The sequence below is a fragment of the Aegilops tauschii genome, chromosome 5 (genome assembly GCF_002575655.3).
Source record: "Aegilops tauschii subsp. strangulata cultivar AL8/78 chromosome 5, Aet v6.0, whole genome shotgun sequence".
In the NCBI taxonomy this organism is placed as follows: Eukaryota; Viridiplantae; Streptophyta; class Magnoliopsida; order Poales; family Poaceae; genus Aegilops; species Aegilops tauschii.
The window spans coordinates 204,961,147-205,033,235 of record NC_053039.3 but is presented as its reverse complement, the minus strand read 5'-3'; the positions used below and the strand labels follow the sequence as shown (position 1 = coordinate 205,033,235).

The window sequence follows — 72,089 nt, the reverse complement described above, 5'->3', positions numbered from 1 at the left end:
AGCTCCAGCTGCCGCAGAGTCCAGAACCAACAGATCCAATCTAGACACCATCTCAGATGGGGTTCACCACCTCCATTGGTGCCCCTCCGATGATGCGTGAGTAGTTCTTTGTAGACCTTCGGATCCGTAGTTAGTAGCTAGATGGCTTCCTCTCTCTCGCTAAATTCTCAATACAATGGTCTCTTGGAGATCCATATGATGTAACTCTTTTTGCGGTGTGTTTGTTGGGATCGATGAACTTTGACTTTATGATCAGATCTATCTTTTTATATCCATGAAAGTATTTGAGTTTCTTTGATCTATTTTATGCATGATTGCATATAGCCTCGTATTTATTCCCCGATATCTGGGTTTTGTTTGGCCAACTTGATCTATTTATCTTGCAATGGGAAGAGGTGCTTTGTAGTGGGTTCGATCTTATGGTGCTTGATCCCAGTGACAGAAGGGGAACCGACACGTATGTATCGTTGCTACTAAGGATAAAACGATGGGGTCTATATCTACATAGATAGATCTTGTCTACATCATGTCATCGTTCTTATTGCATTACTCCGTTTCTCCATGAACTTAATACACTAGATGCATGCTGGATAGAGGTCGATGTGTGGAGTAATAGTAGTAGATGCAGGCAGGAGTCGGTCTACTAATCTTAGACATGATGCATATATAATGATCATTGCCTGGATATCATCATGATTATTTGAAGTTCTATCAATTTCCCGACAGTAATTTTTTCGCCCACCGTTTGCTACTACTGAAACCTACGGCCCCCGTGTTTCTTTCTCATATTATTTGCCTTTGCAATCTATTTTCCTTTGCTTTTATTTTCAGATCTATTAAATAAAAATACAAAAATACCTTGCTGCAATTTATTCTTATTTATTTTATTTGGCGTTCGATCTATCAATCTACTACAATTTTATCTCACGCCCGTTTGCCCATCTGGGGCGCCGCTACCCGAAAGGGATTGACAACCCCTTTTACACGTTGGGTTGCGAGTAGTTGTTATTTGTGTGCAGGTGATGTTTACGTTGTGTTTCTTGGTTCTTCTACTGGTTCGATAACCTTGGTTTCACATCTGAGGGAAATACCTACCGCCGCTATGCTACATCATCCCTTCCTCTTTGGGGAAATACCGACGTAGCTTCAAGCCGCATCATAAGGAATTTATGGCGCCGTTGCCGGGGAGGATCTTCAACATATACCAGGTTCCTAATCACAAATCTCATCTCCTCGCAACTTACATTATTTGCCATTTGCCTCTCGTTTTCCTCTCCCCCATTTCACAAAAATTTGCCGTTTTATTCGCCCCTCTTTTTCGTTCGCCGTTTTCTCGTGAGATCTATCCTTTGCTTACAATCATGAGTGGTTTCGGTAAGGCACCAACAGATGATGGCCTTACTCCCAAGATTGGACGTACGGGCAATCTGGATGCTAAAACTTTTATCTTGGGGCAAGGGAATGTAATGGGAAAAGAACGTATTCAAGAATTTTTCAATCGTGTTGGAAATTTGAGTCTTGATGATGCTCCTATACTTAAGACTACTAGATCTTATGCGGATCCTATTTCAGCGCTAGTTCTGAAACTTGAAAGCAAATTTATCCGTACTCATCCTACTTTGCAAGGATTGTTTTTTGAGCTCCCTGTTATAAAGAATCCTAAGGCTAAAAAGTTGGCCACTCTCGTTCTTATGAATGAGTTTGACTACCTAATACGGGAAGCTAGGGAAATCTTTGATTTTTATGGTATAAATCGTGAAAAACATGTGATAGATGAAATCCTTTATAATAGTGATTATGCGTTAAGACATTTGCTTGAGGATAATAAAATCTTTGATGAGAATCTTAAAAAGAAAGTCCCTGTTTTAGATATAATCCAACAAGTTTTCAATAATGTTAATCAACATCACTCGGGGATTGTTGCGGGAAATCAAAGGGGTTATGATGAAAACCAACTTAGATATGCTAAGGTTTCTATGGATAATATGTTTTATGTTGTGTTTACAAAACCCCATGATGAAAACACCACTAAGAAAATTGAGAAGGATGACAAAACTTAGATCCTTGCTTTATGCTTAGCTAAGGGCGTAAAACTATAGCGCTTGTTGAAAGGCAACCCAATGAAAAAAAATTATTTTTGCTTTTTGCTTTCTGTTCTTGAGTGTTAGCACAATTATGCTACTGTTATGATTGTGTTTTTTGTGTTTTAATTAGTGTTTGTGCCAAGTAAAGCCTTTAGGATCTACTTGGGTGATAGTTGTTTGATCTTGCTGAAAAACAGAAACTTTTGCTCTCACGAAAACAATTCTCATTTTTTTACCAGAGCGTGATAAAATGCCAATTCATTTTGTAGTAGATTAATATACAAATTTCTCAGGTCGTCCTAATTTTTTTGAATTTTTGGAGTTCCAGAAGTTTTCGAAATAGTCAGATTGCTACAGACTGTTCTGTTTTGACAGATTCTGTTTTCTTTGGGTTGTGTGCTTATTTTGATGGCTCTATGGTTTTCTTTGATGAGGTTTTGCCATAGAAAAGTTGGAATACAGTAGATATAATGCAAAAACAAAATATGAATTAGTTTGGTATAGTACTTATAGTAGTGGTTTGCTTTCTTTTACTAACGGATCTCACGAAGGTTTTGTTGAGTTCTGTGTGATTGAAGTTTTCAAGTTTTGGGTTATCTTATGATGGATGAATGAATAAGGAATAAGAAGAGCCTAAGCTTGGGGATGCCCCGGCATCCCAAGCTATTATCCAAAAGAGAGCAAGCAACTAAGCTTGGGGATGCCCCGAGTGGCATCCCCTCTTTCTTCTAACGACCATCGGTATTTTACTCGAAGCTATATTTTTATTCGTCACATACTATGTGTTTTGCTTGGAGAGTCTTGTATGATATGAGTCTTTGCTTGTTTTATTTTGTGTTTTAAGTCTTGATTCCTTGCTGGACACACCTATTTGAGAGATCCAAAATTATGTCATGACTTGTTAGAATTGCTCTCTGTGCTTCACTTAAATTTTTATGAGTTATGGACTTGCTCTAGTGCTTCACTTATATCTTTTTGAGCATGGTGTGCTTTAGTATTTTTGAAGAAATGCTCTCTTGCTTCACTTAGATTTATTTGAGAGTTAGTAAAATTTTCAAGAAATTCTCTCTTGCTTCACTTAAATTAATTTGAGAGAAAGAAATATTATGCTCATGATCTTCACTTATATTTTTTGAGTTGATCAAGAGCAACACATGAAAAATAGTCCCAAAGTGATAGATATCCAAGAAGGATACAATAAAAACTTTCATGAAGATCATTGGACAAAATAAACTTGATTCTTAGTAATAGTTTTGAGATATGATGATGTGGTATGTGAGTTATGTTGATGAGTAATTATGCTTTAGTAAAAATATTGGTGTTAAGGTTTGTGATTCTCTATGCAAGCACAAAAGTCAGTAGTTATGCAATGAAACTATATCCTACTTGTGGTGCATTATTCGGTGTTAATTATGCTTAATGCTCACTTATGAGATTATTCGTTTCTTGGTTGGTCGCTTCTCAATCTTTTGCTAGCCTTCATTTTGCACTAAGTATGATCACTACTTGTGCATCCAAAAACCTTTAAACTAGTTTTGCCACATGAGTCCACTATATCTACCTATATGCGGTATTCTTTTGCCGTTCTAAGCAAATTTGTATGTGCCATCTCTAATTTTCAAAAGAAACTTCTCTTTTGTGTGTTCGTTTCGCTCGCGGAGCGGTGAGGGGTGGCTAATATTTTCCATGCTAGATGTGTTATTCTCACGATGAGCGTTTATTCACTTGTCATTGCACGAGAGTAAGGCAAAGGTATTAGGGATGCCCAGTCCCAAAATTAAAAATGAATTTACTTTATGTTGTAAAATAATAAATTCCTTAAAAAGTGTTGGTATGGAAGGCAACCGTGAATATGGCTAGCCATGGAAAGTGAAAGTATGGTTGAAAAAGGAATAAACTTTATTTTCTGTTTGGGAACCGCCTATGATATATCTAACATGGAAAGTGTTGGGAACTCCAAGTCGTTTTTGTTGGTGGGAAGGATACACCTCCCAAAATGTTTTTATCTCTAAGTTTTTTTTTGCTTTGAGCTCTAGCACCTCTACAAATCCCTACTTTCCTCTGCGAAGGGCCTTTCTTTTACTTTATGCAATTTTTATTTTTGAATTTGAGTCTCCATCTTCTCTTATAAAAGCACCAGGCAATATGATCGTACTTGAGTATTGGGTGTAGCTAATATACGAGTGTGTTTCATGAATGGATCAATGACTGAGCATAATGAGCTAGGGATAACTTATTTTAGCGTTGATATTTTGAAAGACATGGTTGCTTGTTGATATGCTTGAGTATTTAAGTTATCATGTCAAAACTAGACTATTGCTTTGAACAATATAAAAGTCCAAATGTCCATGTTATAAAGAAAAGAAATATGATATGACATGATAGGCAGCATTCCACATCAAAAATTCTATTTTTATCACTTACCTACTCGAGAACGAGTGGGAGATAAGCTTGGGGATGCTGATACGTCTCCAACGTATCTATAATTTTTTATTGTTTCATGTTGTTATATTATCAATCTTGGATGTTTAAATCATTTTATAGTCATTTTATATCATTTTTTGGTACTAACCTATTGACATAGTGCCAAGTGTCAGTTGTTATTTTCTGCATGTTGTTTACATCGCAGGAAATCAATACTAAACGGAGTCCAAACGCAATGAAACTTTACGGAGATTATTTTGGGACCAGAAGACACCTAATGGGCCCTGGCTGCGCCTGGGGGTGCTCCGAGGAGAGCACAACCCACCAGGGCGCGCCAGGAGGCCCAGGCGCGCCCTGGTGGGTTGTGCCCACCTCGGGTGCCCCCCGGACCGCCTCTTTGCTCTATAAATACCCCAATATTCTAGAAACCCTAGGGGAGTCGACGAAGATCAATTCCAGCCACCGTAGAGTCCAGAACCACCAGATCCAATCTAGAAACCATCTCGGATAGGGTTCACCACCTCCATTGGTGCCCCTCCGATGATGCGTGAGTAGTTCTTTGTAGACCTTCGGGTCCGTAGTTAGTAGCTAGATGGCTTCCTCATCTCTCGCTGAATTCTCAATACAATGGTCTCTTGGAGATCCATATGATGTAAATCTTTTTGTGGTGTGTTTGTTGGGATCGATAAACTTTGAGTTTATGATCAGATCTATCTTTTTATATCCATGATAGTATTTGAGTTTCTTTGATCTCTTTTATGCATGATTTCTTATAGCCTCGTATTTCTTCTCCGGTATTTGGGTTTTGTTTGGCCAACTTAATCTATTTATCTTGCAATGGGAAGAGGTGCTTTGTAGTGGGTTCGATCTTACGGTGCTTGATCCCAGTGACAGAAGGGAAACCGACACGTATGTATCGTTGCTACTAAGGATAAAACGATGGGGGTCTATCTCTACATAGATAGATCTTGTCTACATCATGTCATCGTTCTTATTGCATTACTCCGTTTCTCCATGAACTTAATACACTAGATGCATGCTGGAAAGCGGTCGATGTGTGGAGTAATTGTAGTAGATGCAAGCAGGAGTCGGTCTACTAATTTTGGACGTGATGCCTATATAATGATCATTGCCTGGATATCGTCATGATTATTTGAAGTTCTATCAATTTCCCAACAGTAATTTGTTCACCTACCGTTTGCTATTTTTCTCGAGAGAAGCCACTAGTGAAACCTACGGCCCACGGGTCTCTTTCTCATATTATTTGCCTTTGCGATTTATTTTCCTTTGCTTTTATTTTCAGACCTATTAAACTAAAGATACAAAAATACCTTGCTGCAATTTATTCTTACTTATTTTATTTGGGTTCGATCTATCAATCTACTACAATTCTATCTCACGTCTGTTTGCCCATCCAGGGCACCGCTACCCGAAAGGGATTGACAACCCCTTTTACACGTCGGGTTGCGAGTAGTTGTTATTTGTGTGCAGGTGTTGTTTACGTTGTGTTGCTTCATTCTCCTACTGGTTCGATAACCTTGGTTTCACATCTGAGGGAAATACCTACCGTCGATGTGCTGCATCATCCCTTCCTCTTTGGGGAAATATCGATATAGCTTTAAGCCGCATCAGCTTAGCATATTGATCGTTCAGTTTTATTGCTATTGTTTTCTTCATGTCAAATACATATTCCTTCTACTATGAGATTATGCAACTCCCGGATACCGGACTAATACCTTGTGTGCGATCAAACGTCACAATGTAACTGGGTGATTATAAAGATGCTCTACAGGTATCTCCGAAGGTGTTTGTTGGGTTGGCATAGATCGAGATTAGGATTTGTCACTCCGAGTATCGGAGAGGTATCTCTGGGCCCTCTCGGTAATACACATATAAGAAGCCTTGCAAGCAAAGTGACTAATGAGTTAGTTGCGGGATGATGTATTATGGAACGAGTAAGGAGACTTGCCGATAACGAAATTGAACTAGGTATGAAGATACCGATAATCGAATCTCGGGCAAGTAACATACCGATGACAAAGGGAATAACGTATTTGTCATAATGGTTCGACTGATAAAGATCTTCGTAGAATGTGTAGGAACCAATATGAGCATCCAGGTTCCGCTATTGATTATTGACCGGAGAGGTGTCTCGGTCATGTCTACATAGTTCTCGAACCCGTAGGGTCCGCACGCTTAATGTTCGATGACGATATTGTATTATATGAGTTATGTGATTTGATGACCGAATGTATATCAGAGTCCTGGATCAGATCACGGACATGACGAGGAGTCTCGAAATGGCCAAGAGGTAAAGATTGATATATATATATATAGGACAATAGTATTCAGACACCGGAAGTGTTCTGGAGTGTATCGGGTATTTATCGGAGTACCGAGGAGGCTACCGGAACCTCCGGCGGAATATATGTGCCATATGGTCCATGAGAGGGGAGCACACCAGCCCACAAGGGGTGGCGGCCCCCTATAGCATGTGGCCGAATTGGAGAAGGAAAAAGGGGGGTTCGGCTCCCCTTCCTTTCTCTCTTCCCCCTTCCCTTACTTTTTCGGTGGAAAACGGAAAGGGGGGCGCCACTTGCGGAACCCCAAGTAGGATTCGAATCCTATTTGGGGCGCCCCCTGGCTGCCTCTCCTCCCCTCCCACCTATATATACTAGAGGATACCCCGCGCGTTGCTGAATAAACTCAACAATGATTTGGAGAAAAATGCAGTGTGATATTATGAAAGTAACACATTTCAGCTCAAAAAAGTAACATTGATGCTTTTCCTCAACTCCAATCCTATTATACTGCTAAAATTTAGCTTATTTGGGTGTGTGAAGATGACATTGTGAATTACAGTGAGGGTGGCAGTTGTTTTCAAGTAGGCTACAATTTGACTTACAATAAGAAAGATAACATGGTATTTAACCAAGTAAGGCAAAGGAAAGGTTGCTCATAGTTATCCGAGCCGAACTCTCTGACACAACCAATGACCTACAAATCCAAAATGCATCTTATAAGATTTAGATTAAAAGAACAATTAATTGATAAATAAAGTATAATCTAAATCACTCAAAACAGAATGATTGCAAGTTCTCAGAAAATTAAGGCATACAGAAAGTAGTTTGGATGATAAGCTAAGATCGGCAAATGATTATATCCATGAGGAGAAAACATGTAGAGTTTGACAACCTTCTGTCCTAATACCATATATGCATGAAGTGTGTTAGGCAAGATGTTACAGGAAATAACATAATTATGAGCCTCAAGTAAATTTAAAATATATTTAGAAATAAGAAAATTGGGACACATAATTAGCTTATTTGGAGAAATATCTTAGCCTACCTAGTTGCTTTGTCTGGCCCTGATAGCGAGATCCTGCAATCAGAAAATGAAGAAATAAATATGTGTTAGTGCTGATAAATTTAATTTCCTTATTGGTGGACATGAATATAATGGTTAATAGAACACACAAATAGTTGTTGAATGGCTACTTTAGGCTAATACAGTTGCTATAGTGCTCAACCCTGTAGGGAAAAGGTGAGCAAACTGCCATCCATCTAATTTTAACAAAACAATGGGGTCAATTAATTACAATAAATACTACAGTAACCTAAAGAATATTTCTTGTCAGAATAGTCTTTCCATCGTTTAGTATTTTTCGTTTGCCAAGGTTCTTTTTGTGTGTCAATTGGTACAGACCAGATGCTTTCGAATCCCCTACAGAGATAGAAATCTGAAGATTAGTGTACTTCTTTTTATAGCACAAATAAATACGTAAACAGTAAAAAGCCCCTGATTTGTGTTGACGGTATATATAAGATATGTTAATCAAATTTCTTACCGAGTTAGAAATCTGAAGATTAGAGAGTACTGCTTTTATAGCACAAATAAACATAAAGTAAAAAGGCCCCTGATTGGTGTTGACAGTGGATATACAATATGTTAGAATAAAGTTAAATAATGTGAGTGTACCCTATCCAGTCCACCCTGAGTTTTGACGCTTTAGTTTGTTCACAGATCCTCACTATTTTACCATCCAAAAGCCCTTGATTGTGAAATTATTCTGGACTAAAGATTGGATCGTGCAAATCAGATGAAGTTATTTCTCCAAGCTCACCTTTTGCCAGTGCTGGAGCTGCCCCCACGAACCGCGTTTGAAGCTGCAGTAGTGAATGTCGATTGACTGTCTCGAACCCCTACTCCCTTGTGATGAACCTTGATGAGTTCACGGTCACATGATCGATGGTGGTGCTAATGAGGAGGACGCCCAAGACGCTATCGATCACATTCGCTGGCACAATAGACTATTTATCAGGATCAAGGGGTGTTGTCGATGCCCCTGCTGGAGGCCAGAAAGGTGAAGTTTTGAGAAGGAGATCTAAAAAAAATGTTGTGAGAAGGAGATGTAGTACCGCGGCATACATGGTATCCGTTCTCTGCCGTAGGATGCCCGATCGGTCGCTAGAACAAGTCGTGTGGTGGCACCGAGCGGCCTTCACGATTCGTATGAACTGGACGTGGTGGCACCCAACTGCCCAGTCCTGGCCGCTTCCACATCCAAGAGCCCAGCCGCCAGAGAAGCCAGAGGCCGCCAAGGCTGCCAGATTTGTTGGAGCTGGGTGTCTGCCATCGAGTGCGGCAACGAAAGCTCGTTGCTGCTGCGATAGAGCCTTCAAGATTTCGGTTGGGGGAGATGAGATGTGCAAAGAGGACCCAAACGGAGGAGCAGATGTGTTGGGTATTCGAGGATAGGACGATGGCTCTCCACCTTAAAAGAAGACGAAGAGGAACCGATTTGCGTCTCCGCCTTAAAAGAAGACGAAGAGGAACCGATTTGCGTCTCTGCCTTAAAAGAAGACGAAGAGGAACCGATTTGCGTACTATATAAAGAGATTAAATCACACAATTTGATTAGATGGCATATTTGCTTAGTTGTTTTTGCTGAGGTGTTTTTTTTTCTTTGCTTAGATGGATGGCTCTATATATGTTGTGACATGTCACGTCGCTGATGTGGACAGTGTGCATGATAAAAGAATAGTGGGAGCAACTTCTTAATAATGGTAGATGTGGGAGGGGGCGCCTAGAACACAAAACATCAATGGTTAGCCGTGTGCAGCGCCCCCTCCACAGTTTACACCCCGGTCATATTCTCGCGGTACTTAGGCGAAGCCCTGCGTGGATCACTTCACCATCACCATCACCACGCCGTCGTGCTGACGGAACTCATCTACTACCTCGACACCTTGCTGGATCAAGAAGGCGAGGGGCGTTACCAAGCTGAACGTGTGCAAAACTCGGAGGTGTCGTACGTCCGGTACTTGATCGGTTGGAGCTAGAAGAAGTTTGACTACATCAACCACGTTGTCAAACGCTTCCGCTTACGATCTACGAGGGTACGTAGACACAATCTCCCCCTCGCTGCTATGCATCTCCATGGATAGATCATTGCGTGTGCGTAGAATTTTTTGTTTTCCATGCAACGATTCCCAACAGTGCCATCATGAGCCAGGTCTATCCGTAGATGATATGCACGAGTAGAACACAAAGAGTTGTGGGCGGTGATAGTCATACTGCTTACCACCAACGTCTTATTTTGATTCGGCGGTATTGTGGGATGAAGCGGCCCGGACCAACCTTACATGTCCACGCACATGAGACCGGACATGCAACTAGTTTTGCATAAAGGTGGCTGGCGGGTATCTGTTTCTCCTACTTTAGTAGAATCGAATTTGACTACGGCCGGTCCTTAAAGAAGGTTAAAACGGCAAACTTGACGAAACATCGTTGTGGTTTGATGCGTAGGTAAGAACGGTTCTTGCTAGAAGCCCGTAGCAGCCACGTAAACTTGCAACAACAAAGTAGAGGACGTCTAACTTGTTTTTGCAGGGCATGTTTGATAACCCACAAGTATAGGGGATCGCAACAGTTTTCGAGGGTAGAGTATTTAAACCAAATTTATTGATTCGACACAAGGGGAGCCAAAGAATATTCTCAAGTATTAGCAGCTGAGTTGTCAATCCAACCACACCTGAAAGACTTAATATCTGCAGCAAAGTATTTAGTAGCAAAGTAGTATGGAAGTAACGGTAACAGTGGCAAGAGCAACAGTAGTAGTTTTGTAGCAATCATAACAGTGGCAATGGAAAAGTAATGGAGCAAAGATCAATATGAAACGAGCTCGTAGGCAATGGGTCAATGATGGATAATTATGTCGGATGGCATTCATCATGCAACGGTTATAACATAGGGTGACACAGAACTAGCTCCAATTCATCAATACAATGTAGGCATGTATTCCAAATAAAGTCATACGTGCTTATGGAAAAAATTTGCATAACATCTTTTGTCCTGCCCTCCCGTGGCAGTGGGGTCCTATTGGAAACTAAGGTATATTAAGGCCTCCTTTTAATAGAGTATCGGACCAAAGTATTAGCACTTAGTGAATACATGAACTCCTCAAACTACGGTCATCGCTGGGAAGTGTCCCGACTATTGTCACTCCGGGGTTGCCAAAATCAGGAGGAAATGTTTATGGACCAAGAAGACTGAACAAGGAGACAAGTGTAAGTCACTCGCAGCTTGGGACTTGGTATGTAAACCTAAGGAATGTGGTGGCCTAGGTGTTCTGAATTTGAAAGTTCAAAGTGATGCCCTGCTACTCAAGTACCTCCACAAGTTTTATAATCATCATGATCTTCCGTGGGTCCAGCTCATATGGTCCAGGTACTACGGTTCAAAAATTCCACATGCTTCAGCGCCTGCGGCTCATTCGGGTGGAGAGACATCACAAAACTCATGCCAATCTATAGAGGGATTGCTCATGCTCAAATCTCCAACGGTTCGGATGTTTTGTTTTGGAAAGATCAGTGGTCAAACAACATCCTTGCGGAATCCTTCCCCAGGGCCTTTTCTTATGCAATCAATGAGGATATTTCGGTCCAGGGATTCCTAACTGCAACATCTCTAAATCAGACATTCCATTTACCTCTCTCTGGCCAAGCTTTTGATGAAGTGAAAGATTTGCAACTTCAAATGGAAAGCACGGCTCTAAATGAAGCAACGGACAGCTGGACTTACATATGGGGCTCGGCAACTTACTCCGCGCACAGATACTATACATACTACTTTAGAGACATGCAGGCCCATGACACGTTCAAGTGGATATGGAAATCAAGGGCCACGATGAAAATTAAGGTTTTTGGTTGGCTCCTCCTGGTTGATCGGTTAAACACACGCAACGTGCTCAAAAGAAGACATTATAATATTGGAGACGACCACAGCTGTCTTCTATGCGACTCTACCGATGAAGAAACTCTGGAACACCTTTTCTTCGAGTGCCCCTTCAGCTCCCATTGCTGGGATGCACTCCATATTTCTTGGGCTGCGGGGGAGACAACATTCCAAAGGATATCAGTAGTCAAACTTGGCTAGAACCGACCCCTCTTCATGGAAACATTTCTGACGGCTGCGTGGAGTATTTGGAAGGAGAGGAATAACAAGCATTTTAGGGGAATTGCACCATCAAAAGAATCCTGGCTAAAAAGATTCAAGGAAGACTTGTCTATCCTCACTCATAGGGTGAAGGAGAAGCACAAAGACCACATCACATCCATCCTAGCCTCTTTAGCTTAGTATTTTAATCTACCCCATCTCATGGGGATGTAAACAAAAACTTTGTACACTATGAGTCATTCTTTAATTTAATTCACAGTAGGAGGTTCTCCTACTGTTAACAGTTCAAAAAAACATGTAGTAGGTGACTATAACTAGCAAGATAGGGTCAAGAACTCAAATATATTCATGAAAGCATAATAGGTTCAAATATGAAATCATGGCACTCGGGCCCTAGTGACAAGTATTACGCATGGCAAAGTCATAGCAACATCAATCTTAGAACATTATGGATAGTAGGGATCAAACCCTAACAAAACTAACTCGATTACATGGTAAATCTCATCCAACACATCACCGTCCAGCAAGCCTACGATGGGATTACTCACGCACTGCGGTGAGCATCATGAAATTGGTGATGGAGGATGGTTGATGATGACGATGGTGACGATTTCTCCTCTCCGGAGCCCAAAACGGACTCCAGATCTGCCCTCCTGAGGAAGAACGGGGCTTGGAGGCGGCTCCGTATCGTAAAACGCGATGAATCCTTCTCTCTAGTTTTTTCTCCTCGAACATGAATATATGGAGTTGGAATTAAGGTCGGTGGAGGTCCAGGGGGCCCACAAGGACGGAGGGCGTGCCCAGGGGGGTGGGCGCGCCCCCACCCTTGTGGCCAGGGTGTGGGTCCCCTTCGGTTGATTCTTTCGCCAATTTTTTTATTAATTCCAAAACTGATCTCTGTGAATTTTCAGGTCATTCCGAGAACTTTTATTTCTGCACAAAAATAACACCATGGCAATTCTGCTGAAAACAGCGTCAGTCCCGGTTAGTTCCGTTCAAATCATGCAAGTTAGAGTCCAAAACAAGGGCAAAAGAGTTTGGAAAAGTATATACAATGGAGACGTATTAACTCCCCCAAGCTTAACCCATTGCTTGTCCTCTAGCAATTCAGTTGACAAACTGAAAGTGATAAAGAAAAACTTTTACAAACTCTGTTTGATCTTGTTGTTGCAAATATGTAAAGCCAGTATTCAAGTTTTCAGCAAAGATTATGAACTAACCATATTCACAATAACATTTAGGTCTCACATTTACTCATATCAATGGCATAATCAACTAGCGAGCAATAATAATAAATCTCGGATGACAACATTTTCTCAGAACAATCATGATACGATATAACAAGATGGTATCTCACTAGCCCTTTCTGATACCGCAAAACATAAATGCAGAGCACCCCTGAAGATCAAGGACTGACTAGACATTGTAATTCATGGTAAAAGAGATCCAGTGACAGTCATACTCAATATAAATTAATAACAATGCATACAAATGACAGTGGTGCTCTCTAACTAGTGTTTTTTATAAGAGGATGATGACTCAACAATAAAAGTAAATAGATAGGCCCTTCGCAGAGGGAAGCAGGGATTTGCAGAGGTGCCACAACTTGAGTTTTTAAGGCAGAGATAAATAATATTTTGAGCGGCATGCTTTTCATTGTCAACATAACAACTAAGAGATCTCGGTATCTTCCATGCTACATACATTATAGGCGGTTCCCAAACAGAATGGTAAAGTTTATACCCCCCCACCACCACCAACAAGCACATTCTACGGCTGGTCCGAAACAATGGGTACCGTCCAACTAACAACAGTCCTGGGGGAGTTTTGTTTCCAATTATTTTTGATTTGATTTGAGCATGGGACTGGGCATCCCGGTTACTGATGTCTACTATGCAACTTTACTCTTGTAGACTCGTGTTGGGCCTCCAAGCGCAAAGTTTTGTAGGACAGTAGCAATTTTCCCTCAAGTGGATGACCTAAGGTTTATCAATCCGTGGGCGGTGTAGGATGAAGATGGTCTCTCTCAAACAACCCTGCAACCAAATACAAGAAATCTCTTGTGTCCCCAACACACCGAATACAATGGAAAATTGTATAGGTGCACTAGTTCGGCGAAGAGATGGTGATAAAAGTGTAATAGTGATGGTAGAAATATATTTTTATAATCTGAATAAATAAAAACAACAAGGTAGCAAATAGTAAATGGGCACAAAAACAGTATTGCAATGCTTGAAAATAAGGCCTAGGGTCCGTACTTTCGCTAGTGCAATCTCTCAATAGTGCTAATATAATTGGATCATATAACCACCCCTCAAAGTGCAATGAGAAATCACTCCAAAGTTCCTATCTAGCGGAGAACATAAGAAGAAATCATTTGTAGGGTACGAGACCACCTCGAAGCTATTCTTTCCGATCAATCTATCCAAGAGTTCGTACTAAAATAACACCAAATAATTTTAGATTCATAATACTCAATCGGACACAAAGAACCTCAAAGAGTGCCCCAAGATTTCTACCGGAAAAACAAAGGACGAGAACGTGCATCATCCCCTATGCATAGATTACCCCAATGTCACCGCGGGAATCCGCGAGTTGAATGACAAAACACATATCAAGTGAATCAATATGATACCCCATTGTCACCACGAGTATTCATATGCAAGACATATATCAAGTGCTCTCAATCCATAAAAGTATTCAATCCGATAACAACAAAATCTCAAAGGGAAAAACTCAATTCATCACAACAAGATAGAGAGGGGAAAATTCCATATGATCCGACTATATTAACAAAGCCCGCGATACATCAAGATCGTGACATCTCAAGAACACGAGAGAGAGAGAGAGATTAAACACATAGCTACTGGTACAAACCCTCAGCCCCGAGGGTGGACTACTCCCTCCTCATCGTGGTGGCCGCCGGGATGATGAAGATGGCCACCAGAGATAATTCCCCCCTCCGCAGAGTGCCGGAACAGGGTCTAGATTGGTTTTCAATGGCTACTGAGCCCTGCGGCGGCGGAACTTATGATCTAGGTTAACTTCTGATGGTTTCTCTATTTATAGGAATTTTTGCCGTTGGTTTCACGCTAAGATGGGCCTCGAGGTGAGCACAACCCACCGGGGCACGGGCAAGGGCCCAGGCGCACCCCAGTGTCTTGTGCCCTACTCCCTCACCTTCTGGTCCTTCCACGAAGCTTCGGGGGTCTCTTTTGTTCCCAAAAAAATCATCAAAAAGTTTCATCTCATTTGGAGAACTTCCATTTCTGCACAAAAAACAACACCATGGTAGTTCTGCTGAAATCAGCGTCAGTCCGGGTTAGTTCCATGCAAATCATACCAAAACCATATAAAATTGTTGTAAATATGGCATGAATACTTCATAAATTATAGATACGTTGGAGACATATCAGTTACCAGCCATTTTCTCGTGAATGATGAGCGGAGTCCACTCATCGTGAGAATAACCCACCTAGCATGGAAGAAATGGACAACCCTAGTTGGTACATGAGCGATTCGACCATACAAAACAGATTATCATTTGAAGGCTTAGAGTTTGGCACATGCAAATTTACTTGGAACGGCAGGTAAATACCGCATATAGAAAGGTATGGTGGACTCATATGGAACAACTTTGGGTTTAAGGAAGTGGATGCACAAGCAGTATTCCCGCTTAGTACAAGTGAAGGCTAGAAAGAGACTGGGAAGTGACCAACTAGAGAGCAACAACGGTCATAAACATGCATTGAGATTCACCAACATTGAATGCAAGCATGAGTAGGATATAAATCACCATGAACATAAATATCATGGAGGCTATGTTGATTTTGTTTCAACTACATGCATGAACATGTGCCAAGTCAAGCCACCCGAATCATTCAAAGGAGGATACCATCCTATCATACTACATCACAACCATTTTAAAAGCATGTTGGCATGCAAGGTAAACCATTATAAACTCCTAGCTAATTAAGCATGGCATGAGTAACTATAATCTCTAATTGTCATTGCAAACATGTTTCATTCATAATGGGCTGAATCAGGAACGATGAACTACTCATATTTACAAAAACAAGATAGCTCGAGTTCATAGCAGCTTTTCCTCATCTCAATCATTTCATCATATATCATCATTATTGCCTTTCACTTGCACGACCGAACGGTGTGGATAATAATTATTATAGTGCACGTGCATTGGACCAAGCTGGAATCTGCAAACATTTATTCAAGGGAGAAGACAAGGTAATATGGGCTCTTTGTTAGATCAACAATAATGCATATGAGAGCCACTGAACATTTTCATCGTGGTCTTCTCCTCTTGACCCCCAAAGAAGTGAAAAGAATTTCAAAGAAACACACTGAAATGTTTTTGGAGTTTTTGTTTTTCTGAAGAAAGTAAAACAAGAACGAGAAAAACTATTTATACGGGAAAGCTCCCAAGAAGCAAAAGAAGAATGAGAAATCTTTTTGGGTTTTCTTTTAACATTACAACTAAGCATGCATAGAAAGTAAACGAACTATTTGTTTGGTTTTTCTTAAGGTTTTCAAACACACAAGAAGAAAGCGGGAAAAGAAATAAACTAACATGGATAATACAATGAAAAAGTATGAACACCGACAACTAAAATGAGTGTGTGAACATGAATGTAATGTCGGTGAGAAATACGTACTCCCCCAAGCTTAGGCTTTTGGCCTAAGTTGGTCTATGCCCATGGGTCAAAATAACGCTCTCCAGTGTACTGAGGAGGATCCTGGGGGTTCCACTGATTGGCGAGCTCCAATGGATCCCACTGATAAATAGACTCCTGATATGGATCAGGTGATGGCTCTGGCTCAGGAGCTGGGGATCGTGTCCCCTCCTAGTATGCATGAATGTCCGCGGGCAAAACAAAGTACCTGCCTGAATAAATATCGAACAAAGTAGGTGCAGGCAAGGTAATAATCTGAAAAGTATCCTCGCCAAATATCAAGATATAGATGAGTCTCTTTTTCTCATCATAGCGAATAAACTTATGTGCTACCATGCTATCATAATCTAAGTATATAGTGGGTAGCAGTTTCTCTTTTTTTCATAATGCCTAATGGGTATCTCGAAGCGTCTAGCAAGGTGGGAGGCGAAGATACCTCCGAAAATAGGACCCTTTGTACGGTTGAGACTCAACCGTTTAGCAACCATAGCGCCTAAACTACAAGTTTTATCACGAAGTAAAGCATGGCGCAAAATAGCAAGGTTAGGAGCACTAAGGCCTCCACTCTCCCCGCGACCAATTAAACATCTCCCAGCAAATAATGAGTAATAGTGCAAAACAGGGAAATGTAAACTAGCCACTCTCGCTTCCGACACCCTTCTCATTTCCCCTATGGTGACTTCGTCAATAAAATCTTCCACATCACTAGGACCTGGTTCCTCGACGCTACCCTCATAAGGTAATTTACATACCTCACAAAAGTCATAAATCGTCATTTCCTTGTACTCATCATATAAGTAAAAGTCTACCATGGGTGGTGATCTCCTAGCATGAAAATGAAAATTTTGCATGTAAGTATTAGTGAGTAGGAGATACTGATCACACTGGTCGAGGAGGAAGTCAGTGATGCCTGCATTCTCAGCCAAATAATAGAAATCATCATAAATTCGCCTGTAAGATGCATCACATGGCCATTCGCACGGCCGAATCTCCGCGGCACAAGGCTTATCTTTCTCCTCATTTTCTTTTTTCCTTCGAGGCTCGGCTTGAGGAACCTCTCAACAATCTCCTCAACATTTTCTTCCTCTGAAAATTTTAGTGACTCAAAATAAAAGTGAACCCAAACTCAACAAAATTGATAGCAACTACTCCTACAAGTGCCTAGAGGCTATATCATGCATCAAAACTACTTTTGACCATATAAATTTGACATGCAAGCTCAAGAACAAGGTCACCACAACAGCAAAAATTTGCAATGAATAAAGCACTAGTACAAAAACTAATTGGACCATTGGAGGAGTCACATACCGAAGAACAATCCCCCAAAGCAGTTTTACGAATGGAGCTTTGAGCAAGGAGATCAAAAATGGCAGCAAAACAAGCAAGAACACGAGTTTGAGCTATGGAGTGATTTTTTCTAGAGGAAGATGGAGTGGAGGGGTGCTGGAATAAGTGGAGGGGGACACATGGGGCCCACAAGGTCGGGGGGTGCCTAGGGAGGTAGGGCGCGCCCTCCACCCTTGTGGCCAGCTGGTGAGGCCCCCTGGTGTGTGTTTAGTGCCAGAAATTCTCAAATATTCTATAAAAAATAATACTAAATTTTCAGGGCATTTGGAGAACTTTTATTTTCGGGACATTTTCTTATTGCATGGATAATTCAGAAAACAAACAGAAAATACTATTTTTTCTTTATTTAATCTAAATAACAGAAAGTAAAAGACACGTATAGAAAGTTGTGCTTTCTAAATTCATCCATCTCATGCCCGTCAAAAGGAATCCATTAACAAGGTTGATCAAGTCTTATTAACAAACTTCTTCCGAATGACATGAAACCGGAGAATTTTCGAATGACACTAGGTTACCTCAACGGGGATATGCATGTACCCAACAATAAGAATATCATATTTCTTTTTGACAGTAGGAAGAGGGAATTCAAAACCTCCAATAGTAATAGTTGAAGTTTTTCCAATAGAATTGATACTATGAACTTGAGGTTGTTTCTTCGGAAAGTGTACCGTATGCTCATTACCATTAAGATGAAAAGTGACATTGCCTTTGTTGCAATCAGTAACAGCCCCTGCAGTATTCAAAAAGGGTCTACCAAGGATGATCGACGTACTGTCGTCCTCGGGAATATCAAGAATAACAAAGTCCGTTAAGATAGTAATGTTTGCAACCACAACAGGCACATCCTCACAAATACCGATGGGTATAGCAGTTGATTTATCAGCCATTTGCAAAGAGATTTCAGTAGGTGTCAACTTATTCAATTCAAGTTTACGATATAAAGAGAAAGGCATAACACTAACATCGACTCTAAGATCACATAAAGGAGTTTTAACATAGTTTCTTTTAGTGGAGCATGGTATAGTTGGTACTCCTGGATCTCCAAGTTTCTTTGGTATTCCACCTTTAAAAGTATAATTAACAAGCATGGTGGAAATTTTAGCTTCCGGTATCTTTCTTTTATTAGTAACAATATCTTTCATATACTTAGCATAAGGAAGCACTTTAAGCATATCAGTCAAACGCATACGCAAAAAGATAGGTCTAATCATTTCAGCAAAGCGCTCAAAATCCTCATCATCCTTTTTCTTGGATGGCTTAGGAGGAATGGGCATGGGTTTCTGAACCCATGGTTCTCTTTCTTTACCGTGTTCCCTAGCAACGAAGTCTCTCTTATCATAACGTTTATTCTTTGATTGTGGGTTATCAAGATCAACAGTAGGTTCAATCTCTACATCATTATCATTACTAGGTTGAGCATCAACATGAACATCATTATTAACATTATCACTGGGTTCATGTTCATCACCAGATTGTGTCTCAGGATCAGAAATAGAAATATCATTTGGATTCTCAGGTGTGTCTATAACAGGTTCACTAGCATGCAATGTCCTATCAGTTTTCTTTTTCTTTTTATTACTAGGACTAGGTGCGTCAGTACTAGTTCTCCGAGAATCTTGCTCAACTCTCTTAGGATGACCCTCGGGATACAAAGGTTCCTGGGTCATTTTACCACCTCTAGTCATAACCCTAACAGCATTATCATTATTCTTACTATTCAACTCATTAAGAAAATCATCCTGTGCCTTAAGTACTTGTTCTACTTGAGTTGTAACCATGGAAGCATGTTTACTAATAAGCTTAAGATCATTAACAGTTCTACTCATATAATCACCCAAGTGGTCAAGCATGTAAGCATTACGTTTCAATTGTGTACTAATATAAGCATTGAAGTTTTATTGTTTAACAATAAAATTATCAAACTCATCCAAGCATTGACTAGCAGACTTATTATGGGGAATATCACCTTCTATGAAGAGAGTTTACCTCTACTACCTGTGTCGGGTTATCAAGACCATGTATTTCTTCAATAGGCGGTAGATTCTTAACATCTTCAGCTTTAATACCTTTTTCTTTCATAGATTTCTTAGCCTCTTGCATATCTTCAGGACTGAGAAATAGAATACCCCTTTTCTTCGGAGTTGGCTTAGGAGTTGGTTCAGGAAGTGTCCAATCATTATCATTAGTCAATATATTATTTAATAGCAATTCAGCTTGCTCAACAGTTCTTTCCCTGAAAACACAACCAGCACAACTATCCAGGTGGTCTCTGGAAGCATCGGTTAGTCCATTATAAAAGATATCAAGTATTTCATTTTTCTTGAGAGGATGATCAGGCAAAGCATTAAGTAATTGGAGAAGCCTCCCCCAAGCTTGTGGGAGACTCTCTTCTTCAATTTGCACAAAATTAAATATTTCCCTTAAAGCAGCTTGTTTCTTATGAGCGTGGAAATATTTTGCAGAGAAGTAATAAATCATATCCTGGGGACTACGCACACAACCAGGAGCAAGAGAATTAAACCATATCTTAGCATCACCCTTTAATGAGAAAGGAAACAATTTAAGAATATAGTAATAGCGGATTTTTTTCCTCACGGGCAAATAGGGTGGCTATATCATTGAATTTAGTAAGATGTGCCACAACAGTTTCAGATTCATAGCCATAGAAAGGATTAGATTCAACCAAGTAATTAAATCAGGATCGACAGAGAATTCATAATCCTTATCAGTAACAAAGATAGGTGAAGTACCAAAAGTGGGATCATATTTCATTCTAGAATTCAAGGATTTTTCTTTCAGCTTAGCTAACAGTTTCTTAAGATCCTATCTATCATTGCAAGCAAAGAAGTCTCTAGTAGTTTCTTCATCCATAACATAAACCTCAGGTACAACAGGAAATTCATATCTAGGGGGAGAATCATAATTTTCAGTTTCAGCAATTTCATTCTCTCTAACCCTAGCAAGTTGTTCATCAAGAAATTCACCTAGTGGCACAGTATTATCAAGCAGAGAAGTAGTATCATCATAAGCATCATGCATAGCAGAAGTGGCATCATCAATAACATGTGACATATAGTAATTAATAGCAGGTGTAGGTGTCGCAAGTTTACTCAAAATAGAAGGAGAATCAAGTGCATAGCTAGATGGCAGTTCCTTACCTCCCCTCGTAGTTGAGGGATAGATTTTAGTTTTCTTGTCTTTCAGATTCCTCATACTGATCAACAGATATAAATCCCAAGTGACTCAAAGAATAGAGCTATGCTCCCCGGCAACAGCGCCAGAAAAAGGTCTTGATAACCCACAAGTATAGGGGATCACAATAGTTTTCAAGGGTAGAGTATTCAACCCAAATTTATTGGTTCGACATAGGGGAGCCAAAGAATATTCTCAAGTATTAGCAGCTGAGTTGTCAATTCAACCACACCTGAAAGACTTAATATCTACAGCAAAGTATTTAGTAGCAAAGTAGTATGGAAGTAACGGCAACAGTGGAAGGAGTAACAGTAGCAGTTTTGTAGCAATCGTAACAGTGGCAACGGAAAAGTAACGGAGCAAAGATCAATATGAAACGAGCTCGTAGGCAATGGATCAATGATGGATAATTATGTCAGATGGCATTCATCATACAACGGTTATAACATAGGGTGACACAGAACTAGCTCGAATTCATCAATATAATGTAGGCATGTATTCCGAATATAGTCATACATGCTTATGGAAAAGAACTTGCATGACATCTTTTGTCCTACCCTCCCGTGGCAGCGGAGTCCTATTGGAAACTAAGGGATATGAGGGCCTCCTTTTAATAGAGTACCGGACCAAAGCATTAGCACTTAGTGAATACATGAACTCCTCAAACTACGGTCATCCCCACGAAGTGTCCCGACTAATGTCACTCCGGGGTTGCCGGATCATAACACGTAGTAGGTGACTATTACTTGTAAGATAGGATCAAGAACTCAAATATATTCATGAAAACATAATAGGTTCAGATCTGAAATCATGGCACTCGGGCCCTAGTGACAAGCATTAAGCATGGCAAAGTCATAGCAACATCAATCTTAGAACACAGTGGATACTAGGGATCAAACCCTAACAAAACTAACTCGATTACATGGTAAATCTCATCCAACCCATCAACGTCCAGCAAGCCTACGATGGGATTACTCACGCACGGCGGTGAGCATCATGAAATTGGTGATGGAGGATGGTTGATGATGATGATGGCGATGATTTCCCCTCTCCGGAGCCCAAAACAGACTCCAGATCTGCCCTCCCGAGGAAGAACAGAGCTTGGCGGCGGCTCCATATCGTAAAATGCAATGAATCCTTCTCTCTGGGTTTTTTCTCCCCGAACGTGAATATATGGAGTTGGAGTTGGGGTCGGTGGAGGTCCAGGGGGCCACAAGGACGGAGGGTGCGCTCCCCACCCTTGTGGCCAGGGTGTGGGCCCCCTTCGGTTGATTCTTTCGCCATTTTTTATTAATTCCAAAACTGATCGCCGAGAATTTTCAGGTCATTCCGAGAACTTTTATTTATGCACAAAAATAACACCATGGCAATTCTGATGAAAACAGCGTTGGTCCGGGTTAGTTCCATTCAAATCATGCAAGTTAGAGTCCAAAACAAGGGCAAAAGAGTTTGGAAAAGTAGATACGATGGAGACGTATCAATGTTGTGATGTGATATGGTCAAGACATGATGCGATATATGTTAGGGATTTTTATTTCTGTGCCCCTGGTTCGTTAGTTCTATTCATTCATCCCCACGCTCTTAACTTTTGCTCACTTTTCCCCACTCCCTTGCCCGAAACCCTCAAAACTGGTCACAGCGGACGTTGCCGTCGGGTCAAAGGCTTGACCGTTAACTCTAACTAGTGGGGCCGCGTAGGGCCGAGTCCACATTTTGACCGTTACGTGGTAAACAGTGGGGCCGCGAAACTGACACTCACTGTAACCTGGATCAGATCCAGTCGCTTCCGCGCCGCCCCCTTCGTCGTCGTCGTGCCGCCTCCGCCGCACTCTTGCCGCCTCTGCCGCCGTCGTGCCGCCTCCGCCGCACTCTTGTCGCCTCCGCCGCATCTACCCTCTCTCCCCATCTAGGATTAGGAAGCGATGTCGGGGGCACCCCGTCCGGCCCATCGACCGTGGAGATGATTGGGTCGAATCAGAGGCTGATAATTCATGGATTCCACTTGGGTAAGCATCGTTTTCCTCTCAAATTGATTAGGAGATCCGTAAATTAGGCTGTATTTGACCACCGTTGGCGTGAATCAGCGCAATTTATCTGAAAATATTTGGCCTAACTGCGCCCTTTATCTTATTGCAATCGAATAGGGTTGATCCTGCACTTGCTTTTCGGCTGGCGGTTAGAATGGAAACTAGCGAGCTGCGTGGAACTAAACCGTGTGTGATTTCTGGATTTTTCTATCCTAAAGTGGTAGAAACCAGCATTTCGTTCAGAGATTTCCGCGAGGCACTCTGTTGTGAGTATCCGTGGAGCCCTGCCGATGTTGTTTAACTAAGATATTTCGACAGTACCGAGCAGAGATTTCTCCCATTAACTTGTGATGAGCATCTGGGATTGCTATTTAGTTTGAATGCTGACAGCCATTTCGGTAAAATCCATATCGCTGTGCTTCAGGCACGCAAACAACGTATCCCGAAGGGTGTTCAGACATCATCTGTCTCTGCTAATAGCGAGCGTTCTCGCACCCCTTGTAGGTCGAGACCAAGTAAACCTAGTGGTTCTGAAAGCCACAACATGTCGGTTGCCGCTAATTCTGCCACTTCTCCTCTCCCTTCTGCACCTGATGTAGAAGTAGATGCAGAGGCTGACGAGGAAGTGCCTCGACATGATGATGAGGATGAGATTCTATTCCCTGAACTGGTAGATACAGTCAGTCAACAGGCAGTGGAAGATGAATATGCAGAGGAGCCTAGCACCCGTGCTAGATTTGATGACACTGATGATGAAGAGAGGGAGGAGAACATCGACTCCTTAGTTTTACAAGAATATGATGGTGAGGACATGCCAACAATTGAGTGGAACATGGAGAATCCTGACCTTACTCCAGGAACCGTATTCGAATCGATGGTGGAGTGTCGTAATGCAGTGACTACATATTGCATTCTCACTGAAAACTCTTATGAGGTTGATAGGAGTGAGCCAGGAAGATTCACTATTCATTGCCCTTATGATAGGTGTAGGTGTAGGTTGCATGCATCCACTATGCGAAAGAGCAAATTGATTCAGGTATTACAATTGAATATTGTTATCAGATTATTTATCCATTCTATATTCAGATCATGTGTACTGTTTCTTAATTGTATTTAACATCATTTTTCATTTTGTTTCAGATAAAAAGCAATCCACACGGGCACACTTTCCCACCTGGAGGGGGGAGGAAAGGACATATCTAAGCTTGCAAAGACTAGGTGGGTGGCAGATGCAATCTTGGATTGGGTGAGGGAAACACCAACAATTGGTCCGGTAGCACTCCATGGGAAGCTATTTGAGAAGTACAAGATTAATATACAATACATGAAGATTTTCTATGCTAAGGAAAGGGCTCTTGATAGGATTAATGGTCCATGGAATGAGAGTTTTCAGTTGCTTTACACCTTCAAAGCTGAAGTGGAGACGACTAGTCCAGGGAGTGTTGTAGAGTGCTACCTCTTGAGCACTACGTTGGTTTTCCCTTGAAGAGGAAAGGGTGATGCAGCAAAGTAGCGTAAGTATTTCCCTCAGTTTTTGAGAACCAAGGTATCAATCCAGTAGGAGGCTACGCGCGAGTCCCTCGCACCTACACAAACAAATAAATCCTCGCAACCAACGCGATAAGGGGTTGTCAATCCCTACACGGTCACTTACGAGAGTGAGATCTCATAGATATGATAAGATAATCTTTTTGGTATTTTTGTGATAAAGATGCAAAGTAAAATAAAAGCAAAGTAAAAGGCAACGGAAATAGCTAAGGGTTGGAAGATTAATATGATGAAGATAGACCCGGGGGCCATAGGTTTCACTAGTGGCTTCTCTCAAGAGCATAACTATTTTACGGTGGGTGAACAAATTACTGTCGAGCAATTGACAGAATTGAGCATAGTTATGAGAATATCTAGGTATGATCATGTATATAGGCATCACGTCCGAGACAAGTAGACCGACTCCTGCCTGCATCTACTACTATTACTCCACACATCGACCGCTATCCAGCATGCATCTAGAGTATTAAGTTCATAAGAACAGAGTAACGCTTTAAGCAAGATGACATGATGTAGAGGGATAAATTCATGCAACATGATAAAAACCCCATCTTGTTATCCTCGATGGCAACAATACAATACGTGCCTTGGTGCCCCTACTGTCACTGGGAAAGGACACCGCAAGATTGAACCCAAAGCTAAGCACTTCTCCCATTGCAAGAAAGATCAATCTAGTAGGCCAAACCAAACTGATAATTCGAAGAGACTTGCAAAGATAACCAATCATACATAAAAGAATTCAGAAGATTCAAATATTGTTCATAGATAAACTTGATCATAAACCCACAATTCATCGGTCTCAACAAACACACCGCAAAAGAAGATTACATCGAATAGATCTCCACGAGAGAGGGGGAGAACATTGTATTGAGATCCAAAAAGAGAGAGGAAGCCATCTAGCTACTAACTATGGACCCGAAGGTCTGAGGTAAACCACTCACACTTCATCGGAGAGGCTATGGTGTTGATGTAGAAGCCCTCCATGATGGATGCCCCTTCCGGCGGAGCTCCGGAACAGGCCCCAAGATGGGATCTCGTGGGTACAGAAGGTTGCGGCGGTGGAATTAGGTTTTTGGCTCCGTATCTGATCGTTTGGGGGTACGTAGGTATATATAGGAGGAAGGAGTACGTCGATGGAGCAACGTGGGGCCCACGAGGGTGGAGGGCGCACCCAGGGGGTAGGCGCGCCCCCTACCTCTTGGCTTCCTGGTGGCTTTCTTGACGTAGGGTCCAAGTCCTCTGGATCATGTTCGTTCCAAAAATCACGTTCCCGAAGGTTTCATTCCGTTTGGACTCCGTTTCATATTCTTTTTCTGTGAAACTCTGAAATAGGCAAAAAATAGCAATTCTGGGTTGGGCCTCCGGTAAGTAGATTAGTCCCAAAATATTATAAAAGTGGATAACAAAGCCCAATAATGTCCAAAATAGAAGATAATATAGCATGGAGCAATCAAAAATTATAGATACGTTGGAGACGTATCAAGCATCCCCAAGCTTAATTCCTGCTCGTCCTCGAGTAGATAAATGATAAAAACAGAATTTTTGATGTGGAGTGCTACTTGGCATAATTTCAATGTAATTCTTCTTACTTGTGGCATGAATATTCAGATACGAAAGATTCAAGATAAAAGTTCATATTGACATAAAAATAATAATACTTTAAGCATACTAACTAAGCAATTATGTCCTCTCAAAATAACATGGCCAAAGAAAGTTCATCCCTACAAAATTATATAGTTTAGTCATGCTCCATTTTCGTCACACAAGAATGCTCTCATCATGCATGACACCGATGACAAGCCAAGCAATTGTTTCATACTTTAGTAATCTCAAACTTTTTCAACCTTCACGCAATACATGAGCGCGAGCCATGGACATAGCACTATGGGTGGAATAGAATATGATGATGGGGCTTATGTGGAGAAGACAAAAAAGGAGAAAGTCTCACATCAACGAGGCTAATCAATGAGCTATGGAGATGCCCATCGATTGATGTTAATGCAAGGAGTAGGGATTGCCATGCAACGGATGCACTAGAGCTATAAATATATCTCTAGCTCAACAAAAGAAACTAAGTGGGTGTGCATCCAAATTGCTTGCTCACGAAGACCTAGGGCACTTGAGGAGGCCCATTGTTGGAATATACAAGCCAAGTTCTATAATGAAAAATTCCCACTAGTATATGAAAGTGACAAAACAAGAGACTCTCTATCATGAAGATTATGGTGCTACTTTGAAGCACAAGTGTGGTAAAAGGATAGTAACATTGTCCCTTCTCTCTTTTTCTCTCATTTTTTTGGCCTTCTCTTTTTTTATGGCCTTTCTCTCTTTTTTTTATTCCTCACTTGGGACAATGCTCTAGAGAATGATGATCATGACACTTCTATTTATTTACAACTCAATGATTACAACTCGATACTAGAACAAAGTATGACTAGATATGAATGCCTCCGGCGGTGTACCGGGATATGCAATGAACCAAGAGTGACATGTATGAAAGAATTATGAACGGTGGCTTTGCCACAAATACTATGTCAACTACATGATCATGCAAAGCAATATGACAATGATGAACGTGTCATGATAAACGGAATGGTGGAAAGTTGCATGGCAATATATCTCGGAATGGCTATGGAAATGCCATAATAGATTGGTATGGTGGCTGTTTTGAGGAAGATATAAGGAGGTTTATGTGTGAAAGAGTGTATCATATCACGGGGTTTGGATGCACCGGCGAAGTTTGCACCAACTCTCAATGTGAGAAAGGGCAATGCACGGTACCGAAGAGGCTAGCAATGATGGAAAGGTGAGAGTGCGTATAATCCATGGACTCAACATTAGTCATAAAGAACTCACATACTTATTGCAAAAGTCTACAAGTCATCAAAAACCAAGCACTACGCGCATGCTCCTAGGAGATAGATTGGTAGGAAAAGACCATCGTCGTCCCCGACCGCCACTCATAAGGAGGACAATCAAAGAACACCTCATGTTTCAAATTTGTTACATAACGTTTACCATACGTGCATGCTACGGGACTTGCAAACTTAAACACAAGTATTTCTCAAATTCACAACTACTCAACTAGCACGACTTTAATATCACTACCTCCATGTCTCAAAACAATCATCAAGCATCAAACTTCTCTTAGTATTCAAAACACTCATAAGAAAGTTTTTACTAATCTTGAATACCTAGCATATTAGGATTATTTAAGCAAATTACCATGCTATTTAGGACTCTCAAAATAATCTAAGTGAAGCATGAGAGATCAATAGTTTCTATAAAACAAATCCACCACCATGCTCTAAAAGATATAAGTGAAGTACTAGGGCAAAACTATATAACTCAAAAGATATAAGTGAAGCACATAGAGTATTCTGATAATTTCCGAATCATGTGTGTGTCTCTCAAAAGGTGTGTACAGTAAGGATGATTGTGGTAAACTAAAAAGCAAAGACTCAAATCATACAAGACGCTCCAAGCAAAACACATATCATGTGGGGAATAAAAATATAGCTCCAAGTAAAGTTACCGATGGAAGTAGACGAAAGAGGGGATGCCTTCTGGGGCATCCCCAAGCTTTGGCTTTTTGGTGTCCTTAGATTATCTTGGGGGTGCCATGGACATCCCCAAGCTTAGGCTCTTGCCACTCCTTGTTCCATAATCCATCAAATCTTTCACCCAAAACTTGAAAACTTCACAACACAAAACTTAGCAGAAAATCTCGTGAGCTCCGTTAGCGAAAGAAAACAAAAGACCACTTCAAGGTACTGTAATGAACTCATTCTTTATTTATATTGGTGTTAGACCTACTGTATTCCAACTTCTCTATGGTTTATAAACTATTTTACTAGCCATAGATTCATCAAAATAAGCAAACAACACACGAAAAACAGAATCTGTCAAAAACAGAACAGTCTGTAGTAATCTGTAACTAACGCAAACTTCTGGAACTCCAAAAACATCAGCCAAAATAGGAAGACCTAGAAAATTTGTTTATTGATCAGCAGCAATTGGAATCAATATTTTATCATGTTTTGGTGATTTTTAACAATTGTTTTCGTGAACAGAAAGTTTCTGGAATTTTCTGCAAGATCAAATAACTATCATTCAAGAAGATCCTATAGGTTTAACTTGGCACAAACACTAATTAAAACATAAAAACACATCTAACCTGAGGCTAGATCAAATATTTATTGAATAACAGCAAGGAAAAATATTGGGTTGTCTCCCAACAAGCGCTTTTCTTTAAAGCCTTTTAGCTAGGCATTGATAATTTTAATGATGTTCACATGAAAGACAAGAATTGAAGCACAAAGAGAGCATCATAAAACACGTGACAAACACATCTAAGTCTAACATACTTCCTATGCATAGGCATCTTATAGAAAAACAAATTATCATAGCAAGCAAAAACTAGCATATGCAAGGAAGCGGAAAGGAACAATAGCAATCTCAACATAACGAGAGGTAATTTAGTAACATGAAAATTTCTATAACCATACTTTCCTCTCTCATAATAATTACATGTAGGATCATAAGAAAATTCAACAATATAGCTATCACATAACATATTCTCAACACGATCCACATGCATGCGAAGTTGACACTCTTCCAAAATAGTGGGATTATCATTAACTAAAGTCATGATTTCAAGCCCACTTTTATCAAAAATTTCATAAGATTGAATATTATCCACATATGTGGGATCTAAAGTCGACACTCTTCCAAACCCACCTTCAATATTATTGCAAACACTATTATCAATCTTATATTCATCATGGGGCTTAAATAAATTTTCAAGATCATAAGAAGAATCTCCCCAATAATGATTATTGCAACAGGTAGTGGACATAGCAAAACTAGCATCCCCAAGCTTAGGGTTTTGCATATTATTAGCATAATTTACATCCATAGAATTTATAATAAAATCATTGCAATCATGCTTTTTATTCAAAGATCTATCGTGAATCACTTCATAAAGCACTTCATCACAATTTTCAGATTCACGGATTTCAAGCAAAACCTTATAAAGATAATCTAGTGCATTCAAATCACTAGGAATTGGTTCAACATAATTGGATCTCTTAAAAAGATTGGCAAGCGGATGAGGATCCATAGATATTAGCTTCTCTGTTTAGGAATAAATACTCAACTATTTCAACCAAACGTACAAACGAGCCAAGTAAGACATCAAGGCAAACGAAAAGACGAACGGAAAAGAGAGGGCGAATAAAACGGCAAGGGTGAAGTGGGGGAGAGGAAAATGAGAGGCAAATGGCAAATAATGTAATGCGGGAGATAAGGGTTTGTGATTGGTACTTGGTATGTTGACTTTTGCGTAGACCTCCCCGGCAACGGCACCAGAAATCCTTCTTGCTACCTCTTTGTAACGCCCGGATAATTAGGCTACAGTAAAACTCTCCTGACGATGCCATGTCATCTATGTTACTGTTGCTAATCAAGTGTTAGATCAAAACATTGCAAATTCAAAAATGAGTTAGTGAAAACACCCAAAGTTTTCAAAAGTCAAAACAAAAATGTTCGATGGGTGCCAAATATTGCATAGGTAATTATGGTGAAGTAAATACATTTTTAGAAAATGTCTAAATACTTAAATTGAGTTAAAACAGAAAAGAAAATAAATAAAAGGAAAAAAATGAAAATAAAACCAAAGGAAACGAACCCCCCCCCTCACTGGACCAGGCGGCCCAGCTCACAGGCCAGACCGGCCCACCTCGCCCAGCTGGCCAACCGCCGGCCCAGCCCCCTGCCTCGCCTCCTTTCCCTGTTCCCCCGACCCGGGTCGGAACAGGGGCGTGCTCCCGCCCGACCACCTCGCCGGCACCGACGCCGGGGAGGATAAGGTCGCCAGCGCCCCCGCCTCCTCGGGCCCCTCTCCCACTCGCCCCCGCTCTCCCTCTCGACCTCTGCGCCTCTCCCGCTCCCCTCCAGATCCACCTCTGTCGCGCCTCACCGAGCGCCACCGTCGCCATGGCTGCGCCATAGCCACCGGCCACCCCGCGCCTCGCCAGCATGTCCATGAGACGCACCGTCGTCCTCTACCTCGTCTACGCCTCGCCATCGAGCTCGAGGAGCACCGCATGGTCGGGATCGAGCTCGTCCCCATCTTCTCTGTCGCCGGTGACCGCCGTCGTCTCCGGCCACCTCTGCGCTCCTAAGCTATCACGGGCCTGCTTGCGTGCCGCACGGTGAGCTCCTCCGCCTCCTGCTCCTCCCTGTTAATCTCCTAGCGCGTCGTAGCTAGCTCGCCATCGTGCCCGAGCTCTGGTCGCCGCTGTGCGCCTTGCCGTCGTGGCCACGCTCACCGATGAGCTCGCCCGAGCTCGCAGTCGTGCTCAGCACGCACGTAGGGCTCCGTAGCGCTAGCTAGCTCGCTCCGCCGTGCTGGGTATAGCCGGATCCGCTCGTGCCCGAACTCCGGCGCCGCCTTTGCCGCTTGCCGGCGCCGTCTCCGGCCTTTTCCGGCCAGGCCACCACCGCAGTTCGACGTGCGCTGCTCCGCTCGTTCGAACGCACCCTAGCGCGCGCGAAATGGTCGCCCATAGGCGAAATCCGACGAGGCCCGAGGCCCTCCGCCGCATTTTGGCGTCGCCGGCGTCGAGCCGCCGGCCACCGCCGACGTGGCACACCTGGGGTCACCCCAGGGTCACTGCCAGCGGGCCCCGCGGGCCCTAGTTGACTGGGTTGACCCAGTCAACTGCTGACTGGGCTGCCCAGTGACACTGACGTGTGGGCCCCCCCTTCGGTTAATTATCCAAATAAACATTTTTATAATTAAAACTAATTAGTTTAGTTAAATAGACACTGACAGGTGGGCCCAGTAGTTTTACTAACTAAATTAGATTAGTTTGAACTCTGTTTAACCCACTGTCTATGACAGGTGGGTCCCCTGTGTCAGTTTTGACCAATCAACCGCACTGTTGACTGCTGACATCACACATACGTCATGCTGACGTCATCCCATACTGTTCTAGATAATGTTGGATTTAAATAAATAATTAAAATCAGAAAATGATTAAATCTTTAGAAATAATCCGTAACTCGGATGAAAATACTTTCTACATGCAAGTTGCTCAGAACGACGAGACGAATCCGGATACACAGCCCGTTCGTTCACCACACGTCCCTAGCATAGTGAACCTGCAACATTTCACCTCCGGTCCATCTGTCCGAAAACGCAAAACATCGGGAATACTTTCCCGGATGTTTCCCCCCCTTTGCCGGTATCACCTAGTACCGCGTTGGGCACACCTAGCATCACGCTTTGTCATGTCATGCATCGTCATGCATCTGTCTGCATTGTATTCATTGTTTCTTCCCCCTCTTCTCTCCGGTAGACTACGAGACCGACGCCGCTGCTGGTGCCCCGACCGACTACGCTGTTGACGAACCCTCCTTCTCGGCTGAGCTTCCAGGCAAGCCCCCCCCCTTGATCACCAGATATCGCCTATTCTTCTCTATACTGCTTGCATTAGAGTAGTGTAGCATGTTACTGCTTTTCGTTAATCCTATCCTGATGCATAGCCTGTCCTTGCTACTAATGTTGTTACCTTTACCTGCAATCCTACATGCTTAGTATAGGATGCTAGTTTTCCATCAGTGGCCCTACATTCTTGTCCGTCTGCTGTGCTATACTATCGGGCCGTGATCACTTGGGCGGTGATCACGGGTATATACTTATATACTCTATACATGACACCTGTGGTGACTAAAGTCGGGTCGGCTCGTAGGAGTACCCACGAGTGGATCTTTGTGGCGGAGCGACAGGGCAGGTTGAGACCACCTAGGCGAGAGGTGGGCCTGGCCCTGGACGGCGTCCGCGGTTACTTCAAAATAACACGCTTAATGAGTTCTTGGTATTTGATCTGAGTCTGGCCATTTGGTCTATACGCACTAACCAACTACGTGGGAAAGTTATGGGCACTCGACGTCGTGGTATCAGCCGAAGCCTTCGTGACGTCAGCGACTGAGCGGCGCGCGCCGGATGGGACTGGAATGCCACTAGGCTAGGTCTGCTTCCGACCGCGTACGCAACATGCAGGTGTGCAATGGGCGATGGGCCCAGACCCCTGCGCGCATAGGATTTAGACCGGCGTGCTGACCTCTCTGTTGTGCCTAGGTGGGGCTGCGACGTGTTGATCTTCCGCGGCCGGGCATGACCCAGAAAAGTGTGTCCGGCCAAATGGGATCGAGCGTGTTGGGTTATGTGGTGCACCCCTGCAGGGAAGTTTATCTATTCGAATAGCCGTGTCCCTCGGTAAAAGGATGACTCGGAGTTGTACCTTGACCTTATGACAACTAGAACCGGATATTTAATAAAATACACCCTTCCAAGTGCCAGATACAACCCGGTGATCGCTCTCTAACAGGGCGACGAGGAGGGGATCGCCGGGTAGGATTATGCTATGCGATGCTACTTGGAGGACTTCAATCTACTCTCTTCTACATGCTGCAAGATGGAGGCTGCCAGAAGCGTAGTCTTTGACAGGACTAGCTATCCCCCCTTATTCTGGCATTCTGCAGTTCAGTCCACCGATATGGCCCTTTACACATATAACCATGCATATGTAGTGTAGCTCCTTGCTTGCGAGTACTTTGGATGAGTACTCACGGTTGCTTTCTCCCTCTTTTTTCCTCTTTCCTTTCTACCTGGTTGTCGCAACCAGATGCTGGAGCCCAGGAGCCAGACGCCACCGTCGATGACGACTCCTACTACACTGGAGGTGCCTACTACTACGTGCAGCCCGCTGACGACGACCAGGAGTAGTTAGGAGGATCCCAGGCAGGAGGCCTGCGCCTCTTTCGATCTGTATCCCAGTTTGTGCTAGCCTTCTTAAGGCAAACTTGTTTAACTTATGTCTGTACTCAGATATTGTTGCTTCCGCTAACTCGTCTATGATCGAGCACTTGTATTCGAGCCCTCGAGGCCCCTGGCTTGTATTATGATGCTTGTATGACTTATTTATGCTTTAGAGTTGTGTTGTGATATCTTCCCGTGAGTCCCTGATCTTGATCGTACACGTTTGCGTGCATGATTAGTGTACGATTGAATCGGGGGCGTCACAAGTTGGTATCAGAGCCGACTTCCTGTAGGAATCCCCCTTTCCACACTCCTTGGCCGAAGTCGAGTCTAGACATTACAAAACTTTTACTAACATGGATGTGTGTCTTACGGGCCCACGTCACCATTGGGTAATACTAGGATCTTTTACTCCTTAACCTTTACTCTGGGACTCTGAACTCTCTTCTACTCGGTATAAACGAATTTACTAACTCTAACACTAGGATCCCGTGACCACATTCACCCCAAAGTTGGATAAGCCATAGTTATTTCTTAGAATAGTATTTTGAACAATTCCCACACCGTCATTTAACTCCTTTGAAACATCTTTGCTTTCAGATGGAACCCATGAGGCAGGTCGTGCGCCACACGACGGCCATTGGTGCCTCGGGATCACCTGCTGTGCTAGCTGAGATGATGCCTATCTGGGTTATCGCTGGCACCCTGAGTACACCGTCTACGAGGAGTACCAGGACTTTAACCAGGAGCAGTACCGTGCCATCGTCCACCTCTACTCTCGGGAGTATGACTCCACTACTGTGTTGCACACCGCTCATGGTGTTGGAGTGACCATCGATATGGCTGTCCACGTTGCTGCTTATGCTGCTCTGACACGTCTTCGTGGAGAGTATCGGGAGTTGGACACCTCCCCTTTCAGGCACATTGCTATCGCATCTGATGTTGGTGCGGAGGGATACTATACTGTTGCCTACTCCACTGTCACCCGAGAGCCCTTCTACCATCAGAACCTGGTTCTGCATGCTGATGGGCTGGATCGAGCTAACCGAGCTCTTCGCCACGAGTTGTACACCACCCGTCAGCACCTTTACCGTGCTCTGACGCTGTTACACCCCTTTGTCCGATCTAGAGAGCTGCCCCGTTCTGCGATCAACCCAGCCAGGACTGTGATGCCCCAGGGTGTCGGCTGGCCAGATGTGGAAGGCTGCTCTCCCGCACTTGGTCCTCTTCTGCCACCTGAGCGTCAGGTTCTGCACCAGAGTATTCGCGGACCCCAGGTTGCTGACGTGGAGTTCCCGATGCGACACTACCAGCTTTCAGGCTACACCTACCTCCACAGTACCTCTTGGGACTGATGTAGGCTTGCTTGTTAGTGTTAGATGCATTCACCGCGAGCCTGTGTGCCGCCTATGGTGTTTTAGTCTATGTACTGAACTCTGTGTACTGAACTCTATGCATGACCCCTTTTGTAAGTTATGCCGACTATGTTGGAAATCGTAGCATAATTTTAAAATTTTCCTACGCTCACCAAGATGCATCTATGGAGTGTACTAGCAATGAGGGAAAGGAGTGCATCTACATACCCTTGTAGATCGCGAGCGGAAGCGTTCCAATGAACGTGGATGACGGAGTCGTACTCGCCGTGATCCAAATCACCGATGACTGAGTGCCGAACGGACGGCACCTCCGCGTTCAACACATGTACGGTGCAGCGACGTCTCCTCCTTCTTGATCCAGCAAGGGGGAAGGAGAGGTTGATGGAGATCCAGCAGCACAACGGCGTGGTGGTGGATGTAGCGGGTCTCGGCAGGGCTTCGCCGAGCTTCTGCGAGACGGAGAGGTGTAGCAGGGGAGGAGGGAGGCGCCCAAGGCTGTCTCATTGCTGCCCTCCCTCCGCCCCCTTTATATAGGCCCCCTGGGGGGGCGCCGGCCCTGGAGATGGGATCTCAAGGGGTGGCGGCGGACAAAGGGGGAAGGGGGTGCCTTGCCCCCCAAGGCAAGGGGAAAGCCCCCCCCCCCACCCTAGGGTTCCAACCCTAGGCGCATGGGGGGAGGCCCATGGGGGGGCGCCCAGCCCACTAGGGGCTGGTTCCCTTCCACTTTCAGCCCATGGGGCCCTCCGGGATAGGTGGCCCCACCCGGTGGACCCCCGGGACCCTTCCGGTGGTCCCGGTACAATACCGGTAACCCCCGAAACTTTCCCGGTGGCCGAAACTGGACTTCCTATATATAATTCTTCACCTCCGGACCATTCCGGAACCTCTCGTGACGTCCGGGATCTCATCCGGGACTCCAAACAACTTTCGGGTTTCCGCATACACATATCTCTACAACCCTAGCGTCACCGAACCTTAAGTGTGTAGACCCTACGGGTTCGGGAGACATGCAGACATGACCGAGACGCCTCTCCAGTCAATAACCAACAGCGGGATCTGGATACCCATGTTGGCTCCCACATGTTCCACGATGATCTCATCGGATGAACCACGGTGTCGAGGATTCAATCAATCCCGTATACAATTCCCTTTGTCAATCGGTATGTTACTTGCCCGAGATTCGATCGTCGGTATCCCAATACCTTGTTCAATCTCGTTACCGACAAGTCTCTTTACTCGTACCGCAATGCATGATCCCGTGACTAACGCCTTAGTCACATAGAGCTCATTATGATGATGCATTACCGAGTGGGCCCAGAGATACCTCTCCGTCACACGGAGTGACAAATCCCAGTCTCGATCCGTGCCAACCCAACAGATACTTTCGGAGATACCAGTAGTGCACCTTTATAGTCACCCAGTTATGTTGTGACGTTTGGCACACCCAAAGCACTCCTACGGTATCCGGGAGTTGCACGATCTCATGGTCTAAGGAAAAGATACTTGACATTGGAAAAGCTCTAGCAAACGAAACTACACAATCTTTTATGCTATGCTTAGGATTGGGTCTTGTCCATCACATCATTCTCCTAATGATGTGATCCCGTTATCAATGACATCCAATGTCCATAGTCAGGAAACCATGACTATCTGTTGATCAACGAGCTAGTTAACTAGAGGCTTACTAGGGACACGTTGTAGTCTATGTATTCACACATGTATTACGATTTCCGGACAATACAATTATAGCATGAACAATAGACAATTACCATGAACAAAGAAATATAATAATAACCAATTATTATTGCCTCTAGGGCATATTTCCAATAGTCTCCCACTTGCACTAGAGTCAATAATATAGTTACATTGTGATGAATCGAACACCCATTGCGTCCTGGTGTTGATCATGTTTTGCTCTAGGGAGAGGTTTAGTCAACGGATCTGCTACATTCAGGTCTGTATGTACTTTACAAATATCTATGTCTCCATTTTGAACACTTTCACGAATGGAGTTGAAGCGACGCTTCATATGCCTGGTCTTCCTGTGAAACCTGGGCTCCTTCGCAAGGGCAATGGCTCCAGTGTTGTCACAGAAGAGATTCATCGGGCCCGACGCATTGGGAATCACCCCTAGGTCGGAAATGAACTCCTTCATCCAGACTGCTTCCTGTGCTGCCTCCGAGGCTGCCATGTACTCCGCTTCACATGTAGATCCTGCCACGACGCTTTGCTTGCAACTGCACCAGCTTACTGCTCCTCCATTCAAAATATACACGTATCCGGTCTGTGACTTCGAGTCATCCAGATCTGTGTCGAAGCTAGCGTCGACGTAACCCTTTACGACGAGCTCTTCGTCACCTCCATAAACGAGAAACATATCCTTAGTCCTCTTCGGGTACTTCAGGATATTCTTGACCGCTGTCCAGTGTTCCATGCCGGGATTACTATGGTACCTTCCTACCAAACTTACGGCAAGGTTTACATCAGGTCTGGTACACAGCATGGCATACATAATAGACCCTATGGCCGAGGCATAGGGGATGACACTCATCTTTTCTCTATCTTCTGCCGTGGTCGGGCATTGAGCCGTGCTCAACTGCACACCTTGCAATACAGGCAAGAACCCCTTCTTGGACTGATCCATATTGAACTTCTTCAATATCTTGTCAAGGTATGTACTTTGCGAAAGACCAATGAGGCGTCTCGATCTATCTCTATAGATCTTGATGCCTAATATATAAGCAGCTTCTCCAAGGTCCTTCATTGAAAAACACTTATTCAAATAGGCCTTTATACTCTCCAAGAATTCTATATCATTTCCCATCAATAGTATGTCATCCACATATAATATGAGAAATGCTACAGAGCTCCCACTCACTTTCTTGTAAACACAGGCTTCTCCATAAGTCTGTGTAAACCCAAACGCTTTGATCATCTCATCAAAGCGAATGTTCCAACTCCGAGATGCTTGCACCAGCCCATAGATTGAGCGCTGGAGCTTGCATACTTTGTTAGCATTCTTAGGATCGACAAAACCTTCCGGCTGCATCATATACAACTCTTCCTTAAGGAAGCCGTTAAGGAATGCCGTTTTGACGTCCATCTGCCATATCTCATAATCATAGTATGCGGCAATTGCTAACATGATTCGGACGGACTTCAGCTTCGCTACGGGTGAGAAAGTCTCATCGTAATCAACCCCTTGAACTTGTCGATAACCCTTAGCGACAAGTCGAGCTTTGTAGATGGTCACATTACCATCCGCGTCTGTCTTCTTCTTAAAGATCCATTTGTTTTCTATGGCTCGCCGCTCATCGGGCAAGTCAGTCAAAGTCCATACTTTTTTTTCATACATGGATTCTATCTCGGATTTCATGGCTTCTAGCCATTTGTCGGAATCCGGGCCCGCCATCGCTTCTTCATAGTTCGAAGGTTCACCGTTGTATAACAACATGATTTCCAGGATAGGGTTGCCGTACCACTCTGGTGCGGAACGTGTCCTTGTGGACCTACGAAGTTCAGTAACTTGATCCGAAGCTTCATGATCATCATCATTAACTTCCTCCCCAGTCGGTGTAGGCACCACAGGAACATTTTCCCGCGCTGCGCTACTTTCCGGTTCGGAAGGGGTGACTATCACCTCATCAAGTTCCACTTTCCTCCCACTCAATTCTTTTGAGAGAAACTCCTTCTCCAGAAAGGACCCGTTCTTGGCAACGAAGATCTTGCCTTCGGATCTGAGGTAGAAGGTATACCCAATAGTTTCCTTAGGGTATCCTATGAAGACGCATTTTTCCGACTTGGGTTCGAGCTTTTCAGGTTGAAGTTTCTTGACATAAGCATCGCATCCCCAAACTTTTAGAAACGACAGCTTAGGTTTCTTCCCAAACCATAATTCATACGGTGTCGTCTCAACGGATTTCGACGGAGCCCTATTTAAAGTGAATGCGGCAGTCTCTAAAGCATAGCCCCAAAATGAGAGCGGTAAATCGGTAAGAGACATCATAGATCGCACCATATCCAATAGAGTGCGATTACGACGTTTGAGAACACCATTCCTCTGAGGTGTTCCAGGCGGCGTGAGTTGTGAAACTATTCCACATTTCCTTAAGTGTGTACCAAATTCGTGACTTAAATATTCTCCACCACGATCTGATCGTAAGAATTTTATTTTCCTGTCACGTTGATTCTCAACTTCACTCTGAAATTCCTTGAACTTTTCAAAGGTTTCAGACTTGTGTTTCATTAGGTAGACATACCCATATCTACTTAAATCATCAGTGAGAGTGAGAACATAACGATATCCTCCGCGAGCCTCAACACTCATTGGACCACACACATCGGTATGTATGATTTCCAATAAGTTGGTTGCTCGCTCCATTGTTCCGGAGAACGGAGTCTTGGTCATCTTACCCATGAGGCATGGTTTGCACGTGTCAAATGATTCGTAATCAAGAGACTCCAAAAGTCCATCTGCATGGAGCTTCTTCATGCGCTTGACACCAATGTGACCAAGGCGGCAGTGCCACAAGTATGTGGGACTATCGTTATCAACTTTACATCTTTTGGTATTCACACTATGAACATGTGTAACATCACGTTCGAGATTCATCAAAAATAAACCATTGACCAGCGGGGCATGACCATAAGACATATCTCTCAAATAAATAGAACAACCATTATTCTCGGATTTAAATGAGTAGCCATCTCGAATTAAACGAGATCCAGATACAATGTTCATGCTCAAAGCTGGCACTAAATAACAATTATTGAGGTTTAAAACTAATCCCGTGGGTAGATGCAGAGGTAGCGTGCCGACGGCGATCACATCGACCTTGGAACCATTCCCGACGCGCATCGTCACCTCGTCCTTTGCCAGTCTCCGTTTATTCCGTAGTTCCTGTTTTGAGTTACAAATATGAGCAACCGCACCGGTATCAAATACCCAGGAGCTACTACGAGTACTGGTAAGGTACACATCAATTACATGTATATCACATATACCTTTGGTGTTGCCGGCCTTCTTCTTGTCCGCTAAGTACTTGGGGCAGTTCCGCTTCCAGTGACCACTTCCCTTGCAATAAAAGCACTCAGTCTCGGGCTTGGGTCCATTCTTTGACTTCTTCCCAGTAACTGGTTTACCGGGCGCGGCAACTCCCTTGCCGTCCTTCTTGAAGTTCTTCTTACCCTTGCCCTTCTTGAACTTAGTGGTTTTATTCACCATCAACACTTGATGTTCTTTTCTGATTTCCACCTCCGCTGATTTCAGCATCGAATATACCTCAGGAATGGTCTTTTCCATCCCCTGCATATTGTAGTTCATCACAAAGCTCTTGAAGCTTGGTGGAAGCGACTGAAGGATTCTGTCAATGACCGCGTCATCTGGGAGATTAACTCCCAGCTGAGTCAAGCGGTTGTGCAACCCAGACATTCTGAGTATGTGCTCACTAACAGAACTATTCTCCTCCATTTTACAACTGAAGAACTTGTCGGAGACATCATATCTCTCGACCCGGGCATGAGCTTGGAAAACCAATTTCAGCTCCTCGAACATCTCATATGCTCCATGTTTCTCAAAACGCTTTTGGAGACCCGGTTCTAAGCTGTAAAGCATGCCGCACTGAACGAGGGAGTAATCATGAGCACGCTGCTGCCAAGCGTTCATAACGTCTTGGTTTTGTGGGATTGGTGCTTCACCTAGCGGTGCTTCTAGGTAATCTTTCTTGGCTACTATGAGGATGATCCTCAGGTTCCGGACCCAGTCCGTATAGTTGCTGCCATCATCTTTCAGCTTGGTTTTCTCTAGGAACGCGTTGAAATTGAGGACAACGTTGGCCATTTGATCTACAAGACATAGTGTAAAGATTTTAGACTAAGTTCATGATAATTAATTTCATCTAATCAAATTATTTAATGAACTCCCACTCAGATAGACATCCCTCTAGTCATCTAAGTGAAACATGATCCGAGTTTAACTAGGCCGTGTCCGATCATCACGTGAGACGGACTAGTCAAGATCGGTGAACATCTCCATGTTGATCGTATCTTCTATACGACTCATGCTCGACCTTTCGGTCCTCCGTGTTTCGAGGCCATGTCTGTACATGCTAGGCTCGTCAAGTCAACCTAAGTGTATTGCGTGTGTTCCGAGGCCATGTCTGTACATGCTAGGCTCGTCAACACCCGTTGTATTCGAACGTTAGAATCTATCACGCCCGATCATCACGTGGTGCTTCGAAACAACGAACCTTCGCAACAGTGCACAGTTAGGGTGAACACTTTCTTGAAATTATTATAAGGGATCATCTTACTTACTACCGTCGTTCTAAGCAAATAAGATGCAAAAACATGATAAACATCACATGCAATCAAATAGTGACATGATATGGCCAATATCATTATGCTCCTTTGATCTCCATCTTCGGGGCACCATGATCATCTTCGTCACCGGCATGACACCATGATCTCCATCATTGTGTCTTCATGAAGTCGTCACGCCAACGATTACTTTTACTTCTATGGCTAACGCGTTTAGCAACAAAGTAAAGTAAATTACATGGCGTTATTCAATGACACGCAGGTCATACAAAATAATAAAGACAACTCCTATGGCTCCTGCCGGTTGTCATACTCATCGACATGCAAGTCGTGATTCCTATTACAAGAATATGATCAATCTCATACATCACATATATCATTCATCACATCTTCTGGCCATATCACATCACATAGCACTTGCTGCAAAAACAAGTTAGACGTCCTCTAATTGTTGTTGCAAGTTTTTACGTGGTTTGTAGGTTTCTAGCAAGAACGTTTTCTTACCTACGTATGACCACAACGTGATTTGCCAATTTCTATTTACCCTTCATAAGGACCCTTTTCATCGAATCCGTTCCGACTAAAGTAGGAGAGACAGACACCCGCTAGCCACCTTATGCAACTAGTGCATGTCAATCGGTGGAACCTGTCTCACGTAAGCGTACGTGTAAGGTCGGTCCGGGCCGCTTCATCCTACAATGCCGCCGAAACAAGAAACGACTAGTAGCGGCAAGAAGAATTGGCAAACTCAACGCCCACAACTGCTTTGTGTTCTACTCGTGCATAGTAACTACGCATAGGCCTGGCTCATGATGCCACTGTTGGGAATCGTAGCATAATTTTAAAATTTTCCTACGCTCACCAAGATGCATCTATGGAGTGTACTAGCAATGAGGGAAAGGAGTGCATCTACATACCCTTGTAGATCGCGAGCGGAAGCGTTCCAATGAACATGGATGACGGAGTCGTACTCGCCGTGATCCAAATCACCGATGACCGAGTGCCGGACGGACGGCACCTCCGCGTTCAACACACGTACAGTGCAGCGACGTCTCCTCCTTCTTGATCCAGCAAGGGGGAAGGAGAGGTTGATGGAGATCCAGCAGCACAACGGCGTGGTGGTGGATGTAGCGGGTCTCGGCAGGGCTTCGCCGAGCTTCTGCGAGACGGAGAGGTGTAGCAGGGGAGGAGGGAGGCGCCCAAGGCTGTCTCGTTGCTGCCCTCCCTCCCCCCTTTATATAGGCCCCCTGGGGGGCGCCGGCCCTGGAGATGAGATCTCAAGGGGGGCGGCGGCCAAAGGGGGGAAGGGGGTGCCTTGCCCCCCAAGGCAAGGGGAAAGCCCCCCCACCCTAGGGTTCCCAGCCCTAGGCGCATGGGGGGAGGCCCATGGGGGGGCGCCCAGCCCACTAGGGGCTGGTTCCCTTCCACTTTCAGCCCATGGGGCCCTCCGGGATAGGTGGCCCCACCCGGTGGACCCCCGGGACCCTTCCGGTGGTCCCGGTACAATACCGGTAACCCCCGAAACTTTCCCGGTGGCCGAAACTGGACTTCCTATATATAATTCTTCACCTCCGGACCATTCCGGAACCTCTCGTGACGTCCGGGATCTCATCCGGGACTCCGAACAACTTTCGGGTTTCCGCATACACATATCTCTACAACCCTAGCGTCACCGAACCTTAAGTGTGTAGACCCTACGGGTTCGGGAGACATGCAGACATGACCGAGACGCCTCTCCAGTCAATAACCAACAGCGGGATCTGGATACCCATGTTGGCTCCCACATGTTCCACGATGATCTCATCGGATGAACCACGGTGTCGAGGATTCAATCAATCCCGTATACAATTCCCTTTGTCAATCGGTATGTTACTTGCCCGAGATTCGATCGTCGGTATCCCAATACCTTGTTCAATCTCGTTACCGGCAAGTCTCTTTACTCGTACCGCAATGCATGATCCCGTAACTAACGCCTTAGTCACATAGAGCTCATTATGATGATGCATTACCGAGTGGGCCCAGAGATACCTCTCCGTCACACGGAGTGACAAATCCCAGTCTCGATCCGTGCCAACCCAACAGACACTTTCGGAGATACCCGTAGTGCACCTTTATAGTCACCCAGTTACGTTGTGACGTTTGGCACACCCAAAGCACTCCTACGGTATCCGAAAGTTGCACGATCTCATGGTCTAAGGAAAAGATACTTGACATTGGAAAAGCTCTAGCAAACGAAACTACACGATCTTTTATGCTATGCTTAGGATTGGGTCTTGTCCATCACATCATTCTCCTAATGATGTGATCCCGTTATCAATGACATCCAATGTCCATAGTCAGGAAACCATGACTATCTGTTGATCAACGAGCTAGTTAACTAGAGGCTTACTAAGGACACGTTGTAGTGTATGTATTCACACATGTATTACGATTTCCGGACAATACAATTATAGCATGAACAATAGACAATTACCATGAACAAAGAAATATAATAATAACCATTTATTATTGCCTCTAGGGCATATTTCCAACAGACTACTATGTAGTAGCTATCGTGCTCCTTTCATTATGCATGTTTCATCATGAATGATTCTTGTCTTTGCAAATTTCTCAATGCTGAACTACCCCTGTTATATATTAGCAGGATGGTTAGACCAGGTGGTCATGGTAGTGATGACAATGCCCCACCACCACCTGAGTAGATGGCTGGTATGATCCAACAGTTCGAGCTGAACCGCCAATTCATGGAAAATATGATGGCTCAGTTTCCTCGCCCCAATATGGACCAGCAACCAACCCCAGTAACTCTGGAGGATTTCATGCGCCTCAACCCAACTGTGTACCGCAGCTCAACTCAGCCTCTGGATGCTGATGACTGGCTCCGTGACATCACCTATGAGATGGAGTCTGCCAATGTAGCCCCTGCCAGCTATGTCACCTTTGCTTCCTTCTTCCTGAAGGGACCCGCAGCTCAATGGTGGGACAGCCATAGGCGTACTCTGCCAGCTGGAACAATCATCACCTGGCCAGACTTCCAAGTTGCTTTCCGTGCCTGCTTCATTCCTCGGGGAGTCATGGACTGGAAGAAGCATGAGTTCCGTAACCTCACCCAAGGCAACAAAACTGTTGAAGCGTATCAGTGGGAGTTTCTGGACTTGTCTCGCTATGCTGAAGAGGACATTGCAACTGATGCACGCAGATAGGAGAAGTTCCGTGATGGCCTTCAAGCTGACATCAAGCTCGCACTTCTAGTGCATGACTTTACTGATTTCGCCACCTTGGTGAACAAGGCCATCAATGTCGAAACTGGTCTGCAGGAATACCAGAGCTCTCACAGACGCAACCATGACACGGGCTCATCTTCGGGCCCGCCCTCATAGAAGCGTAAGATATGGATCCCGAACAGCATGTACCGTCCAAATGCATCTGCCCCAAGGTAGACCTATGTTGCACCTCGTCTGCCTCCACCACCATCTAGGCAGCCAAGACTTCCAGCTCCACCACCCCAAGCTCCTGTTCCCACTCCCAATAATGGTCTGTGCTTCAAGTGTGGTCAACCAGGACACCGTGCTAGAGAATGCAACTAGAACCAGAATCAACTGGCCCTTCTAGCAACTGGCCATGGAAGCAACCAGCCCCGCAGCAACAAGGCCAAGTCTTATGGTCGTGTTCATGCCAACCACGTTGATCTCAATGAAGCTCAAGACCAGCCTGCTACTGTGATGGGTACACTCCTTGTAAATTCAGTACCAGCATCCGTTTTATTTGATACAGGTGCATCGCATTCATTCATGTCAGAAGATTTTGCATACAAGCACGACGTTAAATGTGAGGAGATGAACACCTCGGTAGTGGTCAAAACCCCCGTGGGACAGTGTCAAACCTCCATGGTTGGCATCAACGTCCCCGTGGAAATCGAAGGGCTGGAATTCTATGCCTCTCCCATTATCCTAAAGTCGTCTAACATCGACCTCATTTTGGGGATGGATTGGTTGAAAGCGCATACTGCTTCTATAGTTTGTGCCACTAAAACCGTCCATCTACTTCACCCTTCAGATGAAATAGTTACTTACCAAGCTCATCTGGTGCAAAATGCCGAAGCCAGGCTCTATGCATTGAATGCATTGAACGCTGCACCACTCGAGGGCATTGAAAACATTCCCGTCGTGCGTGAATTCCTAAACGTCTTTCCTGAAGAACTTCCAGGGATTCCCCCTGCTAGAGCTGTCGAATTCATCATCGACTTGAAACCAGGCACCACTCCTATAGCCAAGCGACCCTACAAGATGCCGCCGCATGAACTCCTTGAGCTTAAGAAGGAAATCGAAAAATCTCTTCGCAAAGGATTCATTCGCCCAAGTTGCTCTCCTTGGGGAGCACCTTCTCTCTTTGTCAAGAAGAAGGATGGGACAAACCGATTAGTTCAAGACTACCGTCCTATAAACCAAGCTACCATTCAGAATAAATACCCTCTTCCTTGGATCAATGATCTGTATGATCAACTGGCGGGTTCATCAGTGTTCTCTAAGCTCGACTTGAGGTTGGGTTACCACCAGATCCGTGTTCGTGAAGAGGATATCCCAAAGACCGCCTTCATGACTCGATATGGTTCATACGAGTACACCGTCATGTCTTTCGGTTTAACCAATGCTCCAGCCACCTTCTCTCGTCTGATGAACTATATATTCATGGATTACCTCGACAAGTTCGTCGTGGTTTATCTGGATGATATCCTGGTATTTTCCAAGAACGAAGAGGAACATGCTGAACATCTTCGTCTTGTGCTGGAAAAGCTACGAGAGCATCGACTATATGCCAAGTTCTCCAAATGTGAATTCTGGCTACCCGAAGTAACCTATCTTGGGCATGTCATCTCTAAGGATGGTATTGCCGTCAACCCTGAACGAGTCCAGGCTATCCTTGATTGGACTCCTCCCAAGAACATTAAGCAAGTCAGAAGTTTTCTCGGTCTCGCCAGCTATTGCCGTCGATTCGTCGAGAACTTCTCCAAGATCGCCAGGCCTCTGACTAACCTGTTGCATAAGGGCATCAAGTTCTAATGGACCGACAAATGTCAGGAAAGTTTCCAGGCACTCAAAGACAAGTTGACTTCTGCCCCAGTTCTAGCTCCACCTGATACTAAGAAGGACTTCGTCATTTACTGCGACGCTTCCCGTCAAGGATTAGGCTGTGTCCTAATGCAAGACCGCAAAGTGATTGCTTATGCCTCTCAGCAATTGCGCCCTCACGAAGAGAACTACCCAGTTCACGACCTCGAACTTGCTGCTGTCATTCATGCGCTGAAGCAGTGGCGACATTACCTTCTCGGTAATCGTTGCGAGATGTTCACTGACCACCAAATTCTGAAGTATCTGTTTACTCAGCCAGACCTGAACCTCCGTCAGCAGAAATGGATGGAGATTGTTGCAGACTTTGACTTGGGTATTTCCTATACGCCAGGCAAGGCTAATGTAATCGCTGATGCCTTGAGCCACAAGTCTTACTGCAACCACCTCCAGGTTCACAAAGTTCAGCCCTCGCTTGTTGAAGAATTCAGAAAGCTGAACCTCCATATTGTTCCTCCGGGTGCACTCGCTCCCCCTCCTAAGGAGTTTCGCAAGATGAACCTCTGTGTTGTTTCCCAGGGTTCCCTCAATACCCTGGCTGTCAAACCAGATCTCTTAGACTCCATCAAGAGAATACAGGGATATGACTCTGAATCCCACAAGATTAAGCGCTACCTCGCAGAAGGAAAGCCCTCATTCTTCACTATTGCTGATGATGGCACTTTGTACTTCAAGGGCCGCCTAGTGGTGCCATGTGCAGAGAAAAACCTGGATATGACTCAGGAAGTTATGAAAGAAGCTCATGATACGCCTCTATGTATCCATCCTGGTAGTACAAAGATGTACCAAGACATCCGTCGGAGATTCTGGTGGTCTAATATGAAGCAAGACATTGCTCGTTATGTTGCTGAGTGTGACGTTTGCCGTCGTATCAAAGCAGAACATCAAAGGCCTGCTGGAACTCTGCAACCTATCTCTATTCCTGAATGGAAATGGGACCATGTTGAGATGGACTTCGTCACTGGATTTCCCAAATCGCAGAAAGGTAATGATGCTATTCTTGTCGTCATTGACCGGCTTTCTAAGGTTGCACATTTTCTGGTAGTCAAAGAAACCACTGCTAGTCAGCTGGCAACGCTCTATATGTCCAGGATTGTTTCACTCCACGGTATTCCATTGGTTATCATCTCAGACCATGGCAGCTTATTCACTTCAAGATTCTGGGCAAGTTTCCAAGAAGCTATGGGAACTCATCTGTCATTCAGTACTGCGTTTCATCCTCAATCGCAAGGACAAGTTGAACGCGTCAACCAAGTTCTCGAAGACATGCTTCGAGCTTGTGTTATTTCCTTCGGCAAGAAATGGGAGGAATCTCTCCCGTATGCTGAGTTCTCTTATAATAATAGCTATCAAGCTAGTCTGAAGATGGCCCCCTTCGAAGTGTTGTATGGACGAAAGTGCCAAACCCCTCTGAACTGGTCAGAAACTGGGGAACGTCCACTCTTTGGTCCGGATATTATCCAACATGCCGAAGAACAAGTCCGCATTATTCGTGAGAATCTCAAGACTGCTCAGCCACGTCAGAAGAGTCAGTATGACCGTCATCATAAAGACATGGTCTATCAACCTGGCGAAAAGGCTTATCTTCGAGTCACACCAATGAAGGGTGCTCACCGCTTCGGGATCAAGGGCAAACTAGCTCCTCGCTATATTGGCCCATTCACTATTCTCGAAAGGCGTGGAAAAGTGGCATACCAACTGGAGCTTCCGCCGAACCTTTCTCAGGTTCACGATGTGTTCCACGTGTCACAGCTCCGCCATTGCTTCAAGGACCCAATCCGAGCAGTGGATCATGAAGTGCTCGAATTGCAGCAGGACCTCTCCTATAAAGAGCACCCGGTCCGCATTCTCGACCAAGCTGAACGCCGCACACGTCAGAAGGCGATCAAGTTCCTCAAAGTCCAGTGGTCGCACCATTCTGAAGATGAAGCCACTTGGGAACGCGAGGATCTCCTGCGTGATGAATACCCCGCACTGTTTCCTTCTACCTCCTAAATCTCGGGACGAGATTTCTTGTAGTGGAGGAGATTTGTAACGCACGGATAATTAGGCTATAGTAAAACTCTCCTGATGATGCCATGTCATCTATGTTACTGTTGCTAATCAAGTGTTAGATCAAAACATTGCAAATTCAAAAATGAATTAGTGACAAACACCCAAAGTTTTCAAAAGTCAAAACAAAAATGTTCGGTGGGTGCCAAATATTGCATAGGTAATTATGGTGAAGTAAATACATTTTTAGAAAATGTCTAAATACTTAAATTGAGTTAAAACAGAAAAGAAAATAAATAAAAGGAAAAAAATGAAAATAAAACCAAAGGAAACGAACCCCCCCCCCTCACTGGACCAGGCGGCCCAGCTCACAGGCCAGACCGACCCACCTGGCCCAGCTGGCCAACCGCCGGCCCAGCCCCCCTGCCTCGCCTCCTTTCCCTGTTCCCCCGACCCGGGTCGGAACAGGGGCGCGCTCCCGCCCGACCACCTCGCCGGCACCGACGCCGGGGAGGATAAGGTCGCCAGCGCCCCCGCCTCCTCGGGCCCCTCTCCCACTCGCCCCCGCTCTCCCTCTCGACCTCCGCGCCTCTCCCGTTCCCCTCCAGATCCACCTCTACCGCACCTCACCGAGCGCCGCCGTCGCCGTGGCTGCGCCATAGCCGCGGCCACCGGCCACCCCGCGCCTCGCCAGCACGTCCACGAGACGCGCTGTCGTCCTCTACCTCGTCTACGCCTCGCCATCGAGCTCGAGGAGCACCGCACGGTCGGGTTCGAGCTCGTCCCCATCTTCTCTGTCACCGGTGACCGCCGTCGTCTCCGGCCACCTGTGCGCTCCTAAGCTATCACGGGCCTGCTTGCGTGCCGCACGGTGAGCTCCTCCGCCTCATGCTCCTCCCTGTTAATCTCCTAGCGGGTCGTAGCTAGCTCGCCATCGTGCCCGAGCTCTGGTCGCCGCTGTGCGCCTTGCCGTCGTGGCCACGCTCACCGATGAGCTTGCCCGAGCTCGCAGTCGTGCTCAGCACGCGCGTAGGGCTCCGTAGCGCTAGCTAGCTCACTCCGCCGTGCTGGGTATAGCCGGATCCGCTCGTGCCCGAACTCCGGCGCCGCCTTTGCCGCTTGCCGGCGCCGTCTCCGGCCTTTTCCGGCCGGGCCACCACCGCAGTTCGACGTGCGCTGCTCCGCTCGTTCGAACGCACCCTAGCGCGCGAAATGGTCGCCCGTAGGCGAAATCCGACGAGGCCCGAGACCCTCCGCCGCATTTTGGCGTCGCCGGCGTCGAGCCGCCGGCCACTGCCGACATGGCACACCTGGGGCCACCCCAGGGTCACTGCCAGCAGGCCCCGCGGGCCCCAGTTGACTGGGTTGACCCAGTCAACTGCTGACTGGGCTGCCCAGTGACACTAACGTGTGGGCCCCCCTTCGGTTAATTATCCAAATAAACATTTTTATAATTAAAACTAATTAGTTTAGTTAAATAGACACTGACAGGTGGGCCCAGTAGTTTTACTAACTAAATTAGATTAGTTTGAACTCTGTTTAACCCACTTTCTATGACACGTGGGTCCCCTGTGTCAGTTTTGACCAGTCAACCGCACTGTTGACTGCTGACATCACACATACGTCATGCTGACGTCATCCCATACTGTTCTGGATAATGTTGGATTTAAATAAATAATTAAAATCAGAAAATGATTAAATCTTTAGAAAATCATATAAAATAATCCGTAACTCGGATGAAAATACTTTCTACATGAAAGTTGCTCAGAACGACGAGACGAATCCGGATACGCAGCCCGTTCGTTCACCACACGTCCCTAGCATAGTGAACCTGCAACATTTCACCTCCGGATGTTTCCCCCCCCTTTGCCGGTATCACCTAGTACCGCATTGGGCACACCTAGCATCACGCTTTGTCATGTCATGCATCGTCATGCATCTGTCTGCATTGTATTCATTGTTTCTTCCCCCTCTTCTCTCCGGTAGACTACGAGACCGACGCCGCTGCTGGTGCCCCGACCGACTACGCTGTTGACGAACCCTCCTTCTCGGCTGAGCTTCCAGGCAAGCCCCCCCCCCTTGATCACCAGATATCGCATATTCTTCTCTATACTGCTTGCATTAGAGTAGTGTAGCATGTTACTACTTTCCGTTAATCCTATCCTGATGCATAGCCTGTCCTTGCTACTACTGTTGTTACCTTTACCTGCAATCCTACATGCTTAGTATATGATGCTAGTTTTCCATCAGTGGCCCTACATTCTTGTCCGTCTGCTGTGCTATACTATCGGGCCGTGATCACTTGGGCGGTGATCACGGGTATATACTTATATACTCTATAATTGACACCTGTGGTGACTAAAGTCGGGTCGGCTCGTAGGAGTACCCGCGAGTGGATCTTTGTGGCGGAGCGACAGGGCAGGTTGAGACCACCTAGGCGAGAGGTGGGCCTGGCCCTGGACGGCGTCCGCGGTTACTTCAAAATAACACGCTTAACAAGTTCTTGGTATTTGATCTGAGTCTAGCCATTTGGTCTATACGCATGAACCAACTACATGGGAAAGTTATGGGCACTCGACGTCGTGGTATCAGCCGAAGCCTTCGTGATGTCAGCGACTGAGCGGCGCACGCCGGATTGGACTGGAACGCCACTAGGCTAGGTCTGCTTCCGGCCGCGTACGCAACATGCAGGTGTGCAATGGGCGATGGGCCCAGACCCCTGCGCGCATAGGATTTAGACCGGTGTGCTGACCTCTCTGTTGTGCCTAGGTGGGGCTGCGACGTGTTGATCGTCCGCGGCTGGGCATGACCCAGAAAAGTGTGTCCGGCCAAATGGGATCGAGCGTGTTGGGTTATGTGGTGCACCCCTGCAGGGAAGTTTATCTATTCGAATAGCCGTGTCCCTCGGTAAAAGGATGACCCGGAGTTGTACCTTGACCTTATGACAACTAGAACCGGATACTCAATAAAATTCACCCTTCCAAGTGCCAGATACAACCCGGTGATCGCTCTCTAACAGGGCGACGAGGAGGGGATCGCCGGGTAGGATTATGCTATGCGATGCTACTTGGAGGACTTCAATCTACTCTCTTCTACATGCTGCAAGATGGAGGCTGCCAGAAGCGTAGTCTTCGACAGGACTAGCTATCCCCCCCTTATTCTGGCATTCTGCAGTTCAGTCCACCAATATGGCCCTTTACACATATAACCATGCATATGTAGTGTAGCTCCTTGCTTGCGAGTACTTTGGATGAGTACTCACGGTTGCTTTCTCCCTCTTTTCCCCTCTTTCCTTTCTACCTGGTTGTCGCAACCAGATGTTGGAGCCCAGGAGCCAGACACCACCGTCGACGATGACTCCTACTACACCGGAGGTGCCTACTACTAAGTGCAGCCCGCTGACGACGACCAGGAGTAGTTAGGAGGATCCCAGGCAGGAGGCATGCGCCTCTTTTGATCTGTATCCCAGTTTGTGCTAGCCTTCTTAAGGCAAACTTGTTTAACTTATGTCTGTACTCAGATATTGTTGCTTCCGCTGACTCGTCTATGATCGAGCACTTGTATTCGAGCCCTCGAGACCCCTGGCTTGTATTATGATGCTTGTATGACTTATTTATGTTTTAGAGTTGTGTTGTGATATCTTCCCGTGAGTCCCTGATCTTGATCGTACACGTTTGCGTGCATGATTAGTGTACGATTGAATCGGGGGCGTCACACTCTTGAGCACTGCGTTGGTTTTCCCTTGAAGAGGAAAGGGTGATGCAGCAAAGTAGCGTAAGTATTTCCCTCAGTTTTTGAGAACCAAGTTATCAATCCAGTAGGAGGCTACGCGCGAGTCCCTCGCACCTACACAAACAAATAAATCCTCGCAACCAACGCGATAAGGGGTTGTTAATCCCTACACGGTCACTTACGAGAGTGAGATCTGATAGATATGATAAGATAATATTTTTGGTATTTTTGTGATAAAGATGCAAAGTAAAATAAAAGCAAAGTAAAAGGCAACGGAAATAGCTAAGTTTGGAAGATTAATATGATGAAGATAGACCCGGGGGCCATAGGTTTCACTAGTGGCTTCTCTCAAGAGCATAAGTATTTTACGGTGGGTGAACAAATTACTGTTGAGCAATTGACAGAATTGAGCATAGTTAAGAGAATATCTAGGTATGATCATGTATATAGGCATCACGTCCGAGACAAGTAGACCGACTCCTGCCTGCATCTACTACTATTACTCCACACATCGACCGCTATCCAGCATGCATCTAGAGTATTAAGTTCATAAGAACAGAGTAACGCTTTAAGCAAGATGACATGATGTAGAGGGATAAATTCATGCAATATGATAAAGACCCCATCTTGTTATCCTCGATGGCAACAATACAATACGTGCCTTGCTGCCCCTACTGTCACTGGGAAAGGACACCGCAAGATTGAACCCAAAGCTAAGCACTTCTCCCATTGCAAGAAAGATCAATCTAGTAGGCCAAACCAAACTGATAATTCGAAGAGACTTGCAAAGATAACCAATCATACATAAAAGAATTCAGAAGATTCAAATATTGTTCATAGATAAACTTGATCATAAACCCACAATTCATCGGTCTCAACAAACACACCGCAAAAGAAGATTACATCGAATAGATCTCCATGAGAGAGGGGGAGAACATTGTATTGAGATCCAAAAAGAGAGAGGAAGCCATCTAGCTACTAACTATGGACCCGAAGGTCTGAGGTAAACTACTCACACTTCATCGGAGAGGCTATGGTGTTGATGTAGAAGCCCTCCGTGATGGATGCCCCTTCCGGCGGAGCTCCGGAACAGGCCCCAAGATGGGATCTCGTGGGTACAGAAGGTTGCGGTGGTGGAATTAGGTTTTTGGCTCCGTATCTGATCGTTTGGGGGTACGCAAGTATATATAGGAGGAAGGAGTACGTCGGTGGAGCAATGTGGGGCCCACGAGGGTGGAGGGCGCGCCCCCCTACCTCGTGGCTTCCTGGTGGCTTTCTTGACGTAGGGTCCAAGTCCTCTGGATCATGTTCGTTCCGAAAATCACGTTCCCGAAGGTTTCATTCCGTTTGGACTCCGTTTGATATTCTTTTTCTGCGAAACTCTGAAATAGGCAAAAAACAGCAATTCTGTGCTAGGCCTCCGGTTAGTAGGTTAGTCCCAAAAATAATATAAAAGTGTATAATAAAGCCCAATAATGTCCAAAACAGAAGATAATATAGCATGGAACAATCAAAAATTATAGATACGTTGGAGACGTATCATAGAGATTGACAAGCATACAGTTAAGTACAAATTAGAAGGGGAGGCAATGGAGAAGGAGTGCTTCAGGAGGGCTTTTGTTTGTTTCAAGGCTTGCTGGTAGGGGTTTCTGAATGGTTGTAGGCCCTATTTGGCTGTCGATGCGACTGCTTTGAATGGAAGATGGAGAGGCCAGCTAGCAGCAGCTTCTGCAGTTGATGGACACAATTGGCTATTCCCAGTTGTATTTGGTGTGTTGGAGGTAGAGAGTGAGGAGAGTTGGGTCTGGTTTCTACAGCAGTTGCGCAACATTATAGGTACACCCTCAGGTTTAGTTATACACACAGATGCTTGCAAGGGTTTAGAAACTGTAGTAGAAATTGTATTCCCTGGAGTGGAACATAGGGAATATATGCGACACCTAGCACAGAATTTTAAAAAGAAATTCAAAGGCAAAGTTTATGATGAGAATCTATGGCCAGCATCATAGACATGTAGCTTGAGGAAGCATGAGCACAATTTGAGAGTGTTGTATGCTCATAATACTTTGGTGAAGGAGTACATGGATGAACATCATGGAAAGCTGTGGTCAAGAAGCAAATTCAATGAAATCTACAAAGTAGACAATGTGAACAATAACCTCGCTGAGTGTTTCAATGCAAAGTTCAAGTCAGTGAAAGGGCTTTTGTTGTGGCAAGCATTTGATAAGATCAGGCAGATGATCATGGTAAAGATGGCTCTTCGTAAAAGAATTGCAGAAACACAATATGTTGGCCATCTTATGCTCCCATCTCTGATTAAGGCATTGCATGCCAAGGCAAGAGGACTAAGAATGAAATGCATTCGACCGTCGACATACGAGGCTGAGGTGACATACACTGACAGTAAAAATAGGGAATGGAGATATCCGGTGAACCTTGCAACCAATGAATGTAGTTGTAGGCAATGGCAGATCCGCGGGAAGCCGTGCATAGATGCCCTACATCTCATGACTGTTATTGGAGGTGAAGATGGTGAAGTTGATCAGTATTGCTCTGAATATTTCTCTGTTGCCAAATTTAGGGTTGCTTATGCTGAAAATGTGCCTGCACTCTTGGGAAAAGACCAATGGAACATAGTAGACCCAGGGTTCAAACTCCATTCTCCTGTACTGACTAGACCACCAGGAAGACCAAGGAAAAACAGGATAAGAGCTGGTGAAGAGGGTCGTGTAAAAAAACAGCGTAAGTGCAAAAGATGTGATATGTAACGCCCACGATGCGGCTATATCTCCCACGCGTCGAGGCATGACTTAGAGGCATAACCGCATAGTGGTTTTTTCGCAAGAAGGGTCATCTTCACACAATCCCATGTAATGAACAAGAATGGGATAAAGAGTTGGCTTACAATCGCCACTTCACACAATACATAAATATAACTCATACATCATCCAAAATACACACACAGACCGACTACGATCAAGATCCAAATGAAAATAAGATAACCCCAAATGCTAGATCCCCGATCGTCCCAACTGGGCTCCACTACTGATCATCAGGAAAAGACACATAGTAACGACCACGTTCCTCATCGAACTCCCACTTGAGATCGATCCCATCATCTGCACTGGCATCGTCGGCACCTGCAACTGTTTTGGTAGAATCTGTGAGTCACGAGGACTCAGCAATCTCACACCCGCGAGATCAAGACTATTTAAACTTAAAGGAAAGGATGGTGTAGTGAGGTGGAGCTGCAGCAGACACTAAGCATATATGGTGGCTAACTTGCGCAAATGAGAGCGAGAAGAGAAGCAACGGAACGGTCGTCACCTAGCAATGACCAAGAAGTGATCCTGAACTCCTACTTACGTCATTCATAACTCAGACCGTGTTCACTTCCCGGTCTCCGCCGAGAAGAGACCATCACGGCTACGCACACAGTTGATGTATTTTAACTGGGTCAAGTGACAAGTTCTCTACAACCGGACATTAACAAATTCCCATCTGCCTCATAACCGCGGGCACGGCTTTCGAAAGATAATACCCTGCAGGGGTGTCCCATCTTAGCCCATCATAAGCTCTCACGGTCAACGAAGGATAAACCTTCTCCCGGAAAGACCCGATCAGTCTCGGAATCCCGGTTTACAAGACATTTCGACAATGGTAAAACAAGACCAGCAAAGCCGCCCGAATGTGCCGACAAATCCTGATAGGAGCTGCACATATCTCGTTCTCAGGGCACACCGGATGAACACTGCGTACAACTAAAACCAATCCTCGAGTTTCCCCAAGGTGGCGCTGCAAGTGGCTCTAGTTTGGACCAGCACTCAGAGGAACACTGGCCCGGGGGTTTAAAATAAAGATGACCCTCGGGCTCTAGAAAACCCGGGGGAAAAAGGCTTAGGTGGCAAATGGTAAAACCAAGGTTGGGCCTTGCTGGAGGAGTTTTATTCAAGGCGAACTGTCAAGGGGGTCCCATAAATCACCCGACCGCGTAAGGAATGCAAACTCAAGGAACATAATACCGGTATGACATAAACTAGGGCGGCAAGAGTGGAACAAAACACCAGGCATAAGGCCGAGCCCTCCACCCTTACCAAATATATATAGATGCATTAGTTAAATAAGAGATATTGTGATGTCCCAACATATCCATGTTCCGACATGGAACAAACTTCAACTTCACCTGCAACTAGCAACGCTATAAGAAGGGCTGAGCAAAAGTGGTAACTTAGCCAAACAACGGTTTGCTAGGAAAGGGTGGTTAGAGGCTGTCATGGCAATATGGGAGGCATGATATAGCAAGTGCTAGGTAGCGCAGCATGGCAATAGAGCGAACAACTAGCAAAGCAAAGATAGAAGTGATTTCGAGGGGTGGTCATCTTGCCTGCAAGGTTCTTACAGTTGTCGAAAGCTTGATCCTCGTAAGCGTACTCAAAAAGTTCCTCATTCACGAACTCGTCTCGCGGCTCTACACAAGACAAGAACACAAGCAATGGAACCACAATCAATCACGGGAAATGCACAAGCAACATGATGCAAAACATGTATGATATGCAAGATATGATATGCGATGCATATGCGTGCTCCGGAAGGAAAATGATGAACAAGGCAGTAACTTGGCAAACCAAGCATGCCAATGGAAAGATGAGATGATTTCGGTTGAAATCGATATAAAGATCACCGGAAACGGATGCACGGTTTGCAAATGGCAAGCAAAACAAGAATGACACGAATCTGCGATTAACAGCATGATAGCACTTAAAATGCAACAAGTAACAATGCTATAGCACTCCCATGTAGCAAAGAAGCATATGTCAGTAATCTACAGGAGATTCTTGACAAAACATGAACACTGAGCTACGGCTAGATCACAACATAACAAGCTCAAACAAGCATGGAAAAAGTGCAAAAGATAACAGGTTCACAGACACTGGTGAAATTACTGGACATGGCAGAAACAGCATCAGGTAGCAATGTTCAGAGCACGAAATCAACATGCTACAGGAACTTAACATGGCAAAGCAAGGCATAGAAGTATTCTAATAAATGCATACGACAAAAGTCCCTTACTGACCATAAGCCAAAAAGGACCAGAAGATATGATGGCAACCATGTAAACATAGCAAGTTTCGTTACCAGGTTTCAGACTTAGCAGAAAACAGAGCAAGGCAGAAACAATAATATGAAGGCATCTTGGTGAGCTTGATGCACTCACCACAAGGCAATGCATGACAAAACAAGCATACCTACAGTAATATGGCAAGTTTATGAAGCTAACCATGGCAAGAACAAATACATAGCATGTATGGATCAACTACAACAAGCTTCGTAAAATAGCATATCATGTTAAGAATCTGCCAGAAATATTTTATAGCAAAAGTAGAGCAAGATTAAGTCATGCTATGGTACTCCATAATTGCAAACAAGGGAAGTAATGGATCAATTACAACAATATCTACAAAACATCCTTAATGAACATCTGCAAAATATGCATGACTCTCTCTGTAGCATCAAGTTTACATGGCAACAAAATAACAGCAGACAAAGACTTGGAGAAATTACCAAGTCCCTGAAATCAGAAACATTACGGAGGCTAGTTTGCATGCTTGTGCTAGTCACCACAGAGATCACAAAACTATATGGCATATACCACTGGAAAGATGGCATGGCATACAACAAAACACACGTAGAGCTCATGCCCATAAGATGCACAGATTAAAAGATACAAAAATGACAAATCTCCAAGTTCTGCTAAGAACCAGCAGATAACAGCAACTAGCACTCTTGCACCAGAGATTTGGGCATCAAGATGGCCTCTAATGAACATGGTGCAATTGAACAAAATGTAGAGCATCATGAGGCAAACAATTTGACATATTATACGCACGAAACCGAGCTATATGCAGAGAGTTATGCAATGATGAACAAGTGCAAGTACTAAAATAATGCAAGACTTAGAAAATTCGGGGGGGGGGGGGTCTCGGGTCAACCTCGAGCGTTGACCCAGATTGGATCGAGGCCGGGCTAGGGTTCCCGAGCGGCGGCGCGGGCGGCTCGCCGGAGAGGACGGCCGGCGGGAGAGGAGAAGGGCGAGGGAGACCGGAGGGGTCGGAGGAGGACGGCGCGGCGTCGGGGCCCCGCGGGCTCGCGCCGGCGACGGGTGGTCGGGGCGGCGACCGGAGTGCGGCGGGGGAGCTTCGTGCGGGTGCCGGGGCCGGCGATGGCGGCGGCGGCGGCCGGTCGGCGGCGGCGGGGAGGCCGCGGCGGCGCAAGGAGGAGGGCGCCGGCTCGGGCTCGCGGGCCGGGAGGGCTCCCCGCGGGCTCGGGCGGGCCGACGGCGACGGCGGCGGTGACACGTGGCGGCGGCGGTGGAAACGGACGTGTCCGTCGGTGGACGATTTTGTCCGGCGGCGCGGGGGAACGAGGTTAGGGTTTCATCTGCGGATGTATTTCAGGAGAGATGCCTATTTATAGGTAGAGGGAGCTAGGAGAGTCCAAATGAGGTGCGGTTTTCGCCCACACGATCGTGATCGAACGACCTACAGCATGGAGGAGAGTTTGGTGGGTTTTGGGATGGTTTTGAGGGGGGTTTTGCTGCACACACAAATGGCCTTTGCGGATGCCCGGTTAACCGTTGGAGTACCAAACGACCTCCAAATGGAACGAAACTTGACCGGTGGTCTACCGTTGGTATACCAAGGCCACTTGACAAGCCTCGGTCCATTCCGAGAATGTTAGACACCCGCTCACGAAAGAAAACAAGAGGGGTGCGCCGGAGGAGATGGGAGCGCCGGATTGCAAAACGGACAACGGGGAAAATGCTCGGATGCATGAGACGAACACGTATGCAAATGCAATGCACATGATGACATGATATGAAATGCATGACAAGAACAAAATGCAAAACAAAAGACAAAACCCGACCACGAGGGGAATATCATAGCACATAGCCGAAAATGGCAAGAGTTGGAGTTACAAATATGGAAAGTTACATGCGGGGTGTTACAACACTCCACCACTACGAGAAGATCTCGTCCCGAGATCTAGGACTGAAAGAACTCCAGATATTCGGAACGGAGATGGTCCTCGCGTTCCCAGGTGGCTTCCCGGTCGGAATGGTGCGACCACTTCACTTTCAGGAATTTGATTGACTTGTTGCGAGTCTTGCGCTCAGTTTCTTCAAGAATAGCAACGGGGTGCTCATGATAAGACAGATCTTCTTGAAGATCAATTTCTTCGAAGTTGATAGTGCGCTCAGGCGTCTTGAAGCACTTGCGATGCTTTGACACATGGAACACATCATGCACGTTCGCGAAGTTGGAAGGAAGCTCAAGTTGATAGGCGAGGTCGCCTCTTTTGCCAATGATCTTGAAAGGACCCACGTATCTAGGGGCAAGCTTCCCTTTGATACCGAAGCGACGAGTGCCTTTCATTGGAGAGACGCGGAGGTAGACATGGTCTCCGATCTCGAAAGCCAAATCACGGTAACTCTTCTGGCGCGATTGCGCGGCTTTGAGATTATCACGGATGACTTTGCACATTTCTTCAGCTTCTGTGATTAAGTCATTGCCAAGAAGTTGGCGTTCACCAGTCTCTGACCAATTGAGAGGAGTACGGCACTTTCTGCCATAGAGAATCTCGAATGGGGCCTTGCCCGAACTCGCTTGGAAGCTGTTGTTGTAGGAGAATTCGGCATATGGAAGACAATCTTCCCATTTCATGCCAAAGGAAATGACACAAGCCCTGAGCATATCCTCAAGAATTTGATTGACTCGCTCGACTTGGCCACTAGTTTGAGGATGGAAAGCTGTGCTGAAGCGAATGTTTGTGCCCATGGACTTCTGGAAGGAGTCCCAGAACTTAGAGGTGAAGATGCTTCCACGATCTGAAGAAATCAATTGTGGAATGCCGTGCAAGGAGACAATTCTGGAGGTGTATAGCTCTGTCAACTGAGCTGCTGTGATGGATTCTTTGATTGGAAGGAAATGAGCCACTTTAGAAAGCTTGTCGATGACAACGAAGATAGCATCATTTCCGCGCTTGGACTTTGGAAAACCAGTCACGAAGTCCATTTCGATATGATCAAACTTCCACTCTGGGATAGCAAGAGGTTGGAGGAGACCAGCTGGTCGTTGGTGTTCTGCTTTCACCCTTGGACAGACATCACATTCATTCACGAATTGAGCAATTTCTCGCTTCATTCGAGTCCACCAATATGACTGCTTGAGATCATGGTACATCTTCGTACTTCCAGGATGAATGGAAAGAAGAGAATTGTGCGCTTCGTTCATAATGACTTTCCTTAGATCACCTTTAGGAACCACAATCCGGTCCTCGAAGAATAAAGTGTCTCTGTCATCAATGCGATAGCACTTGTATTTGGAAAGACCCTTGTCGATACCACGTTTCACCTTCTTCACCATGGCATCAAGGAGTTGTGCCTCACGAATTTGATCTTCCAAAGTAGGAGAGACTATGAGGTTGGCAAGAAAGCCTTGAGGAACAACTTGGAGATTCAGCTTGCGGAAAGCTTCACAAAGATCGGGTTGGAATGGCTTGAGGATTAAGTTGTTGCAATAAGCCTTCCTGCTTAAAGCATCTGCAATGACATTTGCCTTGCCTGGAGTATATTCAATACTCGGATTGTACTCTTGAATCATTTCGACCCATCGAGTCTGCCTGAGGTTGAGGTTGGGCTGAGTGAAGATATACTTGAGACTCTTGTGATCGGTGAAAATGTCCACTTGTCTTCCCAACAAGAGATGTCTCCACGTTATTAATGCATGGACAACTGCCGCCAACTCAAGATCGTGAGTGGGGTAGTTCTTCTCATTGGGCTTCAACTGACGAGAGGTATAGGCCACAACTTTCTTCTCTTGCATTAACACAGCACCGAGACCTTGGAGAGAAGCATCACAGAAAACTTCAAATGGCTTGGATTCATCAGGAGGAGTCAAGACAGGAGCTGTGACTAGTTTCTCTTTGAGAGTGTTGAAAGCAACGTCACACTCAGGAGACCAGACACACTTCACATGCTTCTGGAGGAGGTTGGAAAGAGGCTTTGCAATCTTTGAGAAATTCTCAACGAATCTTCGGCAATAGCTTGCAAGACCAAGAAAACTGCGGAGCTGCTTGACATTCTGAGGAGGTTCCCAATTCACAATCGCGGATACCTTCTCGGGGTTAACAGCGATGCCCTTGGCAGGGATGATGTGACCAAGGAAAAGAACTTCATCGAGCCAAAACTCACATTTAGAGAACTTCGCATAGAATTGATACTCTCTGAGCTTGTCGAGCACCAATCGCAAATGTTTGGCATGGTCCTTCTTATTCTTGGAGAAGACCAAGATATCATCGAGATACACCAGAACGAATTCATTGGTATAGGGGTTGAAGATGAAATTCATCATCCGAGAGAATACTGGAGGAGCATTGACAAGGCCGAAAGACACGACAGTATATTCATAAGAACCAAAACTTGTTCTGAATGCTGTCTTGGGAATATCTTCTTCACGAATGCGAATCTGATGATAACCCATACGAAGGTCAAGCTTGGAGAATACTTTAGCACCTTTGAGTTGCTCGAAAAGTTCATTGATGTTGGGAAGTGGATACTTGTTCTTGATTGTCTTCTTGTTCAATGGACGATAGTCGACACAAAGTCGGTCCGTGCCATCCTTCTTCTTTACAAAAAGAACACCACAACCCCATGGAGATGAACTCGGTCTGATCAAACCCAGACGCTCTTGTTCATCGAGCTGTTTCTTCAATTCCTTCAGCTCGTTGGGTCCAAGCTTGTATGGACGCTTGCAAACGGGTTCAGTGCCCGGCTCAAGATCGATAACGAACTCAACTGGCCGGTGAGGAGGCATACCCGGAAGCTCTTCTGGAAAGACATCTTGGTACTCACAAACGACTAGAATTTGTGAGATGGCATTCAATTCGCCCTTCTCATTGAGAGAAAATAACCGAATGGTTTCATCATGAGCGGCATAAATAATCACATCCTCAGAAGAGTGTGTCAATTGAATTTCCCTGGCAGCACAATCAAGTTGAGCCTTGTGTTTAGAAAGCCAGTCCATCCCGAGAATTAGATCAATATCCGAGTCACCAAGAACAACTGGAGAAGACAGAAATTTATAGTCGCCCATCTTGATTACGGAATCCCGAACGAATGCTCGAGAAGTCAGTTGTCGAGCCGGAGAAACAATAGACAGAGGAATCGGCAATACTTTAGTAACCAGATCATGCATAGCCACAAAAGGTCTAGAAATGAAAGAATGCGATGCACCAGTATCAAAAAGAACTTTTGCAGGAATATCATTAACAGGAAGATTACCCATTATCACATCAGTAGACTCCTCCGCTTGAGCTGCATTCATCATGTTCACCTTTGCAGACTTTGGATTATGCTTGACCACTGCATTGCTGGAAGATCTGACAGGAGGAGGAGGCGGAAGACGCCTTTGGTTGAAGCATTTGTTAGCATAGTGACCTTTCTGCTGACACTTGTTGCAAGTCACCTCTGAGAGTGGACGGTGATAAGGAGCATTGGACTTTGGAGCTTGATTCTGAGACTTGTTCTGATAGCCAGAGTTGGAAGAGTGGGAAGAACCATGGCCACCTTTGTTCTTCTGCTGGTAAGGCTGACGAAATGGAGGAGGAGGAGGCAACCAGAACTTCTGTTGCTTAGCTGCCACAAGTGAGGAAGAAGAAGACTGAACTGTGTCTCTGACTCTCTTCTTAGAAGCCTCACACTTGAGCTGAGCAGCCTCTTGCTTCAGTGCCATATTGTAGAATTGATCAAACTGAGTAGGCTCAACAAGAACGAGAGCTAACTGCAGATCCTCTCTAAGGCCACCTCTGAAGTGATAGATCATGCTCTTTTCATCAGGAACGTCTTGTTTAGCGAAGCGAGCAAGTTTCTGAAACTGGATGTTGTATTGATACACAGACATGTTGCCTTGCTTGAGATTGCGGAACTCCTCACGCTTGCTCTCAACAACACTTTGTGGAATGTGGTGCGCTTTGAAGTCCCGATAGAAGTCAATCCAAGTGATCACACGACCTCCTCTGGAATCTTTGTATTGTTGATACCAATCAGCAGCTTGGTCCTTGAGCTGAAAAGAAGCGAACTTGACATAGTCCTCAGGCCTGACATTGCTACATTCAAAATGCTTGTTGATGTCCACGAGCCAATCATCGGCATCCGTGGCCTCGGCACAGTAGCTGAAAGACTTGGGCTGATTTGCGAGAAACTGGTTGAGGGTAGCGAAGTGAGGCTGATTGTTGCCTTGACCTTGATTGCCTTGATTGCCTTGCCCTTGGGTGTATTCTTGCAAGAGTTGCAGAATCATCTGAGCATTGGCGTTGGTGGCTGCCATGATAGCTTGCCATGCCTCCGGAGGCGGAGGTGGTGGCGGAGGGTTCGCTTGACTCCCTTCATTGCGATCCAGATTCTGACGCGTTGGCGGAGCCATCCTGAAGAGGGTGACATCCGTTAGCATCTTGGTAGACAAATAGACAAGTAGAATCAACGGATAGAAATTGCAACATATAGTCTTCACAATAAACATTCGAACGAGGATGAACGAATGAATTCCCTAGTAAATCATCACACTTCCATAAGGTTGAGAAGCCACTTGAAAAAGATATGGAATCAACATATGACTTCGAAGCAACTCGAATACCACAATTCAAAACAAAACAAAGTATTGGCTTGTAGAATAAGCCGGAACAAACATATGATAGAGGTTCGTCCGAAGCTTTCGTGGTGGGGCCCACACGGGCTCAATCGTACAGCACCATCATGTACAAGGCTGTGCACATGACATACGAAGCGTCCCCTAGTCGGCATAGCCAAGGACTCTTTAAGACACCACGAGACCACTGTAAAACCAACCGTGTACAGGCGGACCACTAGACGTCGAACCCCAATCTCATATCATGCATCTGTCGGAAAGATATCCTAAGGCTACTTGAATTCCCACTTATAAACTCCCGAAACTTTCTGGTTATGCAATCTGGTGTTGGGGATACAGGGGACACAAAATATATCACCCAAACTAACAATCCCTAGATCCAGCTGTATCCATCCGTCAACACATAACCAAGAAACCTTCGGAAATCGTTTACCTCAACCTTCGAAAAGCATCCGTTATACAAGTTATGGCAATACTCCCGAACTCCCGCCCCAGTACTGGGTGGCGTCGAGGTGATCTCACCAACAACTGCATAAAAGAGATTTCGATGTCGGCGAAACTCAGGTATTCCAGAACTGCAATGATAAAATTGTGATGACAACACCTCGGAGCTCAACTCCCCGGGACACTGCCACAACCCCTAAATGTCAGGAGGCACCAAAAACAATGTTCTCGTCACAAAACCATCGGAACGATTCCAAGATACCCGCGTGATCCTAAATTTTTTAGTGAAATTTGAGGAGAGAAGAGTCAAAACTTCTATGTCAGGAGACCTCACCAGAGCGACGAAGGGACTGAGGAGTAAAAAGAATCCAACTCTCCGATATATATAATCCTAAGACTCAAAACATTTTTGTTCTAGACTCAACAACGCCAGCGATTCGATCAAGCAGGGGGCTCCTAAGTCGGGGATGGCTCTGATTACCAACTTGTAACGCCCACGATGCAGCTATATCTCCCACGTGTCGAGGCACGACTTAGAGGCATAACCGCATAGTGGTTTTGTCGCAAGAAGGGTCATCTTCACACAATCCCATGTAATGAACAAGAATGGGATAAAGAGTTGGCTTACAATCGCCACTTCACACAATACATAAATATAATTCATACATCATCCAAAATACACACATAGACCGACTACGGTCAAGATCCAAATGAAAATAAGATAACCCCAAATGCTAGATCCCCGATCGTCCCAACTGGGCTCCACTACTGATCATCAGGAAAAGACACATAGTAACGACCACGTTCCTCATCGAACTCCCACTTGAGATCGATCCCATCATCTGCACTGGCATCGTCGGCACCTGCAACTGTTTTGGTAGAATCTGTGAGTCACGAGGACTCAGCAATCTCACACCCGCGAGATCAAGACTATTTAAGCTTAAAGGAAAGGATGGTGTAGTGAGGTGGAGCTGCAGCAGACACTAAGCATATATGGTGGCTAACTTGCGCAAATGAGAGCGAGAAGAGAAGCAACGGAATGGTCGTCACCTAGCAATGACCAAGAAGTGATCCTGAACTCCTACTTATGTCATTCATAACTCAGATCGTGTTCACTTCCCGGTCTCCGCCGAGAAGAGACCATCACGGCTACGCACATAGTTGATGTATTTTAACTGGGTCAAGTGACAAGTTCTCTACAACCGGACATTAACAAATTCCCATCTGCCTCATAACCGCGGGCACGGCTTTCGAAAGATAATATCCTGCAGGGGTGTCCCAACTTAGCCCATCATAAGCTCTCACGGTCAACGAAGGATAAACCTTCTCCCGGAAAGACCCGATCAGTCTCGGAATCCCGGTTTACAAGACATTTCGACAATGGTAAAACAAGACCAGCAAAGCCGCCCGAATGTGCCGAAAAATCCCGATAGGAGCTGCACATATCTCGTTCTCAGGGCACACCGGATGAACACTACATACAACTAAAACCAATCCTCGAGTTTCCCCAAGGTGGCGCTGCAAGTGGCTCTAGTTTGGACCAGCACTCAGAGGAACACTGGCCCGGGGGTTTAAAATAAAGATGACCCTCGGGCTCTAGAAAACCCGGGGGAAAAAGGCTTAGGTGGCAAATGGTAAAACCAAGGTTGGGCCTTGCTGGAGGAGTTTTATTCAAGGCGAACTGTCAAGGGGGTCCCATAAATCACCCGACCGCGTAAGGAACGCAAACTCAAGGAACATAATACCGGTATGACATAAACTAGGGCGGCAAGAGTGGAACAAAACACCAGGCATAAGGCCGAGCCCTCCACCCTTACCAAATATATATAGATGCATTAATTAAATAAGAGATATTGTGATGTCCCAACATATCCATGTTCCGACATGGAACAAACTTCAACTTCACCTGCAACTAGCAACGCTATAAGAAGGGCTGAGCAAAAGCGGTAACTTAGCCAAACAACGGTTTGCTAGGAAAGGGTGGTTAGAGGCTGTCATGGCAATATGGGAGGCATGATATAGCAAGTGCTAGGTAGCGCAGCATGGCAATAGATCGAACAACTAGCAAAGCAAAGATAGAAGTGATTTCGAGGGGTGGTCATCTTGCCTGCAAGGTTCTCAGAGTTGTCGAAAGCTTGATCCTCGTAAGCGTACTCAACAGGTTCCTCGTTCACGAACTCGTCTCCCGGCTCTACACAAGACAAGAACACAAGCAATGGAACCACAATCAATCACGGGAAATGCACAAGCAACATGATGCAAAACATGTATGATATGCAAGATATGATATGCGATGCATATGCGTGCTCCGGAAGGAAAATGATGAACAAGGCAGTAACTTGGCAAACCAAGCATGCCACTGGAAAGATGAGATGATTTCGGTTGAAATCGATATAAAGATCACCGGAAACGGATGCACGGTTTGCAAATGGCAAGCAAAACAAGAATGACACGAATCTGCGATTAACAGCATGATAGCACTTAAAATGCAACAAGTAACAATGCTATAGCACTCCAACGTAGCAACGAAGCATATGTTAGTAATCTACAGGAGATTCTTGACAAAAGATGAACACTGAGCTACGGCTAGATCACAAAATAACAAGCTCAAACAAGCATGGCAAAAGTGCAAAAGATAACAGGTTCACAGACTTAGTGAAATTACTGGACATGGCAGAAACAGCATCAGGTAGCAATGTTCAGAGCACGAAATCAACATGCTACAGGAACTTAACATGGCAAAACAAGGCATGGCAGTATTCTACTAAATGCATATGACAAAAGTCCCTTACTGACCATAAGCCAAAAAATTACCAGAAGATATGATGGCAACCATGTAAACATAGCAAGTTTCGTTACCAGGTTCCAGACTTAGCAGAAAACAGAGCAAGGCAGAAACAATAATATGAAGGCATCTTGGTGAGCTTTATGCACTCACCACAAGGCAACGCATGACAAAACAAGCATACCTACAGTAAGATGGAACGTTTATGAAGCTAACCATGTCAAGAACAAATACATAGCATGTATGGATCAACTACAACAAGCTTGGCAAAATAGCATATCATGTTAAGAATCTGCCAGAAATATTTTATAGCAAAAGTAGAGCAAGATTGAGTCATGCTATGGTACTCCATAATTGCCAACAAGGGAAGTAATGGATCAATTACAACAATATCTACAAAACATCCTTACTGAACATCTCCAAAATATGCATGGCTCTCCCTGTAGCATCACGTTTACATGGCAACAAAATAACAGCAGACAAAGACTTGGAGAAATTACTAAGTCCCTGAAATCAGAAACATTACGAAGGCTAGTTTACATGCTTGTGCTAGTCACCACAGAGATCACAAAACTATATGGTATATACCACTGGAAACATGGCATGGCATACAACAAAACACACGTAGAGCTCATGCCCATAAGATGCACAGATTAAAAGATACAAAAATGACAAATCTCCAAGTTCTGCTAAGAACCAGCAGATAACAGCAACTGGCACTCTTGCACCAGAGATTTGGGAATCAAGATGGCATCTAATGAACATGGTGCAATTGAACAAAATGTAGAGCATCACGAGACGAACAATTTGACATATTACACGCACGAAACGGAGCTATATGCGGAGAGTTATGCAATGATGAACAAGTGCAAGTACTGAAATAATGCAAGACAGAAAATTCGGGGGGGGGGGGGGGGGGTCTCGGGTCAACCTCGAGCGTTGACCCAGATCGGATCGAGGCCGGGCTAGGGTTCCCGAGCGGCGGCGCGGGCGGCTCGCCGGAGAGGACGGCCGGCGGGAGAGGAGAAGGGCGAGGGAGACCGGAGGGGTCGGAGGAGGACGGCGCGGCGTCGGGGCCCCGCGGGCTCGCGCCGGCGACGAGTGGTCGGGGCGGCGACCGGAGTGCGGCGGCGGAGCTTCGCGCGGGCGGCGATGGCGGCGGTGGCGGCCGGTCGGCGGCGGCGGGGAGGCCGCGACGGCGCGAGGAGGAGGGCGCCGGCTCGGGCTCGCGGGCCGGGAGGGCTCCCCGCGGGCTCGGGCGGGCCGGCGGCGACGGCGAAGGCGGCGGTGACACGTGGCGGCGGCGGTGGAAACGGACGTGTCCGTCGGTGGACGATTTTCTCCGGCGGCGCGGGGGAACGAGTTTAGGGTTTCATCTGCGGATGTATTTCAGGAGAGATGCCTATTTATAGGTAGAGGGAGCTAGGAGAGTCCAAATGAGGTGCGGTTTTCGCCCACACGATCGTGATCGAACGACCTACAGCATGGAAGAGAGTTTGATGGGTTTTGGGCTGGTTTTGAGGGGGTTTTTGCTGCACACACAAATGGCCTTTGCGGATGCCCGGTTAACCGTTGGAGTACCAAACGACCTCCAAATGGAACGAAACTTGACCGGTGGTCTACCGGTGGTATACCAAGGCCACTTGACAAGCCTCGGTCCATTCCGAGAACGTTAGACACCCGCTCACGAAAGAAAACAAGAGGGGTGCGCCGGAGGAGATGGGAGCGCCGGATTGCAAAACGAACAACGGGGAAAATGCTCGGATGCATGAGACGAACACGTATGCAAATGCAATGCACATGATGACATGATATGAAATGCATGACAAGAACAAAATGCAAAACGAAAGACAAAACCCGACCACGAGGGGAATATCATAGCACATAGCCGAAAATGGCAAGAGTTGGAGTTACAAATATGGAAAGTTACATGCGGGGTGTTACATGGTATCTTAGGGCATATTGCTAGGCGTTGTACCAATCCAGTTGATGCATCATTTGGAGAAGAGGAACAATATCAGTAGCAAATGCAGAGGAGAATGCAGCAAGTTTAGAGGATAATGCAGCAGCAGAGGAGAATGCAAAAATTTAGAGAATGAAGCAACTGAAGTAGCAACTTGGTATGTGTGCAATTTTTCCATTTTTTTGCATTTGTTCTCTTTTTTATCGATGGCTAAGCTTATTTCTGTTTGACCCAGCTCTAGGATAATTAGAGGCACAAGACAGAAAAGACCTAGAGAGGAAGAAACTTCGGTTGAACCATCATCTGATGCGGAATTTGAAACCATGGCTTACGAAGGTTTTGAAGCTATAAGAGAGAAGGAAGTTATTTTGTCTGAAGTTCCTTTAAAGATTAGTGAGCCCACAGATGACCGTCAACTGGTCATCACTTGCTCGATCAGTCAAAGCTCAACAAAACCGCCACCACCAGAAGTGAAGATCAGAAGCAACAAGACAAAGCTTTCAAAAGCACAAAATATCCCAGCCAGGGAAACCAGAAGCAAGACGGTTAACCCATCCTGGAACACAAGGAGCAAGGCAAAGATTTGAATTTGAACTTGAATGCAAGTCATAAACTTTGAACTTTAAAGATTTCTAATAAGGATTCTGTCGTCAATTTGAAGTACTCTGAAAACTTGTAAGGTGTCATAATTCTATATGTAAACTTTGAATTTGAACTACTGAGGGCAAACTTTGAATTTTAGGAAAACTTTGAATTTGAACCAACACTTCAGTCCATTCCCCTGTGGTGTGAGTTGCACAGTTTGCTGAACTATTATAAACGTTAGGTGATCAATCCGATCTCTTTTGCGTCTACAAAACTTGTAGTCATGAGAAATGTGCTCCAAATGAGCTCCCAAGCTAGGGTAAACAGCCCCATTTGTAATCAAGTTTTTTTTGGACCTACTCCAAATGAGCCAAATATTTTTATTAACACCAAATCAATCTATATAGTGTAGATTCGAAGAATCGCTATTTATTGAATTAATCTTTCTATTTTTACATATATATTTTTTCAAAAAATATACTTTAATAAAAAACCATTAAAACACGTTTACCATATGAAAATGGAAAACTAAGTTCAGATCCTTCTTATTCACTTTGAAATCAAGCTTTGGTGATTTTTTTGATTTTTTTTAAATTTTCAAAAACCGAAGGGAAACCCTACCTCCTCTCCTTAGTCTCTATGAAACGTTGTACATGATAGCTCATATGCGTGAAGGTTTTTTCATGAAAATGTACATAGACAAAGTTTATGATTTTTGGTTGGTAACATGTCACACAAGACAACATTGTGCGCAGTTTTTATATTTTTTTGATTTTTTTAATTAATGGTGCTCATTTTACCTCAATCGTGCTAGCTAGGTTTTTTTCCTCTAAATGTACGTATACCAAGTTTAGTATTTTTCCTCGTTAGTGTGTCCTATAAAATGACGAACGAGAAAGGTTTCATATTTTTTCAAAAAAATTTAAATTATTTATGCTGAGGCGAAGCCTTTGAAACCCCGTTGACCAGCTCAAAACCCCTCTAAACCCCGCGGGGTTTCGCCTAACCCTAGCTCCGAACGTCAGCCATCCGATTATACCCTAGCGCCAAGCGACAACCCTCAGATGTGGTCTTCTAGAAGTAATTCCGAGGGCAGGCTGCGAGCAGGCTCTGCGCCGTTGAATCACAAGGACGGCTCCGCATCGTTGGATCGTGGGGCGATCCGCGAGACTTGTTGGTTGTGCCTCCCCTTTCTTCGGGTACCCCCTTTATTCTGGTGCTTATTCTGCAGTGACGAGAGGAGCCACTCCTCCTCTGCTTCTTCTTCTCCGGCGATGAGAGGAGCCACTCCTCCGCTTCTTCTTCTCCGATGACTTTGGGCGATATGTCGAGCTCCACTTCAGCCTCCCGCCCCTCGTGGACCCAGTATGGTCCACTTCCCATGGAGCGATGTCCTGACTGCCCACGTAGCGCGCCACTGATACGGTTGACTTCGAAGGAGGTCAAGAATGGCAACTATGGGCGCGAGTTCGTGAAATGCGAGAGCAAGCTAGAGGGGCAGGTTAGGTCTCATGATTTTTCTCTGATTTCTTTCTCTATTTGCTTTTAATTCTTTTTCGATCTGGGATTTAGGGTTCATGTTTTTGTTTCAGATCGTGAAGAAATGCACACATTTTGAATGGCTGGATGACTACGTTAAGCGGATTCAATTCAATGGGGCCCCAACCCGGGAGCTCAATCTGCCGTCAGCAACAACGAATTTGGTCTCTGAAAGTGCTGCTCTGACAGTTGGGGATGCAGATCTGAAGGGGGAAATAAAGAAGATGAACAAGAACTTGAAGCAGATGATTCAATTGAACAAGCAGGCGAATCTAATAGCTTTAGGATTTTATCCCTTTTATTTTTGTGTAATTGCTCTAGGATTTGCTTACTTACTGGTCATCACTCGTTAGAGATGTTATTAGTGTGGTGTCATGTGCTCTGGGATTTGGTTAAATTTGTGGATCATGTGCTCTACGATTTGCTTAAATTTGTGGATCATGTGCTCTATGCTCTGTGTTGCTTAATTTGTGGATCATGTGCTCTATGCTCTCTGTTGCTTAATTTGTGGATCATGTCAGTTTCGGGTACCCGTCAGTTTCGTCAGTTTTGTACACTTTCAGTTTCTTCAGTTTCGTCAGACAACACCGACCGCAGAAGAAAAAAACATAGTTCTAGGGCCCAAATTGAAACTAAGCTCTGGTTGGGCCGTCTCATTGCGTTGAGTGTCGAAGGCCCATGCGCTGGCTCTGTTTTTTCCCTTGATTATTACCATGGTAAATCCATTTATTGCCATGCCGAATAAAAATAGTGCATGATGGTAAATTGATTTATTGTTGGACTTGCACATGTCAAATTTATTTGTACATATCATGGCAATTTCCTTCTGTATATAGCCTACGGCACAACACTTTCATTTTTTGACATGCGGGTATTATAAACAAGTTTTTGTTGCAAGAAAAATATTGTATACACGATTTTTTGTTTTT

General features: G+C 44.9%; 1 protein-coding gene and 1 long non-coding RNA gene across 2 annotated transcripts; one reads left to right on the top strand and one right to left on the bottom strand.

Annotated features, from left to right (window-relative positions):
• Positions 1–7,224: 7,224 nt before the first annotated feature.
• Positions 7,225–9,334, bottom strand: LOC109751632 (uncharacterized). Its single transcript, XR_002230134.4, has 4 exons — positions 8,927–9,334; positions 8,632–8,805; positions 7,857–7,889; positions 7,225–7,505 (listed from the first exon to the last, which is right to left on the bottom strand). It is a non-coding gene; the product is annotated as an uncharacterized lncRNA (long non-coding RNA).
• A 14,433-nt stretch (positions 9,335–23,767) lies between these two features.
• On the top strand, positions 23,768–54,910 carry LOC141022685 (uncharacterized). Its single transcript, XM_073498949.1, has 2 exons — positions 23,768–24,085; positions 54,218–54,910. Exons 1-2 carry the CDS (start codon positions 23,768–23,770, stop codon positions 54,908–54,910), a joined length of 1,011 nt encoding a protein of 336 aa, XP_073355050.1.
• Positions 54,911–72,089: the final 17,179 nt, after the last annotated feature.

Coding starts and splice junctions, on each gene's coding strand:
- LOC141022685 (XM_073498949.1), top strand. CDS start 23,768: ATGTCGGTTGCCGCTAATTCTGCCACTTCTCCTCTCCCTTCTGCACCT. Junction 24,086..54,217: donor CTGACCTTACTCCAGGAACC/GTATTCGAATCG, acceptor ACTTTGGTGAAG/GAGTACATGGATGAACATCA.